This window comes from Acipenser ruthenus, chromosome 33 (assembly GCF_902713425.1).
Source record: "Acipenser ruthenus chromosome 33, fAciRut3.2 maternal haplotype, whole genome shotgun sequence".
Taxonomy (NCBI): domain Eukaryota; kingdom Metazoa; phylum Chordata; class Actinopteri; order Acipenseriformes; family Acipenseridae; genus Acipenser; species Acipenser ruthenus.
In genome coordinates, this window is record NC_081221.1 from 3,924,346 (window position 1) to 3,989,407 (window position 65,062).

At 39.0% G+C, this 65,062-nt stretch overlaps 1 protein-coding gene across 1 annotated transcript; it reads left to right on the forward strand.

Moving 5' to 3' along the window:
• Positions 1–35,017: 35,017 nt before the first annotated feature.
• Positions 35,018–58,526, forward strand: LOC117433526 (collagen alpha-1(I) chain-like). The gene is made up of 51 exons (XM_034055849.3): positions 35,018–35,237; positions 36,693–36,887; positions 37,384–37,406; positions 37,783–37,827; positions 38,264–38,356; positions 38,490–38,558; positions 38,973–39,017; positions 39,323–39,376; positions 39,737–39,790; positions 40,217–40,270; positions 40,619–40,672; positions 40,779–40,832; positions 40,933–40,977; positions 41,279–41,332; positions 41,883–41,927; positions 42,042–42,095; positions 42,552–42,650; positions 42,771–42,815; positions 42,933–43,031; positions 43,461–43,514; positions 43,779–43,886; positions 44,313–44,366; positions 44,646–44,744; positions 45,094–45,147; positions 45,513–45,611; positions 45,989–46,042; positions 46,341–46,394; positions 47,026–47,079; positions 47,187–47,240; positions 47,572–47,616; positions 47,740–47,838; positions 48,122–48,229; positions 48,745–48,852; positions 49,401–49,454; positions 49,568–49,621; positions 50,041–50,148; positions 51,086–51,139; positions 51,375–51,428; positions 51,939–52,100; positions 52,447–52,554; positions 52,761–52,868; positions 53,220–53,273; positions 53,399–53,506; positions 53,841–53,894; positions 54,067–54,174; positions 54,593–54,646; positions 55,698–55,805; positions 55,919–56,201; positions 56,553–56,743; positions 56,854–57,096; positions 57,234–58,526. The coding sequence occupies exons 1-51, from the start codon at positions 35,156–35,158 to the stop codon at positions 57,378–57,380; spliced, it is 4,359 nt and encodes a 1,452-aa protein (XP_033911740.1). The 5' UTR covers positions 35,018–35,155; the 3' UTR covers positions 57,381–58,526.
• The last annotated feature ends 6,536 nt before the right edge of the window (positions 58,527–65,062 follow it).

The following is a 65,062-nucleotide window of genomic DNA, read 5'->3' on the forward strand; positions in this document are numbered from 1 at the left end:
CCCTGGTACACCCATCTACTGTCCGGAGAAGTCTGGTCAGAAGTGGCCTTCATGGAAGACTTGCGGCCAAAAAGCCATACCTCCGACATGGAAACAAGGCCAAGCGACTCAACTATGCACGAAAACACAGGAACTGGGGTGCAGAAAAATGGCAGCAGGTGCTCTGGACTGATGAGTCAAAATTTGAAATATTTGGCTGTAGCAGAAGGCAGTTTGTTCACCAAAGGGCTGGAGAGTGGTACACGAATGAGTGTCTGCAGGCAACAGTGAAGCATGGTGGAGGTTCCTTGCAAGTTTGGGGCTGCATTTCTGCAAATGGAGTTGGGGATTTGGTCAGAATTAATGGTCTCCTCAATGCTGAGAAGTACAGGTAGATACTTATCCATCACGCAATACCATCAGGGAGGCATCTGATTGGCCCCAAATTTATTCTGCAGCATGACAACGACCCCAAACATACAGCGAAAGTCATTAAGAACTATCTTCAGTGTAAAGAAGAACAAGGAGTCCTGGAAGTGATGGTATGGCCCCCACAGAGCCCTGATCTCAACATCATCGAGTCTGTCTGGGATTACATGAAGAGAGAGAAGCAACTGAGGCTGCCTAAATCCACAGAAGAACAGTGGTTAGTTCTTAAAGATGTTTGGACCAACCTATCTGCCGAGTTCCGTCAAAAACTGTGTGCAAGTGTACCTAGAAGAATTGATGCTGTTTTGAAGGCAAAGGGTGGTCACACCAGATATTGATTTGATGTAGATTTTTCTTCTGTTCACTTTGCATTTTGTTAATTGATAAATATAAACTATTAACATGTCTATTTTTGAAAGCATTCTTACTTTACATCATTTTTTCACACCTGCCTAAAACTTTTGCACAGTACTGTATATCATGCAAAAATGATTTACACTTGAAGTACATTGTAACTATGCATAATAACATTGTAATTATGTGCAACTACACATGTATTTACTAAGTAACTACTAATGGTATAAAGTCCATGAATTCCACCAAGTCATGAATCTAGGGTAAATACACAGTAATTAGAGACACAATGTAGTGTTACCAAAATAAATGCCACAGATAATACATTTCAGTTTATAAACTGTTAACTAGCTTACTAACAAATGTTAGTTATTTGTTATAGGCTTTGTCCCCTCTACCAAGTATTGAAACAGCCAGTGTGCTTAAAGAGAAATTTGCAACAGTATCTATAATACACAGAAGGAGAAGCAACAAGTAAAAGTCTTATAAAAGTCACAAGATGTTAACAAAGTTCAGAAAATGGCAAGGCTGCCAATATCGCCCAAGGAAATACTTTGTGGTTTTGTTTTTTGGATTGCTTTCCAGTGTTGCAGGTGAGCTTACCTTTGTGCCTCCTTCTTATTCACTGAGGTTAGCCAAACCTGCAGAACGACAACTGAAGGGAAGTTTAGAAAAAATTTAGCAGACAATGTAGATCCAACCGTTCCACTTGAATGCCAAACATGAAACAGCATAAGTCGCCCTGGATAAGGGCATCTGCTAAGAAATAAATAATAATAATAAATAATAATAATAATAACTGCAAACATGATCAAATAGAAACTGTGCTGCGGAAGTCAGAATATTTTCCCTAGACAACAGAGGTGAGGTAATGTGTTACTGTAATATTACTTTTGTCAATATCGAGGTAATAACATGTTAGATTTTTTTATGCAAGTAAAAACACCCTGCAATGAGTGGGTGTGAAAAATGCCACATTTGCTGTCTGGTAATTAGTTTGTAAATATATAGATGTTTCTCTTTATATACAAGTTAACAATGAATGGTGTTCAGCATGTTTAAACAGTGAGACTTTTAGAGGTTTACTTTCCTTGGCATAAATAATGGTAATTGATATACAATTAACCATTTATTGAAGTTCACTTACACCTTAATAGATAGATATTGGGGTACTTGTGTGTATCCACCATTAGACTGCCTTTCTAATTTTGAACTAGAATTCCATATGAAAGTTTAACATTTAAGACTTAAATTAGACATGTTATTTAATTTTCATTGTACTACACATTTCCCTATTCCATGTCTTTTGGAAAACGGTATATGTACTGTGTTAAAACGTTTGAGTGAATCTGGTCACATATGGTTAAAAAAAATAATAATAACTAATATTTAGCCCCATCTCTATTTTCTGCACAGACTCTATCTTTAAAATCTTATTCACCTCTGCATTCCTTTTCAAGGGAAGCCTGTGCCTAAGCCAACCAGTAGTGCATCATGACAAGTCTCTCTTAAAGAAGGAATCAGGATCATTAGATGCACCCTTCCCCTTTTAGAAATGGACCCTGCAGTCATTTTACAACACCTACCTTGGCTTTGTTAGAACTAGTCTCTTTGAGGGAATTACAAAGCATATGCAATAAATATATTCTTTATATAGTACTTACAGTATATGCGTTGCAGTCATAGAATAGTATCTCTGTTCATTTAAGTATGGATTCCGTGGTGTTTTTTTGTTAAATCATACCATTGATGAATAAGTTCTGCAATGACTATTTGGATTTTGGATGTACTCACAGATTTCTACATGGGTGATCTTATCATTGTAACCCTTTTAGATTACTGAAAAAGCACCTTCCTTGTGGTGTTATGTGATGTAAAAAGCTTTATAAAACAGGCAAACCTGCTTATGGCAACCAGAAAGAAATAGATGGGAAGAACATATTTCTACAGGTATCATTTAGTCTTTTATGGGGAGTGTAGTATAACTGAATCTCCTTAGTTATTTCAACTTTAAAGATGCAGACCCAACAACAAACAGATCACTACCACCACTGGGGAGCCAGGATAGAAAGGGTTAATAAGGTGACTGCAAATGCACTTCTTTTTAGGTCGGTGTCTAAAGTGGATTCTTGGAAAGGCAAAAGTCATAATACAGATAGTGAGTGATAAGACTCAATGATAATCACCAGGCTTAAAAGTGCAGCGTTTAGCACAATGCAACGCTGCCTATTTTTCTTGCTGGTGATTAGATACAGACAGAATGCTTTTTTTCTACCAGGGATATGGCTTCCTTTAAAGCCTTCAGGGGAGTTATATCTAGAACTGCTGACAGAATAGTTTCAGGCAGTTTTGGCAACATGCATTCGATTCACTTTGCTTTTGAAGAGCTAGAACAGTAGCTTAGTTAAATTAGTATAATAGGAGTATTTTAGGTAGGGTACGTGTGTGTTTTAACAGATATCTTTGCCTTGAATAAGACAGGACAGCCAATGGTCGAGCAGCTAAGATGAGGTGTCACATGAGCAGATTGTTGTTTTTGCAACCTTAACTCAAAACTTATGCCTGTGCTGGAACGGCTCATCATACAAGCTGATCTTTCAGACTAGGGTTCCTGCAGCCATCTACTATGAACCAGGGCCTGGAATGAATCAACTTAGCAGCAGCCATTATAAAGCTATGGCACCACCAGGAAGCAGGAACCAATTTTCAATCCAATATTGGGAATTTTAAACAAACAGATTTAGGTTTTTGTGTATATAAAATAAAACATTACAAAACATGTAACAAACTTGTGAAATTCATTTCAAGCGTCAAAAATATGTATTTGTTGTTTTGCACATACTATAAGTATTAGATTAGGTGTATTACTAATATGACGGAAATATAATGAGTTCTGGTTGTAAATCTCCCTCTCGACCTGTGAGGGCACAAAGTAGCGAAAGGGAAAGGCTTTGGACAGGTTGGCCTGACAGTTCATTCCCTGGGTCGGGAGGTCAGACAGCCTGGAAGAAGGCGAGACTCCATTGCAGGAACGTATTGACCTGGAAGGTAAACGAGCAGCTGCAGGCAAATCCAGTCAGCTGCAATCATTTACCAAGGGGTCATGCATAAATCACATAAAAGGGGGCGGAGAATTCTAAATCTTTTCCTTCGCTTGGTTTTTATTGAGAGACTGGAAGGACCGTGTGAGATGCAGAGAAAGCGTACGGGAAAATATTTGTGAGTGTTTTGTTTGTGTCTGTTTAGTAACTGTGTGTTTTTGTTATATAGCACTAGATGGCTAAACACGAATCCGGAGCTGTCGCCAAGGGCCGCACAAAACCGGATCAACACTGCACTACCGTCACGATTAACATTATCAGCACTTGTTCACAAGTATAGCACGTATTATATAGTACTTCACCACAAGCACTGAGAGCACTCACTTTGGACTTGTGATTGTGTGTGTGTCTAATTGTGTGTGTTAGTACTGTGCTTATTATTTACGGGACTGCAGCCCTTTTGATTGCTGTGCAATACACATTGTTGTGTATTGCCAGTTCATTATTATTTGCTGGCGGGTCATCAGACCATTGGATTAATAATCATTAAATCAACCATTTCACTTTGTTGTCTGTTTGTTCTTGGGATTACTGCATCCGCACCACACCTGCTGCTAATTACCACTTTGCCACAATAAGCAATTATAAATCAAGTTGTGAATAGCAGTAACAGTTACATGGCATAATATATGCTTTGGAATCCATTATAAGCTGGTAAAAGAAAGCAAGGTTTCATTGATGACCGAATAGATTTGAAATATTACACTATAAAGAAATTATACAAGGCAGTTCATATGGGAAAGTAGGTGGCAGCATGTATAATAAATTATTTTACAAACATTTTTGTGGGGGTTACTATTTACTGTGGGCTTTTTGACTCCACAACTCTCAAATGATAAAAACAGATTCCTTGATTTGAATCTTGTGCAATCAGAGAAAATGATATCACCATACGCACAACATATTCACTTATTATAATTCTCAAAAATGATGATGGCACTATCCTGGTTAAATAAATACATTTGAAAATTTGGAACTACTCTTAAACAGTTTTTTTTGTTTAAATCTTACGACTGTCTTGTATTATGCACGGAATGACACCTATACCCAGGACAAGATACAATGGGATTTTGATAAACCGTTAAGGAAGGGGTTGAATTCAACATAAAAAGTGCAGGTAGTCATATGCACAGCCGGGCGTAAGCAAAATTGAGACAATGAGTGACAATTAATACGTTTTAAAAAGATGTATACATATCGGTACATGAAACATTTATGAATACAAAATAAGCCTTAAATAGCTGATGAAATATAATCAATTCACCATAAACAAAGAACTTGAAAATACTGAAAGCTTTGTATGCATCACCCAGTCATGTACTGCACTAACACGTTAACCCTTAAATGATAAGTAATAAGAAATATTACACAATGCAGTAACTGCTGTAGAAAGGGAGTTTTGTTTAAAGATATACTAAAAAAGGGATGATGTTATACAAAAATTGTATTAAAAAAAAAACTGTGCTATGAAAATATTATACAAACAATGCACGATAGGGGCTAAAATACCCCTCTTATTTGTAATGTACCAGGCACTACTCGCAAAAAAAAAAAAAAAATATATATATATATATATATATATATATATATATATATAAAATTTCAATCTCCATAGTATTCTTTGAAATCCCTATGCTTTCCAGACCCTGGGTACTCACCTACAACAGGACCTAGCCATGCTATAATGATCATATATTAGAACATATATTCCTGTTTATTTTATTTAAATTTGTTTTACTTATCCTACAATAATATATTCTGTTTCCTTCTAGTTTATATGTTGTGGTAACGTGACAGGCAGTCAAGGCTGGCCAGAGGCAGGAATAGCACTCACCCAGAGACTTTCGTGCACTTTTATTCTTTACAATATTTAAAATAAACAAAACAAAACCTAAACTATCAGCCTGACGGCTAAGCTGTTTACCAGTTTCCAAAACACTTGTTACAAAAACATGTTATACACAGTACACATAATATTCACATTACTTTTCTTTTCTGTCTGACCACACAGGTCTCTTCAAATGCTACATACTTCCCTCAAACAAATATTTTAGACCTGGTTTTATACACCTCTATATTGGGACCAGGTGCGCCTCGTTATTGGCTCAATAGCCAATTAGCCCTCAAGGTATTCTGGGGGATGTAGTCTTGTACAAATCCCTGGACTACATTTTCCTCCTCCCCCTACTCTGCCGCAGTGTAGATGAATTGCCATGATCTATTCCAGAAAAAGATGAGGCAGAAACTGTATAAAAGTAGACATCATGTTTTTATTTATTTATTTATTTGAATCCCTGGCATTGTGGTTCTTACACTAGACACATTTTCATAAAGTAATATCATTACTGGCGTTTACTTGTCTTTTTTTAAATGTACACGCAAGTGAAAACTCAAATGTTACTTAAATAAACTGTCACCATTATGGGTTTCATTTATTACAGTATTAAAATCATATTACTTGAAATGTTATATGGTAAACAATATCTACCAAAATAGTGCAATTCTGTAGTTTTAGAGAATTATGCATTCACCCACACAATTTGTTGTTTAACCTTGTAGTTAAAGTTCTATTTATTTAATATTTCTTCCTGCTTCACAGTCCCACCCCATTCAGACAAATACAGCAAATCAGCAAGTTGTAGAGGTCTGATTGATGGAAACGATCCTCACAGGAAGTTATTCCCGTCACCGGACAGGTGTGTGCTTTTGATAACTAGTAAGCAAAGCAAGTCAATTCCTTTAGTAACAGTTCACACAATTCACACTCACTTCACATTTTCAATAAAATCAATTCATTTGCTGTTTAGAGAGGTGAGTTGAAAAACTTGACCCATTTTCAAGTGTCCCAGAATTATGGGGCCAGTTGGCAACCATAATTACAGTCCTCATAACAGAAAATACTAGGATCACAACAAAACAAAACTTTGATCAGCTGTACTTAACATTTAGCTTGCAAGTTGGGCCAGTGTTTGGAAAAGACAAAGCACACCTGCATCTGTATCCCTAACTTGTCAAATCTGAAACAATTTGTTGATCCTGTTTTTTAATGTTACTCCCTTCTGTCCCACACATCACTTGCCATTTTAGAAACATTTGCGCAAATTCTGGCAAGGAAATCTGTGCAAGGCAAAACACACTGTGATAATTATTTATCATATTTATCAACTATGTAATTTATGACATGGATTACTGCCATTAAATTAATGTGCAGCAATGTTCGTTCCAATATCCAGATAGTTTATCCACACTTACTTAATTACTAATTACTTAATGCCGCTATTTTTACGTCACACTGCTAAAGTCTCTCGCTGATCAACCAATGAGCACTGACACAAAGTGAAATGGGCAGAGATTTATGAAGCATGCCAAAAATGAAATCTGCTCAGAATGAAAGCTTGGCCAATCAACATTCAGTGATTATACTGACTTTAATGGTGGCCAATAGCAGCAAAAGCAAACAGAAGCAGTATGAGGAAACAGAATGAAAGCAACATGAACTGTGCTGAATGAAATGCCTCTGCATTGGGTGAAAAGCTACCGGCATTAAAATAAGTCCCGATACAGAGTACCAGTGAGTATTTTACAGTATTGTCTCTTTAAAAGAAAAAAAACATTCCTATGGAGAATAGGTTTGTATTCTGCTTGGCCAGCAGTGTTGTACATCATCTGAAGTTCAGCAAGAATTCAGTAATATTTTCCATCCGGTTTCTCTCTTGGAGTGGGTTCTGAGTCCAAGCTGCAGACTGCAAACCAGTCAGGTGATAGAATGTATTTGTGTTAACAGAGAGAAAGGGGAGGTAGGGAATGAAGGAACTGTGGACGAAACTATGGGCAGACCCTTCTAAACAACCACTGTGGTGTACAGTGGTAAAAGCATGGCAAAGTGCAGCAAAGCACAGTGAAACCATGGTCATACAGTAGGAATTCATGGGTACAATCAAGGTAAAGTTGGGGCAGCATCATGGTACAAGCACACCATTGCTAAAGCATGGCAAAGCATGTTAAACCCAAGGTAAGTGCAAATACACAAGTAAAAGAAAAGAAAAAGGGTACTACCAGAAACAACTTGGGTGGGGGTGGGCTAAGAATGTTGTTTCTTTTTTTTGGCAGAAAAAGATGGGACAAACTTGAACAGGATGACATGGGGTGGGGGGTGACCATGACTAACTGTTTAAAAGACTTTGCCCCAGTGGAGACAGTGGAAAGACACTCATAATGAAATGATTGTAATGCCAGCGGACAAGGACATCCACTCTATAATTGAGCACTTCCCAGATAGGAAACTCTCCTCTTATTTCGAACTACTGCCTTTGGTGTAATGGAGGGATAATCTAACCAGATTTTAATAGAGGTTGCTGGGCTGGGCCTGTTGGCATCTCACTCCACGTTGCCGTGTCAGGTTTTGCTGCGGGTGGAAAAAGAGTGTGCTTTGTTGAAAAGCACAGGTTAGATTTTTTAATAGGGACAGAGCTAATTCTTAGCAGGGGCTGTGCATTTCTAATAAAGCTAAAAAGATTTGATAGCCCTGCAAATTAAATGGCTATTAAAGTGTTTTACAACACACAGCGTCATTTTTAAAAAAATATAATCTAAGAGAAAACCCTGCAGTGATCATTTATAGATTAAAATCTGAAATCGGTAGCTATATATAGATATGCATATAATAAATTACATTGTAAGACAGCTTTCTAATGTCTGTTTTATATATTTGCATGTGTTACACTTTGCTAGAAAATAATCCTCAGATGAGCCATTGCAGTTGCCCTGTGCATTTGCATTTTAGCTACAACATCTTACCAGATTTCAACCGAAAGTGATCAAAACAAGTAGCCAAATAGAGGCAGTGTGTTTAGGCTTATTCTTCATGGAACATTAGGAGAGGCAACATCATAGGTGCTGGAAAGATTAAAAACTGAATAACTCATTTTGGAAAACTGTAGAATCCTGGTAAGAATTTCCTGTTTTGTACAGTGTACGGTGTACTACCCTTTCACCCAGAGCTGAAATCCAGCATGTGTCAAAAATGTGATGAGTGCAATGGTTTCATGTGCTCCTCAGGGGAAAACTGCTACTTCACAAAACAAATCAAAACCATCTTGGCCCCACTTGACACAACTGGCAGCAGTAGCAATATGCATGAGAGAAGTTTTGGAATGAACAGAAGTTTCATCATGATCTCCTGTGGATTATGGATTATGATCACTAACTGCAAAACCATATTTTACTAATAGGGGAAGAGGTTTGAAGAAAACCAGGCAATATAAAGATAGGACAGGATTTCACCTGAGAGCAACTTGAAATTGAAATAAAGAAATGACTTCTGCCCCTGTCCCCACTGTTATCCCCAAATGAGACACTTGCTACACTGGGCCCTCCCGTTATTTTTTAATTCATCCAATAACGTTTATGAGCAACTAGATACAATCCTTTACTGGAGGTTCTTGATATTTGTCATCAGATGCAGGACTTGTGCAAGTCATTCTAGTATTTGTTTGTGACAGTAGTTAAACAACAAAATTGCCTCAGAAAGAACTATGTCTTCAGCCATAGCTTCCGCACATTATACATTGTTTATTTTCCTTGATCCATCCAGTGCTGGACCTTGACAGACTGAAATAGTAATCAAACAAAACTGACACAATTCCACAGTTTGGTCCAGTAAGATCCTGGAGGAGGCCCTGAATATGCCATTATCTGACAGATCACAGAGTGTCACAGGATTTAATTCAGAAAACTGACCAGATGTGACTATTTATGGATGACAGTTTTGAGAAGCAAGTCACTAAAAACACAGGCAGGAATTAAATTGTGACCACTCTGAACTACTTCGGAGAAACCATTCTGAAGATTTATTCTTTTCTGCAGTCATAAGCTGTATAAACACTGTGTTTGGTGCTAGAATGCTAGCTGCTGTTTCTCTTGGACACCAGTTACCATTTATATGAAGGATGTCCCACATCCCACAGATTCACGGCATAAATATATACTACAGTTCAGAATAGCTATAGCCAGACACTTATATACCTGGGCCTCGGGCTGTCATAATGAGACACGTATTTTACAAAGCAAGATGTGAAAAACTGTAAACTCATATGGGATCATTTTGCAAAATGCCCATTTACTCACTAACTTGTTGCAAATGGTGTGTGCTGTAAGTTAATGTTATTGTTGCAAGATATGTCATCTTTTGCAGTTTGGGTGAGAGGACAGTTCTCATGAATGTCTATCGAACAAAACAAAGCGTTGTTTTACTTTAGAACTATGCCCTATGTTCTATGTACAGGATGACATCTACATGCAGGAGCTAATGGATTTTGATATATTATTAATGGCGACTGATTGATTTCTGATGTGATACGAAGGTGTCACTAAAATTTATGACAAGGCGTTTTCTGTATTTTAAAATCTGTTGAAGACAATAGCCATCAGCATTTGACTCCTTTACCTAGTTTTTTTTTTACACAACAAAAGTCAATTCAAATGGGTCAAGCAGGTCCCAAGCTTGCTTTGTCACCTACTTTCTCAGCGATTTATTCCTCTCACGGAAAATATATATCCCAAGGCAAACTTGGAAAGATTGAGTTCCACTATGGATACTATTACAGGATGCCAGGATGCAATGGCACATAGTGATTTTTTTTTTCTTCAGTTCATTAGAGAGTTTTTAAAGACAAGTATGAAAAGGGTCTTTACCGTAAGGAGCTGCTTAACTATCAATTGGGTTTAAATACTTCCACTGCTTTCCTTTGTCATCCCTCAACAACCTTAAAATTCCATAAACAATATCACAGGGACCTCAAACTAGTTATCTTGTAACAAAACTGCATATCCAGTTAGCTACGTTACCTGCTACTTTCCAGATACTGCCATATGTGATATTATTTGCACAAGATTTAGCAAGGCAGCAAGCATGTGTTTCCGTGCCTTTAATAAACAGAAAAGAACAGGTTTACTTTCAAATAAAGAGACTCTTCATTAGCATTTAATATAAAATTGCTTTAAAAAATCTGGTGACGTTTCCCTGTAGAATGCCCTAGACCGCTAATAACTACTACCACCAGCAGCAATTTTGTCATTCCATAGCGAGTGCCTTTAGTTTGACTTAGAGGAGTTTTGGAAGTCTGTCAGGAAAGGATTACTCAGAGATGTACATTGCTGTAAAAGCTGCCAATGCAAGGGTTCGGAAGGGCATCATTTGTAAAGCACATTGTGCTTATAATATAACTGTCTGGGATTTAGTTTTTTCAGTAGGAAGTTAAAGACCTGCAATTTTTTAAACGCACATTACTTTTAAAATTATTATTATTATTATTATTATTATTATTATTATTATTTATTTCTTAGCAGACGCCCTTATCCAGGGCGACTTAAAATTGTTACAAGATATCACATTATTTTTACATACAATTACCCATTTATACAGTTGGGTTTTTACTGGAGCAATCTAGGTAAAGTACCTTGCTCAAGGGTACAGCAGCAGTGTCCTCCACCGGGGATTGAACCCACAACCCTCCGGTCAAGAGTCCAGAGCCCTAACCACTACTCCACAATTTGCAGCTTTACTTGTTTTTAGTGCCCTTAGTTATTTTTCAGTAAAATACATTAACTTACAATTGGTTCTACAAAAATGCTGAAGGTTCCATAAATGGAAAAGCTAATACTTTCCTCTATATACTGAAGTATGCTAGAAAGAGATGGCGGCTTATTGGTTTTAATAGGCCCTACTGGTTGAGTAACTGGTCAAAGATATTAAAAATCCCTTAACTGTAAAGTTCTAAAGTTAACCGTTTGTTCAGTACACTTCTAATGAATCTATTCTAATGAATCTATGGTGACTGAGCAGTCAGAGGCCAGTAAATATTGTTTTTATTATATGTTCTGTACGTACATATGTTACAATGAGCCGGATAATATTAAAAATACCTTTGACAAAGAATCTGTTATACTGAAAAAAGCTAATTATATTAGACAAATACAAATCTGTATTACATTAAAGCAGGCAACACTGTGGATCAAAAGTTGGCACTATGCAGGCGCTGTGATCAGTGAAGTTAGCTGGGCAACCAGCTTTCCTTCAGTTACCCCTCTCCAATCCTAACTTGCCAGATAAACATCTGCTTTTTATTGATTTGTTTTCCCTTACTTGATAGCTAAAGGAAGCTTAAATTGAAAACATCACAAAAATATATAGGGAATGTAGCAGGGCGTTTGCCCTGCACGTGTGTATTTAGTGTGGATATAATTTGTATGGGGAAATGGGTTTGTGTGTCGTTTTGGAGTTGATTTGTTTAATTGAATTATTGTTTTACAGACGGGCGCTCGATTGAGACTTGCTGCCTGCTAGGCTTTGTTGAGGGGAAGGGCAGCAAGTGATTGGCTGTGCTGGACCTCAATCAGCAGGTGGGCGGGTCTTGACCGAGTGTCCGTCACTTCAAAAGCATCCGCGGGAGATGGTTCGAGGCGACTGCAACGCCATGGCAGAGGGGAGCGGCGTATACTCGGGAGGAGAGGGTCCGCTCTGCAGGAACAACCGCTACGCAACCCTGAAACTGCAAGCGGTGCTTGTGAAGGCAATGCCCAGCCAAGGCCGTATGAAGCAGCACGAGTCGTTGTATGAATACCGGCTCATGAGTAGGTTAGTTAGGGGATAGTGATCCCATGTGATGTATAGCGAGGGTTACGTAGTGTAACCGGTTCCTGGAGCGGGGCGCCTCGTTTTAAGGCTAGCGCTCGCCCTCTGGGGCACCTTTTATTTGTAGTTTTTGTACTGTGTTTTATTTTGCCTTTTGTACAGCTTGCTGTATGTGTCCTCTGTGCGTTACCATGGCTGGTAACATCACATGACCACCTTTACTTTCTTTTCTGTTTGTATTAATAAATCCTGCGCGCCTGTGCCGGCGTTTCAAATCCACCCCCCAGTGTCTCTCTGTGTTGTGTAAACAGCGGTGATCCACGCACATGACGTAAGACCCTGTCACAGGGAACAACATACATGAATTTGAATTAGAGCCTTCAAGAATAGGCCGGGCAAAGGTTTGGAGCCTAAATCCAAAATTGTTACTTGTTATTGAGACTCACGTTGGTTAAAGTCGATACTTTGACATTGCTGTCAGGGACTTCATTTTTAGAAAGAAGTCAGCATTCTTCATGGGAAGTGAGAAAGGACAGGAAACAAAACTGATAACACAAAATACCAACATAGAACTGTGATAGTGCAATAGATTGCCAGTGTCCAGGGTTAATTTGTGCCAGATCAAACCGAATCTCAAGGACATTCAATAATACATCAGCAGACAGAAAGGTATCTATATGGATTATGTCTTGTTTTGTTTTTAATAAGCAACGTTCTGAGCTGAAGTGCTGGGTGTTTAGAAGTTTAATAACATATTCTGACAGGTTCAATTTGAGAAGCTTATATACAATTTGCTCTTTTGCAGACTGTAATTTAGAGAGAATTAACAAAGAGAGGTTCTCTTAGGTAGCTCAGTCCTCTTTCTAGATGGCCGACTTCTGCCTAACCCTGAATTTAGGGTTACCATGTGGCTCCAGATTAACCGGACGCTGTGAGACAGAACGGGATTTCAAACTTGCCCCTAAATTGAAATAAATGTAATTAACCATCCTTAGCTACAATTAAGAATGGTGCTTAAATACCTGCATGCGCGTCAAATAATTGTATTAAACTAAGAATGAATTGCAGCCAGTAACTATTTTTTTCTGTTTGTTAAAATTCAATCGGCCATATTATTCTGCAAATACAATCGCATCATCATCTCGTTGCTCTATCGATAGATTAGATATTCGTTCATTAAGATCTGATCAGAAGCAGCTGATCAGTGTGACTTGTTTGCTGCGCCCAAGCAATTCCACCACAGCAGGATTAATCTCAGCAAAAGTGGAGCTCATTTATACGTGAATTACTTTCAATTTAGGGGGAATTTTGAAATCCCGGTCTGTCTCAAAGCGTCCGGTTAATCTGGAGCCATATGGTAACCCTACTGAACTGTCAGGCCATCCAGTCCAGGGCACTCTGTTCCCTTTACTCAGCGACCTCACAGGTCGGGAAGGAGATCTAACAAGAATCATTCAATCTCTGTCACAAGAGGTTGAAGTGGTCCTTGCATGGCTCATCTGGTAGAAGCGAAGCCACGTGGTGCACAGGGTAGCGTCCTGGCTGTGCAAAGTAGGCTGAGCCTCCAAAGGGAGCGTCGCATTGGCTCTGGCGCTCCTGCGGGGTAGGGAGACAAAATGAGAAGGGACTGTTTCTCCTGATCACACTACAGCAGACCCTGCTGGCCAGGTGCCTAGTGAGTTCAGGGGGACACCTGCAGGGCTGGCCTTTATCTTCCAGAGGCCAGTAGCTTGCTGACATCCACTCTCGAGTTCCTGGGTGAAAAAGGAAGCAGGCTTGGTCGTGGGATCGAAGTACGCTGACTCAATCTTTGGTTTCCTGATCCATGTGCGGAATTGCTGCGGCAAGGGGAAAAGCGATTGGGCATTCCAAATTGGGAGAAAATCTGGGGCAAAATAATAATTGGACACACTAAATGAAAAAAAGATTATATAGAAGTTACGCTTTAGTTATTCCACGAAGAAGGATTCTGGAGGCACTACGTGAACCTGGTGCTAAACAAATATGGGTAGCAGAAAAAGTTTGGCATCTCAAAATCTGTTGTATCCCGCAGTTTGGAATTGGCTATGAAGCTGCACGCAAAATTGAGAGTGATTTACAGCTGGAGGTGGCGAATCGTAAAAAAACAAACAACATTCGACAATTATTTATTTTAAAATGATGCTTCTGTATTAAATGTAAGTCCTGTATACCAAGAGTGTTTACTGTTTTTAAGGATATTGATGGTACGTTGTTGTAGTACAATACAGTACTGGGTATACTTTTTTGTTTTACACATCCCTGTAGTATTAGTAAACAGTTGATTGTTCTGATATTTGGTGTTTTTCGTGTTTACTTTTTAACGCAGTAATGAACCAAGACAGGCATTTAATAACAACGTTTGGTTAATAACAACGTTTTGCTGGGAACCGAGGGGTTGCTAATAAGCGGCATCTATACTGTGATGCATTTCTTTTTGCACAAGTGTACTATTGTTGAGGTAAATATATATTTAATTCAACTGTAACTTCATATTTAACTCCTGGGTTCATAAAACCAAAAGGGGGACCCAGTTATGGAGAAGGACATGTTTATACAAATGTACTTTCAGACACCATGTACAGTAACACTATTCTAGGCTGAGCCTGGAGCCTGGAGACTCTTTTACAAGGGTTTTCCAGACATGGTGACAACAGGATCATACATGCCGGCTAATTAAAACTATTGCAGGCATGGGACTAATTGGAATAACAACAGGGAACATACACGGAGGAAGATACACTTTATTACTACAATTGAAACATTGTCTATAATTGAGTATTATAGACAAAATATGTTTTTTCACACTGCATATCTTTAAATTGGATGCTCATCAGCACATGTTTAATGACTATGCTTATGGCAAATTGTATACATGTATGTGATATTTCATATTGGTTTTAATAATTATTATACAAACTAAATCTGATTTAGAATGAAATATGTTTGCTTTTTTTCAGATTTATTTTCAACAAGACAAAGCCAGATTCCTAGAATGGCAACATGCTTTATCCAGCATTGCCGATTTAAGACTTCTCTGACGTGTAGGAGCCTGCTGCAGGCACCAGGTGCTAAGGACTAGTTCAGATAACTTTGCTCTTAACTCTTTGTCTTATCTTTTCATCAGAGCTTGTGTGTGTTTCTGTGCGTTTCAACCACCCATTCTCAGAGTTCTATTTATAATCTAACCTACAAGCCCCCGGACCAAAATATGGCTTCCAGAGTTAGTGGCAACAACTAAACCCACTAAAATAATGTGAAGATATGTTTTAATTAAGAGACTGTTTGCATTCAAATGGTACTACACTACTATAAAAAAACAAAAAACCTCAAGAATCACATATTTGCAAAGTATGCAAAATTATGAGGTCACGTGATATGCTATATGATCCACTAGACCTACAGTCGCAAACAAAAGTATTTGGGCAGTTTAAAAAAAAATGAGAAAAACCACAAACAAAGTGATTTCTATAATTTCTAATTGTTCTATTGAAAGATATAAAGTAGAGATTCAGTTTTAAAATAAAACAACAAATTATTACATAACATGCATAAAATGAAAAATAAGATGCAAAAAATGATTTCATACTTTGACAAAAGTATTTGAGCAATCAACATATTTTATATGAAACCAATTAGTTGCTAACGATTGACAATTATCATGATTGAAAACCAACGCCTGATAAATAAATACAGAATCATCAAGTGCTGAAAAATAAATTGGATATTTGTGATTCAAAAAAGCAACAAAAAATGGTTAAAACTAAAGAGTACAGCAACGATCTCAAAATGGCAGTGATACAACTAAATGAAAAAGGAGAAACTACCAGAAAAATAGCAGAAAGCACTGTGTGGGATTGACAAACACAGGAGAACAAAAACAACTACAACTAGTTCCAGGTGTGAAATCGCTCGAGCAGCCCAACAAAATCCTCGGATTACTGCAAAAGATTTGGCACAAGAATTTCAAGAAATGCAAGTTTTCCATTGAATACATGAAAAAGCCCAACGTTATCATTTCCATTTCTGAATGAATATTGTAAATATACACATTTTTTATCACAAATAAAAACAGAAAACTTTTGCCTTTCGCACTTCCTGCAACACTTCATTAAGAACCTGGAAGTCGGTTTAATTTGCTTCTAGTACATTTTTGAATAGATTGCATAGAGCTGCACGATTTCTTTAAAATGTCTTCAACGAAAAAGACACCAGCTGCGTCAAAGATCGGAAATATTTCTGCTAAAGATCGCTCTGTCCCGTACAAAAAGGGGGGTATTTCACATGTCTGTTGTTATTTTTACATTTATTTATTTGTTTGTATTTTGTTTGATAATTCACTGATGGTAAAAATAGAATGTCTTTAAAAGGTGGACATAGAGGGGACTCCCGAGTGGCGCATCCAGTAAAAGCACTCGCTAGAGTGCAGGATGCGCTCTATAGCCTGGACGTCGCCGGTTCGAGTCCAGGCTATTCCACAGCCGACCGTGGAACGGGAGCTCCCAGGGGGCGGCGCTCAATTGGCCGAGCGTCGTCTGGGGGGAGGGAGGGTTAGGTCGGCCAGGGTGTCCTCGGCTCACCGTGCACCAGTGACCCCTGTAGTCTGGCCGGGCGCCTGCGGGCTTGCCTGTAAGCTGCCCAGAGCTGCGTTGTCCTCCAACGCTGTAGCTCTGAGGCGGCTGCACGGTGAGTCTGCAGAGTGTAAAGAAGTGGGCGGCTGACAGCACACGCTTCGGAGGACAGCGTGTGTTCATCTTCGCCCCTCCCGAGTCAGCGCAGGGGTGGTAGCGGTGAGCTGAGCCTAAAAATAATTGGGCATTTCAAATTGGGGAGAAAATAATAAAAACTAATTGGCAACGACTAAATTAAAAAAAAGAAAAAAAAAAAAAAGGTGGACATAAAATACGAAATATTCTGCAATTTAGCATGTACTGTTTTTCAGGTAAGCATTTAAATAATTAAGAGAAAATTGTCAATTTTTAATGTGAAAATGCAATTTTTTTTACCTATTTTTAGCCCGCCAAATGCCGTGAAATAAGCCATTTTTTATAGTGAAAAAATACAGCGCTAATCATTGGTTACAGTGTGACAGAAAGTCAATTTCTTTTTTCTGCAGAAGGCTGTGATCCAAGCAGCAGAATTGAAGCCAGAACTCCTACAGGGTTATGGAAGTCTCCCTTCATCATTGGCTCACATTCCTATGATGTCTTTCCTTCTTGGTTTGTGATTTCGTAAACTATACCAAATTAACCATTCTTCTTCAGGTGAGAGGATAGATTTAATCTTCATGTACATGAAAAACTCCGCCAGCCTGTCAAAGAGAGTGCCAACTAGTGATTTTGTAATGGGAAAACTTACAAGGGACTTACAGAACCAGATCAAGGAGACCTGGTTGACATCACCTATGAGCCCACAAACAATGGGGTTGCTATAGTTTGCCTGGTGCAGGAGCTAAGCCGTTATGTGTCTCTCTTAGAGAAGCACCTCTAGTTCAAATTGTAGTTAACGAGTTGCAACGCACACACACAGCATGTATGCAGAGGGTGATTTTAATTCACTACGTTGTGCTAAAGAAAAAAAAAAAGAACCGCACTGTGCAGTGAAGCCCAGAGGTGAAGCCAGCATAGCAGAGAAACAGCCAGAACACGTATCGTAGGATAATGATTGTGACACATGTGCTCTGTGAACATCTGCTGGGAGGATTTCTTCACTCCAGCTGGATGATCTCGCTTTGATACCTAATGTAATGATGTGGCACTTCAACGGCAGTGCAATGGCTCTGTCTTAAGGGCCAATGGTGGTACCATGGCGGTTAAAAGTTGTATATTTTAACTTACCTATGGTAGGAACAATGGCATGAACCACTACACACTGGAAATCCGTACCAATGTGTTACTGTTTCAGGATGTCTGTTCGATGTTTGTACCCTATCCATTGTTTTGCCTTTGCCGGTAACGGCAATGCTTTGGCTAAATGTTCTTTATGGGACAAACTGGCTACATATTAACGATTCACTGTTAATTTTCTCCTTAATGTGTAGCATACATGCCAACAGTCCCTATATGGTCGGGTGTCCCAATTTCCTAGCAAATGTCCCGCGTCCCGATGCATAGGAAGAAAGTGCCAATATTTACCCATAGAAAAAAATAAAAAATATTCTGCACAGTAGAGTTAGTGAAAACCACACGCTGTGCTCTTCTTGTGACTGACACATCTGCTGATTACTAACTTATACAAAGGTAAGAGTGCTTCATTATGTCTATTTTTACTGTCATGACTCCTCCCACGTGTATGATGCATATAAATGTACGACAAGTAGCCTGCATTAGCAAATCAGACCTAGGAAATGTATGTTCCAGTTAGTTAAGTCCCTGACACACTTGGGTTTATATTACCATCTTTACATTTCTTGCTGAAAATTTTTTAACTATGCATTTAATAAGAAAAACTTGTATGCAGAAAATCAGTCTTGCACCCTGTTTAAAGGAAATCTTTGTAAGCTTCAACAGATATACAGGAATATTTGAAAATAAGAAATAAGTAGGGCAGTTGAATGTTAATGGACTGTATGGGCTTGGGCTGTATGGTATGTCTTGAAATGTCGGTCAGGCTACAAAGAAAAAGCAAAAATTCCCCTAGGTGTAATACACCTTGTTAAAGCAGACTGTTGCCAATTTAGCAGAGCCTCGGTTCCTGCCATACAGATGTTAGTAAACTACATGTTGTGAATTTAATGTATGATTATTAGCTGGCTGCTATATTTTTTTCTTCTTTTTTTTTTTTTAAATGCCCATACAACCCTTCTGGCAACATACAGTGCTGCAAACTTCAAACGCTAAGCTTCCGTTAATAAAACCATTTAAAAGGAGTATCTTTATTTCCAGTGTGGAAAACTGTTACAGTGTATTCATTAACAGATTCTTATAGCGTAATGAAAAGCAGTAGTTATCTTACCCTTCCTTTGAGTGGTTATGTTCTGCTTGTTTTTACCTGTGCGTTACTATACTATAGCACATGTTGGTCTTGTGCATTGGATACCAACGAATTCCTTTCAGATTTGGGAGGCCTAGGAACAGTCCTGTGAATTCTGCTGTCTTTGAAGATAAACTTGTGGTTTCACTCCTTAAAATAAATCTGTGGTCTTCTTAATAACACCAAGCAGACCGAATGACTTTCTAACACTTTCCATTTTTAATACAGTGCTACAAGGAGGTTAGTGAACCACTTAATATACTAAAACCTCGCAAATGAATTTAGTAAATTTTACCTTTGAACAGGTCTGAGCACTATCCACTGTGATTGTTGCAATTTTTGCAGACGTTTGAAACATCTGATGGCATCAATATACACAAATGCCTGTATTTGATTGCTTCAATGTTTTTGAAGTGTTTTCGTATCTTCATATTTATCTGTAACACAGTTATGTAATGTATAAATTGGCCAATAACTAGTCAAAACCCCAAAGTAATAGACTGACTTTAGTATCAACATTATCTAAAATTATAATAGCCTTAGTTTCATCCCAACTGCGTTAGTTTAGTTATGACTGTTTGTTTCAAATTACTTTCATGAAGTTTCGCGCTTAGCCTTGATGTACAGTATTATCATTTTTTCCTGATTTCCGACTTCGATTTGTGCCTGTTATTTTTATGCATGCCTTTCACTGGCGTAGATTCAAGAAGTGAAACTTCCTGTTTAAATGTTTCCAGGCTTTTAGTTACTTTAAAATAAAGCACCTTAAAATATCAAAGAAACACACACACACACACATATACAGACGTGCTCAAATTTGTTGGTACCCTTACAGCTCATTGAAATAATGCTTCATTCCTCCTGAAAAGTGATGAAATTAAAAGCTATTTTATCATGTATACTTGCATGCCTTTGGTATGTCATAGAATAAAGCAAAGAAGCTGTGAAAAGAGATGAATTATTGCTTATTCTACAAAGATATTCTAAAATGGCCTGGACACATTTGTTGGTACCCCTTAGAAAAGATAATAAATAATTGGATTATAGTGATATTTCAAACTAATTAGTTTCTTTAATTAGTATCACACATGTCTCCAATCTTGTAATCAGTCATTCAGCCTATTTAAATGGAGAAAAGTAGTCACTGTGCTGTTTGGTATCATTGTGTGCACCACACTGAACATGGACCAGAGAAAGCAAAGGAGAGAGTTGTCTGAGGAGATCAGAAAGAAAATAATAGACGAGCATGGTAAAGGTAAAGGCTACAAGACCATCTCCAAGCAGCTTGATGTTCCTGTGACAACAGTTGCAAATATTATTAAGAAGTTTAAGGTCCATGGAACTGTAGCCAACCTCCCTGGGCGCGGCCGCAAGAGGAAAATCGACCCCAGAGTGAACAGAAGGATAGTGCTAATGGTAGAAAAAGAACCAAGGATAACTGCCAAAGAGATACAAGCTGAACTCCAAGGTGAAGGTACGTTGGTTTCTGATCGCACCATCCGTCACTTTTTGAGCAAAAGTGGGCTCCATGGAAGAAGACCCAGGAGGACTCCAGTTTTGAAAGAAAAACATAAAAAAGCCAGACTGGAATTTGCTAAAATGCATATTGACAAGCCACAATCCTTCTGGGAGAATGTCCTTTGGACAGATGAGTCAAAACTGGAGCTTTTTGGCAAGTCACATCAGCTCTATGTTCACAGACGAAAAAATGAAGCTTTCAAAGAAAAGAACACCATACCTACAGTGAAACATGGAGGAGGCTCGGTTATGTTTTGGGGCTGCTTTGCTGCGCCTGGCACAGGGTGCCTTGAATCTGTGCAGGGCACAATGAAATCTCAAGACTATCAAGGCATTCTGGAGCGAAACGTACTACCCAGTGTCAGAAAGCTCTGTCTCAGTCGCAGGTCATGGGTCCTCCAACAGGATAATGACCCAAAACACACAGCTAAAAGCACCCAAGAATGGATAAGAACAAAACATTGGACTATTCTGAAGTGGCCTTCTATGAGTCCTGATCTGAATCCTGTCAAACATCTATGGAAAGAGCTGAAACTTGCAGTCTGGAGAAGGCACCCATCAAACCTGAGACAGCTGGAGCAGTTTGCTCAGGAAGAGTGGGCCAAACTACCTGTTAACAGGTGCAGAAGTCTCACTGAGAGCTACAGAAAACGTTTGATTGCAGTGATTGCCTCTAAAGGTTGTGCAACAAAATATTAGGTTAGCGGTCCCATCATTTTTGTCCATGCCATTTTCATTTGTTTTCTTATTTACAATATTATGTTGAATAAAAAATCAAAAGCAAAGTCTGATTTCTATTAAATATGGAATAAACAATGGTGGATGCCAATTACTTTTGTCAGTTTCAAGTTATTTCAGAGAAAATTGTGCATTCTTCGTTTTTTGTGGAGGGGTACCAACAAATTTGAGCACTTCTGTATATTTTGTTAAGTAAAAACCATTTTATTCCTAAATTCTTTCTCCTGTGCATGTTCTACTCACTTTCCACATTCAGTGAGTGTTGTCACAATTCTCAGCAGCCATTAACTCCCACTATCAGTCACCCATAGAGACCCCTATTGTTTTAAGGATGAAACCCAATAGCATTATCGTCCTACTCTATTTAGCAGCTTAAAATAATATGCCCTGCTCCAAACAGTCAGTAGTTATTATATATGTATATTAACCCTTTCAGCACTAAGTAACTTTGCAAAAAAATCAATAACTAATAATAGTTTCAGTTTCTTATATAAAGCCATACAAAAATGATATGGAGCCCTAGTTGAGTGGAATAATTTTTCTTAGACCTCATTATATTTTTGATCCTCATCAATGTTCATTTCCAGTCCGCGGAGGCGATGCCAGGCCTGCATTGGGGTCTGATCACAAATACTATACGTTGATACTATTTATTTTTATCTAGCTAGTTTTTGTATTGTTGTTTTACCCCATTTTCTCCCCAATTTAGAATGTGCAAACCACAGCGTATAGAAATTGTAATGTATGTGCTCTATATGATTAGCATTGGCACATCTCGGAAGCTGACAGTTCCTAAGGTTCTGGTGCCAGCTGATGGAGGAAAGAACCCTATAGCCCAGCAGAGCTCCACCCAAACCACTAGTTTGAATGTTCAGAAACCTTGAGAAACGAGGGACTGAGCCACAGGAAAGTAAATTACAAAGAGTAAAAAAAAAAAAGACTGTAAATTACCAGTTCTATTTAAATACGGCTCCCTCAGCCCAAGCAGTGTTTTCTGTTTGGTTCACAATAGACGGTTTCAGGTTCTGTAATACAGAGGAGAGCAACGGGAGTGCAGCACTATCCTATTCACAAAGATTAGGAGTCTATGATAAGGCATTCTTGTTCTTATAATTATTATTATTGAAGTACTTTTATTTTCTGGTACAGATCAAGTAACTTTTTAAAAGTGCCAAATAAAAAAACGAGCAACAACCGTGATGAAGATAACTGAATATTTTCAGCGTTTCTCAAAGCTTTTTACTGCAGATTATCATCATTAGCTCTATTTTTTCTAAAAAGACAAAAAAAAAAACACCATTTACAATTCTAAAACTAATAAGAATAAGCTTACAATCTGTATTGGGGTAAAGTAAACGGTTGATAATCTAGCCAATAGATTTATAGCACACAGTTATCATGCTGTTAATCTGTACTTTTTAAAAGCCATTATAAGGATATCTGCACCTTGATTATAATCTTAGGGTATTACAGAAGATCTGTAATGTCACCAGAAAACAAAAACTCCTTGAAATTTGTTGCATTTCAGGGTGTTTATGGAAACGAATAATGAAGTGTACATTTTGGACCAGCTCAGATTCGGGTGTGGCTTCGTCTGGGTTTTAGATCTGCTTTGCTGGTGGCTTCAGGCTATTCAGGGATTATTCGGAGTGCTCCATTAACTTCTGTATTGGAATGGAATTCTACACAAATACTCATATGCTTCTGTGAATACAGGGTGGTACATGTGTACAAAGGTTTTTTTGAGAGGAGAAACGAGAGTGAGAAGGGAAAGCAAAACAAAAAACAAAAGTAAAAACAACTGCTGCGAGTGCTGGAACTTCCAGCACTGTATTTGTTTCGTTAAGATTGTTTCATGTTAGAGAGTTGTTTTTGTTTAAAACTTTAATTTTGCTCTGTGAGCAGTGTTTTCTGTTTGAATATTTTATTGTATTTTTGTTTCAAATAAAAACAGCGCTGCAGTGCGCTTTCCGCCCGAGTACCTGTCTGTGTGTAGTGTCTATGCCTGGCCTGACGTCACCAACCTCAGCCATCTTGTCACACGATCTTAGGAATTTCGCCCAACTATGCCCTGTTCTTTCAATGACTGCTGTGCAGAAACTGATCCATGCCTTTGTCTCATCCAGACTTGACTACTGTAATGCCCTGCTTGCTAGGGTTTCCAAGAACACCCTAAACAAATTGCAGTATGTTCAAAACTCCCAGGGTTTTGACTAGGTCTCGATCTGGTGATCATACATGCAAACAGTCATTATCATCTAAGTATTTTTTTACTCCAGTCACTATTGAACAAGCACTTTCTTTTTTTTTGTTGTTGTTTTGATAGATGTCATTTTTTTTGCTGGACCCGACAGGCTGACTTTATTTCATATAGATCTCAGAAGCTTCAATCACTACGAATGCTGTACGAAAATGAAGGGCGTAGCTAATTCCAGTCTTTCGCGTTCCATTGGCTCCCACATTTTACTCATAATCATACACATCAAATCATATTGCAGCAGCAGTGACGAACCAATATGCTTCTCCAATATGACTGGATATGACATGTCAATAAACTGAGATTAGGACATGTGAACACAATCCCTGCTAGGCAGTGCAGTGCAGGAGTGTCAGCAGCCGCTAAACAGAAAAAAACCCCTGAAAAAACAGTACGGGCGTGAGAACGAACGTCCTAGAGCTGTGAAGAATGTGGCTTATACGGACCATATAGGGACTGTTGGCATGTATGAAAAAGGCTTCGCATTAAAAAAACATTGTTCATGAACCAATTCTTTAGTCCATGAGAAAACAATTGGGGAGTTTTAGTAGACTTCTTTGGATAGTAACCACTGTTACAGCAGTGCAGTCCTGCATCTCACTACAGGATTGTGATCTTAACCAGCCTTCCTCCTCAGCTCTTGCCTAGGTTGGGTTGCCTTAGCTGGCTACCTCACTGCTCAGCTTCTCCCAGCTGCAGCAGATTATTGGGCTGGGCCCCAGCAGATGTGACGCTTGAAATAAAAAATACAATATATGGAAAGGAAAATTTAAACCTAACTCTATTTAATTGATTAATAAGATTCTTAAAAAAATAGTATTATTTAATACCAACTATGGATAGCTCCTAGAAAGAAAGAAAGAAAGAAAGAAAGAAAGAAAGAAAGAAAGAAAGAAAGAATACAACTGGGCATTCTAAAAAAAAAAACTGTAAATGTAATAAAAAATGTATATCCCATACTTCCTGCACTTTCGCCAGATTTCAACATTTTTCTGCGTCTCCCGTCTCCATTCCAAGGATTTGGTGCTCATTAGATTGCTGGCCGACGGCAGAGAAGCTTAATGGAACATTTTTTACTTTGTGTCTGGCTCCGGCCTGTGCTAAAATCCACAGATGCATTCAACTGCTCTACCAAGCTCATAGCTAGATGCTTAAAATTATACTTTCAAACTATTGACTTCCTGCAAAGGTGTCTTAAGAATGAAGTTACTCTGGCCCACTCTGTATTGAAGACACCTTTTAACGCCTACATTTAAAATTCTAACTTCACCACTACAAATCATTCCTGACCTGAATACAATGGTAGCAGTTTAACCATTTCAGCTGAATGAGTCACACCGGAATGTATACATTTAAACAAATGGTTTGATGAGAGGTAATTGAATTGGTAGGCCAGTTTAACATGGTATATCAGCAAACATATTGAGGACATGAATGGACATGGGAAATCACACAATCTTATGGTCACCTATGATGTCACCTAGTTATCACCTACCAGCTTCTCTTTCACTGACGTGGATTCTCTATGGTGCATGACTTAAAACTGTATTACATTGGAGCATATTCTCCTGGTATACCCTGGGCCCCTTGATTACTCTGAAAGACTGAACAAATACCAAATGCTGTAGTTTAATTAAGCATTGCTGCGGATTAAGTCCATCCAACTATGCTGCACTTGTACACTAATGGCAATTATTTTATAATTTTATTTAATTTAGTCGTCGCCAATGGTTTTTCCCCAGGTTTTTTCCCCAATTTGGAATGCCCAATTATTATTTTTATCCCGTTTCACCACTGCAACCCCCTGCGACTCGGGAAACGGAGGCTGAAACACACATCCTCCAAAACGTGTTCCTGCCAAGCCGTCATTTTTCACACTGCGGATCCACAGCGAAGCCACCAGACCTATAGTGCCGGAGGACAACACAGATCTGAATGGCTCCACTGCAGACCCGCAGGCGGCCTGTCAGCCACAGGGGTCGCTGGTGCGCGGTGAACCATGGATTGCCCTGCCGACCTAAACCCTCCCTACCCGGGCGGTGCTCAGCCAACGACATAGCCTGGATTCGAACCTGCAATCTCCAGGCTATAGGGCGTATCCTGCACTCCACGCGGAGCTCCTTTACTGGATGCACCACTCGGGAGCCCGACCTGATGGCTACCAAGCCAAAATTGTGCGAGACTAGTTTCAGGAGCTTGATAGAGGCATCTTCTAAGGTCACCTGAATCCCCAGATCTCAATCATACTATTCTGTACCTATTCATATAATGAATGTATGGATTACCTTCTTTTGAGATACTTTACCCCACCTTGCAAAGCTGTGATCAAGACAAACGGTGGCCCATCCCAATATTAGGTCCTAATAAAGTGGTGTATATATTTTTTAATGCGTTTTCTTTAGCTTGGATAGCCAAAGTCCTGAGTTTGATCTATTATTAAATTGATCTACATTATGGTGTAGGGGTGATTTATTCTATCAGTCAATACTCACTTTTCAGTCTTCTGCCATCAGTCTCTTCACAAGCACTAATCTCTAAGAAAAAAAAGAAAAAAAAAAGCTGTAAAAATATTAGACTTGCATAAGCACAATCCAGCGTTGCCGGCAGTAGAGTGATTTATGTATGTTAATTGACATCTGAATCGGTTTACTGGTGCAGTGTGTGGAGAGCTCTGTCTCGCACAGGCTCCTATCTATTTTATGATGTTGCCAGGAGCCCTAAAAGAATGTACAGTTTCTGAGAGAAACAGCTGCAGAAGCCATTTAGATTATCTAAGCTTTTATTTTCTGGTCCCACTCTGACTGCTGAGGGTCTTATTAGTGCGGGACGTTCGTTTTTAGCACCTTCGCTTAACAGCTGTTGCATCTTGTGTCACACCTAACTGTCAAAAGAGCTTCTTGTGTGGTTCGCTCCATACAGGTTGCTGGTTTATGAATTTAGGGGTGTTAAAAAAGGCCCACAACTGAAAAGCAGAAAGCCAGGACTGAGGTGCGCTCACTTGCAGTGTCGTTATCCCTCGACATTCATGAATAAATTCCATACTTTTTCTTATTCAACTAAAATAATAACCCTTTAAAGAAAGCACAAGGTGAACCAGTCTTATTGGGCTTGACAAGTCAGGTGAGCAGCTGTGCAATATCTATGACCTTGAACTGGTGAAAGCAAGAATGTTTTATCCCAACAGGTACAAAGGATCACTCATGTCGGTGATTAAGAGAAGCCAGTTTATACTCCCAGAAGCAGAGAACAAATGAAAGGTTCTGTTCTCTAGAGAAAGATTATGCAGATCGGTATGCGTAAGGTTATGCTAGATCAATAAAACATTCTGGGGGATGATTATTAATCAATGATGAAACTTACCTATAGATTTCTATTGAAACAGCAACATTCACACAGCAATTTTATATCATTTACAAAGTAAAGCACTAGGAAAACCCCAAACCAGAAGCTACTCTGTTATATCTGGAAGGCTGCCCATTAGAGGAGAAGGTTTCTTCACCCAGTGTCCAAGAGGTTGCCCCTGCCTGGTCTACAGAAAGGAGGGCTGTGGGTGCCAAGTTGAACTGCACCAGCAAAGCAGGCTCCTCTGGAAGCCAGTTTGATCTTTCAGAATGTATTTTCCTAGCTATCCATATTAGCTGTCTTCAGTATATTTGGTTTGGCCACTGCTTTTGAAACACTCACACTGGTTACACTAAATCTAAGAGCTCTCTAAGGAGGATTGCCTTCCAAACCAGCAAAGTCAAATTTCCTATTGCTCTCTTTCTCTTTCCATTCCTTTCTTTCTTTCTTTCTTTCTTTCTTTCTTTCTTTCTTTCTTTCTTTAAGGGTTTGAGCTATCAATGTACAAATTTAGTGTAATTTCCCACGTCTCTAGCATCCATTGCCAGCTATATAAATTAGGTAATTTTTGCTATTCCCATTTAGTTATGAATATAGTGGAACCATTATGGGACTGGAGTATAAGCAGATATCTCAAATGATTAGATCATTGAGCATTTACATAGTTTTGTAGAAAAACAATGGTTGAAAATCATTTTAAACATGAAAACTGCTTCCAACCTGTGTCTCCTAAGAGTCACATGATGACATGACCCCATGATTTACAGCCAAAGCAAGATAAGGACCATCTTAGTACTTTAGACATCTTTCGTTGTTTTATCGTAGATCAGTAAGAGTCTGGATGGCCTGCTGTGCATCTGAATCCTTTTATTTAAGCCATGGTGTGATTTTTATCTTAATCTTGGCTAATATGGTAACACTTTACATTAAGTGTCTCTAATTACTGTGTATTTACATTGTAGTGACTTAGTAAATACATGTATGCTTACACATAATTACAATGTTATCATGCATAGTTACAATGTACTTAATGTGTACATTTGTCCATGATACAGCCCTAATCCTAACACTATTATGTACTTCTCCCCACCATCCAAACTAGAATGTGATTCTTTAAAAGCCATGCTGGTAACCTAGGTCATTCCACAAGTATGCTAGCATGGCAGCAATAAGCACCCATCCACCACCCCACCCCCCCAGTTGACTTGGTTCTCTATGCCCAAGATAGCCATTTGATTTAGTGCTGGATTCTACAGACCTCAGCATTCCATTGTTATTCTCCCACTCCTCTGTGCCAAATGACTATTGCAGGCAACATCAGTAGCTGATGCAGTGTTCAGAACGCTATGCTGCATATATACAGAGTAAGATAAATACCTTCAGTAGCATAGCTTCAGTGTGTCTGTATATATTTAAACAGGGACTCTAAAGTAAAATAAATAAACAAATAATAAAGTATCGGTAGCCTTACGCTAAACATGTGTGTTTTTCTTCAAACATGTATTACAAGACCTCAAGGAACATGAAACACATTAGCCAATACTTATCATCTTAAAGTTTGTCTATTTATAATACTGCTGTATGATGGGACACTTTAATTAATTGGTCAGGAACAACTGCACTAAATGTATAGTACACTTACATTCATTGAAATGTTTAGTTCTCAGTTTGAAAGAATCATGTGTGTGTGTGTGTGTGTGTGTGTTTACATGTGTGTCTGGTTCCATTTACTAGACAGACAGACAGATAATGATACTAATGTATATTGATACTGAGCTCTATCACTCTTTGTTTACCATTGACTAATGCATTATTGTAAACTGATGATTTGTATACACCTGACTAGATGTGTATTAAGGTTGTTACTGGCTAATGTAAAAATATATACTGTATTTTGTATTTAATAAATATAGAAAATATTGTTTAAGGGTATTAGAGCCTCACATTCATGATTTGCCTAATACAAATACATTTTGGATACTGTATAACATCAGTATCATTCATCATGTACTGATCTGCTGGTTGGGGTTTATTATACAACATGCCAAGAGGATATTATGACATTGAACTCCTGAATAGCATCTTAATCCTGAGTGTTGATAGATATTCTGTTATCTGCAATCAAACTAGCGACCCTTCACTCCACAAGCTTTTCACACTGCCTAAAGAAAATACGTGATATGCCATTACCAGAAGGAATGCCTCACTGAAACTCCCCTATCTGTCAATGATGTAGCCCCCAAATTAAGTGATCTCTATTTCCTTTATATAACTAACAGCAGTTCTTCAGAACACGTGCATTGTATGTCTCTAATCTGAGCATTATTTTTAGTACTCTTCAGATCACTAGAAAGTATAACTTTGAGTTGAAACAACTTGTTAATTGCCTCCTAATAGCACTTCTGTCTCCATTTGGATAATTGACACTCTCTATTATAATAATTATAGAAACTGTTTATGAATACTTTGATTGTTGCTTAAAAGTATGTATTTTACTTTCTCGTACTGAGTGCGCACATGCCAGCACAGGCCACAATGAGAGGAGAGCATGTGGAGGGGCGGGAAAGGGTTGCTAGATGTTGTGGTCAGACTTGACTTCCGCAGCTAGCTTTCACAAGCTTGTACACTATACAATAAAAACATGAGGGGTTTCTTAAAAGCAAACTAAAGATACCTCTGGGGATGAAGGCCCACGTTCTCTCTATAAACAAGACTTGAAAGAGTGAAACAGAAATGACAAGTATATTGGGGCAAAGGGTAATTAGCCTTCCCCTTAAGAAAATATTCAGCAGTAGTCTAGAACTGCAATCATTTGTCCACAGTCCATTTTTAATGCAATACAGTTGTAGCCTATATTATAATACTATATTTTTATATCAGGATCCTGTGACTTCAGCAGCTTATGTATAGGCTGATTCTGTTTGCATGTGTAGAACCTCACAGTGTAACATTGCTTTGTATTTTCAATGTACTTAAATACAAAAGTATCAGTTATTGATGAATTATATCTGTAGTGTGTTACTGTGCTACTAAACATGTGTTATGAATACAACTGATATCAAGTGTGTGTTTAATTCTTTTATGCATCAATATTTGTGCGTCAGGTGTGAAATCGATCTGAGCATTATTTTTGGTACTTAGTGGGAGCAGTATCAAATAACTAGGAATTGCTTGTGTTCTTATATCTCAGCAGCTCATTGGACTGGGCTGTTTAACTAGCAGACTAGAGTACAGGTGACTACTATATGAAAGATCATAGTATACAGACACCAAGGAATTGTGGTGTAAAAGTGGATATGATTGTGGGCCCTGCAGATAGTTAGGATTGCAATATAGCCACTGCTAAGAACATAAGAACATAAGAAAGTTTACAAATGAGAGGAGGCCATTCAGCCCATCTAGCTCGTTTGGTTGTTAGTAGCTTATTGATCCCAGAATCTCATCAAGCAGCTTCTTGAAGGATCCCAGGGTGTCAGCTTCAACAACATTACTGGGGAGTTGGTTTCAGACCCTCACAATTCTCTGTGTAAAAAAGTGCCTCCTATTTTCTGTTCTGAATGCCCCTTTATCTAATCTCCATTTGTAACCCCTGGTCCTTGTTTCTTTTTTCAGGTCAAAAAAGTCCCCTGGGTCAACATTGTCTGTACCTTTTAGGATTTTGAACGTTTGAATCAGATCGCCACGTAGTCTTCTTTGTTCAAGACTGAATAGATTCAATTCTTTTAGCCTATCTGCATACGACATGCCTTTTAAACCCAGGATAATTCTGGTTGCTCTTCTTTGCACTCTTTCTAGAGCAGCAATATCCTTTTTGTAACGAGGTGACCAGAACTGAACACAATATTCTAGATGAGGTCTTAATAATACATTGTAAAGTTTTAACATTACTTCCCTTGATTTAAATTCAACACATCTCACAATATATCTGAGCATCTTGTTGGCCTTTTTTATAGCTTCCCCACATTGTCTAGATGAAGGCATTTCTGAGTCAACATAAACTCCTAGGTCTTTTTCATAGTTCACTTCTTCAATTTCATTATCTCCCATATGATATTTATAATGCACATTTTTATACTGGACAGCGAAATGATCATGGCAAAATGACTTCATTAAAACCCACTCCACATACAGTATAGTGGATAGCTCTAACTGGAGACACAGCAATCAGTGCTACTTCTTGTCTTGATTAGTTGTAAGACTGTGCTCCATATCTCAAAGATTACGAGAGGGTATCATTAGGGGATTGACAGGCATGGCTTCCGTCTGCAGGGTTTTAACTATACAGTAGAAAATTCCTTCTTTTTTCAAATGCCAGAGCACAGCAGATTGAAACATATGCATCCCATCTGTTTCAGTGCTACAGTGTAGACAAACTAATTCCAGATGCCAACTGTCTGGTCACGATACACCTAGACTTAAAGAAACTAAGCTGGCTTGCAAGCTGCATCCATACACTGCACGTATGTGGATCATATTTACTACTTCAATCCAACCCCCTTTATATTGCACTGATAATAACTGAAAACGTACTAAAGTGATTCTTTTTTTTATGTGTCCAAACCCGTCTAGAGATTGAGAGGCCTCAAATGTGCCTGCTTTATATTAATGGCACAAAGTATTCTTCTTCTTCTTCTTATTATTATTATTATTATTATTATTATTATTATTATTATTATTATTATTATTATTATTATTGTTGTTGTTGTTGTTGTTGTTGTTGTATGAAAACAATATGTTTGTTACCTAGTTGCATTTAGGATTTCACCTGGAATGAGTTTCCAACAATGAACACTATGCATTCTTTTCTAAAAGCATTTTTGTAAGCAGTGCTTGCTTTGTGTTCCTTACACCACGACACCCTTTAATTCGCCTTTCACTGAGCTAAATCGTGAAGTATCTCATTTAACGACAGACAAGATCCTAGTGCAGAAAGTTTGCATTAAAATATAATAAGTGTGTATTTACAATCTACTGCTGAAATTTTTCAACTTCAAATGATAATTCTCCATTTCGTTTTTTCCACCCTTGAAGGTAGCTTGCCAGGTCAACTAAACTCTTGCAAAGATTTTTAATAATAACATGCAGATGTGAACGTGGGTCTTCGATTCTTAGCATTTCTCTCTCTCCACTCCTCAGAGGAGGCGGGCAAACGCTAAAAGATTTTTAGATTGTGTGTGTGTGTGTGTATATATATATATATATATATATATATATATATATATATATATATATATATATATATATATATATATATATTATAGAGCCTGACTTCCTTGTCATATCAGCTGACATCACACCCATTGCGCAATTTTTCGCATGGAAGAAACGCTACATTCTTCATATTGTGCATAATTTAAAGACATTCCTTTTTTAATTGAACGGATGTGTGTTAAAATCTGCCACATGCTACTTGCAATTGTTCTTTGAACTACAGGTGCAGACATGAGTATTATATTATTTACATTTAATACCGTCTACAGTCTAGTCTTGTTGATTTTATTTTAGGGTTTCAAATGCATTTTAAATTGTAACGGCTTTAATTTATATGGTTTCGATCCACGTCAATCTTTGCTATTGTAGAAAACAAATCTGTGTTTATGCTGAAAGACGTCGCAGCCTCCTTCACAATGCCCTAGATCTAAACTCCGAATGATGAGGTGGCATATTTTGGATTCAGGGTTACATTTTTGTTGCTGTCATGCTTACAAAATTAAAGACACACTGCTTGGAAAAAATTCCATATTTTACAAGTGAAAAAGAACAGTTCGGATTGGATCTTTCTGTAACTTGCAGTTGCAACGTGGAGACATATTTGACACAATGCCAACTTTTCTCTCTCTCTTTCTGCATAAGGAATAACTCTTAGACGTCTACTTTGGTGGAGCTGCCTTTTGTATTTAATTATAGTCCATAAAAATTGCAGGGGTCAACATGTGTAGACTTTTTATTCAACGTGTCGCTTTTTTTAAGGGAGATCAAACACAAAAAACTTATAACAATCCTTATTCTTCTGTGTATATAGGTAAAACATGTGTATATTGCTATTGTATCATTGTAATGTACTATTGCTTTCAAATGTGAAAATATTGCCAAAATCACGTCAAGAGCAACAGGTTTTTTCACAAGTAAATATATACATTAAAAGAAGCAATAGACAGCTGGATTTCTCCGCTAATTAAGCACCTGCTCCTTTTTGCTAAATGTTGGTACGGTTTTTTAAATTATTATTATTATTATTATTATTATTATTGTGACGTGTAAATGGTGCACAAAAGCGTCTACACACATTCCAATTAAACAGGTATTTTCTTCAAGAAGAAATGGTAGCTTATTACTTGGTAAATATATCTTTGGAATATAATTATAACCTCCTTAATTGTATGGTTTATCTATATCATTGGCACTATTTTTTTTTTTCAACGTGGAATGGAATCAAGCCAAAGGAGAGATTTATAAATGCAAAGACCATTCTCTTCATTTTAAAATAAATAAATGCATTATAAATGAACAATTTGAAGTGCCTTTTTATAGTGCTGTCAAAAAAATAATCATTTTAAATACGTACACGTTTACGGTGCAGTATAAATATTAGGATAATGTATACAATGTTATGATTTGAAATAGATTATAATTAAACATTAAGCATTTATGACACAATACAAAGGCGTATAATATTGGTATACACTTGATCTTACAGAGGCTGCAAAATGATACAAAGATTCTGGATTGGTGCATGTTATATATTATATAATTTTTTATAATATTGGGACAAATAAAATATTTGAAAATGATTATTGTGTATTTATGCTTTAACATATTATATGAAGGGTACTTTCCAAACCAAAAATTGCAATTCAAATGTTCAGTTTAAGTCATGCAATATTGAAAATATACAAAACTGTAAATAAAACCAATTCAAATAATTGATTGAACTAAAAAAAAAAAGAAGTTGAGATTAGCACAATAAATATGAGAATAGATAAGAAATTTGATACATTCAACACATTAGCATTATATACATGCAATAAAAATGTATACACGAAATACAGCACTACTTGTAGTTTTTATAAATGTTAGATGACAACAAATGCATGACACATCAGTACACTAGATTGCAGAAAACAAAACTGCATAATAAATCTAATAATAATAAATGCAACCAAGGAAAAAAGGACGTTTGTAAAACGTTTACAAAAATACATTTGCATACCAATACACTAAAACAGCCAAACGAAATTTAAGAGAGACATTTAGTCTCTCAATTTATCTACAAAGTATCCACGTGTCTACTTAATGTGAACATAAAGGATTTAAAAACGTATTACAATCCAAAGAAACAAAGATGCAGCCCCTCTTTCTTGTTCTCTTCGAAGCCTAAAGTTTGTATATAATTTTAACCCATCAAAGATTCACAGCAAAAGATACGCCGTGTGCTGCCAATAGTGTTTTGGATAGTGAGATGGCCTGTGTTGCAATTGAACAAAAAAGACTGGGTTTAAGTTTCTACAACCGCCCACCTCCCTGCTTAAACAACAATGATGTTCCATAAGATTTTAGGGGAAGAAAATGTAGGGCTTGGATTGGACGAGGGCGTGGCTTGCTAACTTGTACTTCCAGAGCTTTGCTGGAGAAGCAAGCACCTCCCAAAGGTCTCTTGATCATATAAAAACCAGTGCTGCTTCTCAGTAAAGCAGTAGGAAGTTTCTGCTGAGGTCTGGATTGGAGATACACAGCCGATCCTCACTTGTATGACTGGAGTCTAACAAAGCAAGGATTCATCTGACCTCAAAGAGTCTACATGTCTAATATTTAGACATGTTCAGCTTTGTGGATACCCGGATAGCTTTGCTGCTTGCAGCAACAGTGCTTTTGGCAAGAGGTCAAGGAGAGGATGACCGTAAGTAAAACTTATGTAGATACTAATGTAGATGTTCCTTTATCTTAAGCTTCTTGAAACAGTCACTTAGTCAAATAGCCTTATGCTGTTGAACTCTATCTATCTATCTATCTATCTATCTATCTATCTATCTATCTATCTATGTGTGTGTATATATACACACACACACATGCACACACACACACACATACATAACAGGAGATGAAAGTTTTAGTTTCTTTGCTAACCTCAAATCTGAACGCAATAGCATGGCTTTTGGGCACCAATAACCTGTAAAAGCACTGGATAATGCTGGTTAAATTTCATATAGACACAAAGTATAGGCGATTTTGTTGTAAGCCTTTAGACTATAGTGCTTCTTTCTTATGGCCTGCACTTTACGTTTGGAATATACATAAGATATACATATTGCATGGATCAAAGGTGAGTCTCAGTTAAACCATTGCATTCACCCTAAGTTTGTATTCCCTTTGTGGAAACTATGTTTTCATCTGCAATAAAGTGGATTAGAGAAACGGGAACTCGAACAAACTTAAAATGATGGTTTCAAGTAATGTCAAGAAACTTTACTTTTTATTACATTCGCTCTCAGTGTCAAGGGTGCACTTGCTTTGCGTAAAAGCTAAATGGGTCTTTCATTATTAAAAAGAGTACCTATTTCCGGATAGACAACTGAGTAAATAAAACAAGAATACAACTACCATTAAGTGTTAAAGCAACTGTCTTTGGTGTCTGAAGTTAAAACAGTCTGTTTCATCAAAACGTGTTTGGATGCTGGAGAGTTTGGCAATGCATTGCATTTCACAGTCCAACAGTGCCGCTTAGCGGTGTAACGGGGTAATGGTTTAAAGATTGCTCAGCCAATATGTGAAGCCTACTAGCGAAACGTTTTAACGTAATGAAGACTGCATATGATATTAATTGCTCACAATTCATGAAACCAATACCAGCAGCAGCTGTCAATTCAATTGTATCAAATTACAAATGTGTATCATTTAAATATATTCCACAGCTGGACTGTATTGAAACAGAAATAAGGCGTTGGCGCCGCCTCGCGTCATCTGTGGGAAATTACATTTTTAAATATGGAATTCCCTTGCACACTTAGCAGCACGTAGTAATATTGGCTGTACGTTATCACAAATAATATTCATGTATTTATCTGTTGGTTAAATATTTACCGGTGTATGCAACTTACCGCTAATGAGTCGGTTTACTTTGAGTTACATCATTTTAAACCGCGTTGTATTTCTTATGCTGATCTTACGATGAAGCATCGCATTGGTGCAACTTCTAAACTTCATTTTTCAATGTATTTTTTAGATAGCACTTTGCACGTCGGCTAAATAGTGCTTCTATATTATGGCCTGCGCTTTACGCTCGTGTTGTGCTGCGCCGGTATTGTATTTGATTGCTTGTGTTTAATCCAGGTGTATTGTTTTTGTTTCCTCGCAGTTTCAGGAGGGAGCTGTATGAAGGATGGTCAGCTGTACAACGACAAAGATGTTTGGAAACCAGAACCATGCCAGATCTGTGTATGTGACAGCGGAAACATCCTGTGTGACGAAGTGATTTGCGAAGACACCACTGACTGCCCCAATCCAGAGATCCCCTTCGGCGAATGCTGCCCTATCTGCCCTGATTCCGAGGGTACGTATTATCAACTCTTGTTCCCTCTGAACATTTTGAGTCTAATTTGTGTGGAACAGCCTCGCGGGGGTCTTACGTTGGACGTTTTATTTATTTTTTTAAAAAACATTCTCAAAGCTATATAGTTGCATGCAGATAGCGGTTAGATACATACTGTAGGAAATAAACAAAACATTAATGGGAATTCCGAATAATACTACTATACAAATTTTTGAAAGTCATTTTGTTTAAACAGCGGGTAATACAGTACGTCATTTAATGACATCATAGTTACCTCAGAAAAAGGAATGAGGTTAACAGACCTTGATTACATCACTTCCTGTAGTAATTGATATAGTTTGTTGATGACTGATAATGTAGGCGTTACAATTTACAATCCACGTGTTTCAACCAGTTAATACTCTAGGCCACCTAAGGCCGTTGCCTAGTCTAGTGCAATGCAGATGTCTATAAAATCGTTTCATTTTATTTAATTTTCTTTTTTTTTCTATTACAGTGGCTCAAGAGCCAGAAGTCGAGGTATGCAAATTATTATTTTATTATGCAGATGTATTTGTATTTAACTATAAATTATATTTAACTTTAAAGTACAGATTTTATCCTGTACTATACAAGCATACATATCAATCATTATAAAGTGGTTAGATGCTAATGTAGATGTTCCTTTATCTTAAGCTTCTTGAAACAATGGCTTAGTCAAATAGCCTTATGCTGTTGAACACTATATATATATATATATATATATATATATATATATATATATATATATAGATAGATAGATAGATAGATAGATAGATAGACAGATAATGTTATATGCATATGCAGTATCAATAGATTTTTAAAAGGCTTATAATGCATAATATTAATCTTCTTATTTTTCTTTCAACCCCAATAGAGACCCCAGGGACCAAAGGGAGATCGTGGAATGAAGGGTGACAGAGTAGGTATCTCTAGACACTATTGCATTGTATCCTAACCAAGTTCTGATCAACTGCACCTTTTACATAGATTTTGATACAGTGCTGGGAGGGTGTAGGTATCCATGTAAACAGGTGGATCACTGTTGAAGCAAGCTACCACAAAAGAAAACTGTTGATGTTAATTCTACTACTGTCATTTAAAAAAATACACAAACACTGCCCCATGTAAGCATCAACACAGTGATATGCCATTGACAAACGCATGCATAAATACATAGATATTTCAATGACATTTCAACTAGTAATTGGACAATCAAGACCTAGGTTGCTTCTTCAGGAGTTCCTACAATGGCTTTCAAACAAAGACCTGTTCTCTGTTCTCTCCAATAGGCAGGCAACAGCAGGGATGACGTTCAAGGCTTTATTATTGAAAGTTTATCGTGTTTGTTTTCACAGGGACTTCCCGGTTCTGCTGGCAACGATGGCATCCCTGGCCAACCTGGTCTTCCAGGCCCACCTGGTCCCCCTGGTCCCCCCGGCCTTGGCGGAGTAAGTATCCATTACAAAAAACAATAATTAATAACCGTCTCTCCAACACCCCACCCAGTTCAGCCTTCAACGTATTTCAATGGCACTGAAGCTCTTTATCTTACTAAAGGCGTCTCTCTCTTGTTCCTTGCAGAACTTCGCTCCTCAAATGTCTCACGGTTATGATGAGAAATCCACTGGAATATCTGTGCCAGGCCCCATGGTATGAGTATTTCTCTCTTGTCCCTCCTCTGTGGGCGAATGCCTCCTGGAAGCTGTCACGGGCCCTTCAACTGGGCAATGAAAGCTTTGGATAAAAACAGAAATGTACCTGAATTTACACAAAGTGAACAGGCCTCATATCAAAGATAGAGGAAACTCTAGAATCCTATACATAATAGGCCTAGCTAATGATAACCATCTTTCCCAGGTAGATGTAAATATAGATGTATACTACCTAAAAAGTCCTACAATAACTACTTGTATCTGTCCTTTTTGTGTAATACAATTCATAGTGAGTGTTTACTTAATATTGCTTCTGTAGAATGGAAGGCCTTTTTATTAATATTGGAAAATAGAGTGACAGTTATACTGATGCACCTGTTCAATATTGTAATTTTTTGTTTCCTCTCATTAGGGTCCAATGGGTCCCCGTGGTCCTCCCGGCCCTCCTGGTTTAAATGTAAGTAAAACGCTGGATCCTACTAGCAGTTATTATCAACTATTAGCAGTGAGCAAATAAGTGAGTATATAATCACTCAGTATAGATTATTAATGGCCTAATACATCTAGATGTAGCAAATCAATAAATACATGCTTGACTTTTTGTAAAAAAATATGTACATAGTTAATGACAGATAATAATTTTACCATAATAGTGATAACAATATTGAACTGATTCTAGCATGAAAGACACATTTCCTGCATGTGTCTTTCAAAGAATGGATCACCTGACCTAAATATGGTGTATTTTATTTAACCCTTTAGGGTCCCCAAGGTTTCCCAGGCCCTCACGGTGAGCCAGGCGAGCCCGGTGCTTCTGTAAGTATTAACTACAAGTAATACAAGCAGCTAGTTCCAGCACAAATACTTTAAGATGCTTGATCTACCAATGTAGTATACTGCCAGTTTACTGTAACCTAATTCAATATTCAGCGTCTTTCTATCCATCTAGCTCTATGGCTATATAACAGCATGAATTCTCTTTTCACCCTCATAATCACTGATCAAACTTGTGCAACTCAACCACTGGAAGAGTAACTCAGCCATCATCTGTACTTGAAAGAGGGGCTTGTTAACTGGATTTTATCTGACAGGGATGCGTTTCAAATTCAGCATGCTCTCCACATGAAGATCACTTGTCTTTCCACTCATTCAATGCTTTGTGTTTCTCTCATCTAGGGTGCAATGGGTCCCCGTGGCCCTGCTGGCCCCCCTGGCAAGAACGGAGAGGATGTAAGTAGCCCAAATCCTTCAAATCCTTAAAACAAAATAGAGAATCCCAATTCACAATGAAAGTGACCTTTACTGGTCTCTGCTTGGCCAAGATTTGATGACAGGTGCATGGGGTAACAACCATTTGCCTAAAGCCATTTGTTTCCCTTCTTGAATTAGACACATTATACTGAATACTCATGGTCAACCATAATAGCTAGTTGCTCTATAATACTTTCCCCTTTCTGTAAAGTGTATTTTGTGTACCACTTGACAGTTAATGATAAACTATCCACAATGAAGAACGTCAACTCACTTGTCTATATCCCATGACCTCCAATCTCTACATGTAATGTTAAGCCTGCTAAATCCTCATTGTATGGTTAGATGTTGCTGGAGCTTCTCAGTTGAACTAATGTTGCCTTTCCTCTTTCCTTTCTTCTTTAGGGTGAATCTGGCAAACCTGGCCGTCCTGGCGAGCGTGGTCCATCAGGTCCTCAGGTAAGGAACCCTTGGATGACCAACCAACCAATGGAAAGCAAGACCAATAGAAAGCATGACAGCTCTATAGCTGCCCATTGGCTGCTGCATGCTCCAGTCATGTACTGTGACATAATCTGTGATTTAGAAGGCATCATGCCCTTGATTGTACATAGGGGTCACTGTAAACTTTCTTAACAACGAAATCATAATTTATGAAATTCTTCTTAATAAAAATCACCAAAGATCTTGATCACCAGAACAACAGCTTTGCATGAGAGTAGCGTAGAGAATTTGGATATTTGAATTGTGTAAATAAGATTTAACCATGTTAATGACATTATCTTCTTCCTTTATTTTATCATCTAGGGTGCTCGTGGATTCCCCGGAACCCCTGGACTTCCAGGCATCAAGGGACACAGAGTAAGCAAACTATCTGAAATAATAATACAAATCCTTCCAATATAATTCAGTTGTGTGCTTTGTTGCACCTCCAACCTTCTAAACTTCCTTTTTCTTCTTCCAATAGGGTTTCAGCGGTCTAGATGGTAGCAAGGGAGAAACTGGTCCAGCTGGTCCTAAGGTGAGTTGCAGGACAACACTTTTTCTAGTCTATTTTCTTAAATGAAGTGAATATTACTCAATGGCAGTGACTAACTGTGTTCTCTCTCATTTCCCAATAGGGCGAGCCCGGTTCATCTGGTGAGAATGGTACCCCCGGAGCAATGGTGAGTTGATCTTTAGTTGGGTCAAATTGGTAGCACCACAAACAGTTAGAAAAACAGTGAAAATCTACAAGTGCTATAGTGTAATCCGTTATACTGAACAGAATATAACAACTTAATTGATACCCATAGGTTTCATGCCTCAGTTCATTGTCCCTAAAATGGATGAGAATGAAGGGTGTTGTTTATCTCTGTAGAATAAGATATGGAATTCTAGATAGCAATGAGCAGATTGTAATAGCCATCCAGTAGCTTAAACCCTTGGCACATTTTCTGACAGTTTCTTCTCTTTCTCCTCCAATAGGGACCACGTGGTCTGCCCGGCGAGAGAGGTCGTCCCGGTCCCCCTGGAACTGCTGTAAGTAACCCCGACCTTCAGATTCGTTATATTTTCACAGGTCGCTCTTCTATGGCTTCATCAACCATTGTAGCCCATCCACCCTTCAAGGATGACCACAGTAACTACATACATTTGAGACCCATGGTGACAAAAGGCACTCACCTCCTCTTAAAGGCAGAACCTTTCATCAGTGTAGAAGATGGAGAACATCAGGTGGACTTGAGCTCCACAAACTGTTCTTCAGCATCCCTGCAGATATAACATGCTAGGCTCTCCAGATGTTCATATGGTGATGAGCACACCATGAGCATAACCCTCATTATTGATCCATCACCAATCTGACACAGTGCGACCAGACTCTACTATTTTTCCATACCCCTGTTTACCCTGCTTGAGCAAAGCAAGAAAGCAGTAGGACGGGATCAATTGTGATGAATAACAATTGACTAATTACCTGTAATGCATAATACTCTCATTGAGTACATATGACAGCCTCTGTTAGATCTGTTTACAGCACGTATTCTCCAGTCCTAAACTGACTTGCTTCCTTGTGTTCTTCTTATTGCAGGGTGCTCGTGGAAATGATGGCGCTGTTGGTGCTGCTGGCCCACCTGTAAGTATCAGACAAATATGGTTATTTATTTCATCCAGCATTTGAAGAACATCATATACAATCATATTTAGATGGACAATTCAGTCAACAGTCTCCTTTTTTATTCTTCTTCAGGGTGCTACTGGCCCCGCTGGTGCTCCAGGTTTCCCCGGCAGTCCTGGTGCTAAGGTATGTACCCCTTTCCATCAGCACCACTCCCGGGCACAGATAAGTTGCCATCAATGTTTCAGCATGCTCGGAGATATAGAAGCATTTGAGTGGGTTTATAAATATCTTATATATTTTTATATTAAAAGTTGCTCATAAGATCCTTCACAACAGAGGAAAGAGACAGAGAAAGGAACAGTGTAACAAACTTATTTCACGGTTTACCTTGATAGGATATGTGATATATGCTATAGGGGCAGGCTTTTGTACCGCTGAGGTATCTCACGATACCAGTTATTGTAATGTCTTACTTATTCATTCAAATCAACACCCTTCATTTATCTGTAAGACAGCACAATTCCAATTAAACTGTCAAGCTAAACTAGCCTTGCTGTCTTCCATTTTAAGCACATGCTGCCATGTATTCTTGGCTTGCCATTGCAATGGTGCTGACCGCAATTTCTTGTTCTGCCACAGGGTGAGGTTGGTCCTGCTGGTGGTCGTGGTTCTGATGGTGCCCAGGGAGCTCGAGGTGAGCCCGGTAACCCCGGACCTGCTGGTGCTGCTGGTGCTGCTGTAAGTATTACGAATCAGAACCAGCTTTGCCAACATACCCGCACAGTCACCCCCCCCCCCCCCCCCCCCCAACACTGGGACATCACAACTAAACTGCGTCTTTGTCTGTCTTGTTTCTAGGGCAACCCCGGAACTGATGGTCAAGCTGGTGCCAAAGGCGCAACTGTAAGTATTGTTTATGGATTCTTGTGTTTTTTTTATATATATATATATATATACACAGTGTTGTTCGTATTCACTTGTGTGCTAACAAAACTCTTTTGTTGTTGCTGCCCCCTATAGGGTGCTCCCGGCATTGCTGGTGCCCCTGGCTTCCCTGGACCACGTGGTCCTCCCGGACCTCAAGGCACCGGTGGTGCTCCTGGTGCTAAAGGCAACAATGTAAGTTTCTGCCATTGTAGTGAAAAACAACTATAGTTAGCTGTATGACACCCTCAAAGACCATTCATCATTGAGATGCGTGTGGGCCCACACAGCCCAATAACTTACTCAGGCAGCACGAAAACAAACTCCAAATAATACCTCAAAAGTGCTTTAATTGAACTTGTGCGAGAAGATGTCCCCTCTTGGAGTTCTTAACTGAGAAATTGGCTTGTTTCAGCCCCAGTGTTTCAGCCTTAAACGACCAGACAGAGCACTTGAGGGTAGCTTGGCCGCCATTTTGTAAGGCTTTCCTCATTTTTAATTAGACGTTGACATAAAATGAAATCCAGTCCTTAAAAAACGAAGCCATACTTAAGCCCTAACTAGGAAGGATAACAAAAACAGAATATACTCTTAAGTCTTCTTATGTTCTTATTTGTATTTTAGGGAGAATCTGGTGCTCCTGGTGCAAGAGGCGAAGCTGGTGCTAAAGGCGAACCAGTAAGTGTATCTTTTGATTGTATTAACTACTGTGTCTTTTCACACTGATTGCTGTAGCAATGACAGTTGCATTCTGGAAGACTGTAGTTTGATTGGAATTAAGTTTTGATTGGAATTAAGTTTTTTAAGCATATTTAGCAAATAGGTTCTCCTGATGTTTAAATATAAACTCCAGTGCTGTCTGTAAATATCCAAAGCCCTGACTGTACTGAAACTCTCAACCAGTTGACCTAACCAGTCATGTTATTCCGCTTTCTTGTTTAGGGTACTCCTGGTGTGCAAGGACCCCCAGGAGCCTCTGGTGAAGAAGGCAAGAGAGGTGCCCGTGGAGAGCCTGGCCCAAGCGGTGCCCCTGGCCCCAATGGCGAGCGTGTAAGTCCATCTTCCTGTATTCTCACCTTTTTGACTAACAAAATGTATTGCACTTGTTTGAAATCCACCACATAGCTAAGCTGCAAAAAACTGCAGGCGGGAGAGTTAAGCCTCCCTTTAGAAACAAATGAAAGAGAAAATGATGCCACTAAAGGTGCTGATGCTTATAATGGGATTTCCGAGCTAGCAGTCTGGGCAACTGGCAAAAGTAAATGGTGTATTAGTCTAAATATGCACATTGTAGCACTAAAACATGCATTGTTGTATACAATGGTATCTCAGAATTTAGTCTGAGGGGGGAAATAGAATGCTACCATAGGAGATTCAAAGAATAGCCTTTTGAGGCAGAAATGTAAATCCTAATATGAGGCAGATGAGGGGTGCTGTGCTTTCCTTTTTACATATTCCTTGTTTGTGTCACTACAGGGTAGCCCTGGTAGTCGTGGTTTCCCTGGTGCTGATGGATCAGCTGGTCCCAAGGTAAGGATTCCGATACCTGCAACTTCATTGAACACATATATAATTTCCTGAACAATTGAATATGATAGTAGATGGATGTCTTAATATGTAGCATAAAAAAGGAGTACTCGAACTACAGTTTATTACAGGTAGTTTTAAAAGGATATACACATTTGGAAAGGAGCTGTCTAAGGTGCTGAAAGTGACCATTATTCTCACGCATTCACGTTACAGTATAATACAATGCAATCAAGTAGCATTCTGCTGTTGCTAACCCTGTGTGCTTCTCTCCGATAACAGGGTAGCCCTGGCGAGCGTGGATCCGCCGGCGTTGCTGGTCCCAAGGGATCCCCTGGTGAAGTTGGCCGCGCTGGTGAGCCTGGTCTGCCCGGTGCTAAGGTGAGTGCCAACATACAAGAAACTTCAACTTCTGCCATGCTTGTCTCTGGCTCCTGCTTGAGCCGTCACTTGCAAATGTTAAGGTGCAAAACCAGGAGGGGTGTATACATGCCCCCTCGATAAGGCATCAGATCCTACTGCTAGCTCCGCAAGGGGAGTCACCCTTCTAATCAAACTGGTAGAGTTCAGCTAAAGACTTTATTATGTTGTTGCCAATTCAGTACAGCACTTCAGATCATACAGGAAGAAAAAATCAAGTCCCCAGTATTGAGATCATGCTCATATCTAAACACATTAGAGCATCATTGAACATTTAGCCTAATGTCTTCTCCTTCTTCTCCAACTTTAGGGTCTGACTGGTAGCCCTGGAAGCCCTGGCCCTGATGGCAAGACTGGTCCTGCTGTAAGTAATTCTAATATCCCAATACCTAGAAATGTGTTTAACAATATGCAGAAATCAGTATTTGAATAAAGGATATACCATTCATTACATACAGAAAGTAATTGACAAACAGAAATTACACTATATGGTGTTAATTTAACTAGCTCCATAGCTTCTGCTTCTGCGCTGTATGCAGGATACTGAAAGTAGCACACTACTACACAATATATAGTACAAGCATTTAGACATTGACTATCGAAATGATAACTACCAGAAAAACAAATAAATATATACTTATTGATAAATTCATTTTGTACAATGTATCTTGTTAATTTTAATTAAGCTTTGTTGTGTACTTCCACCTAAACTCTTTCCCTTTCAAATAGGGCCCTGCTGGTCAAGATGGACGCTCTGGCCCACCCGGCCCCACTGGTGCAAGAGGTCAACCTGGGGTCATGGGATTCCCTGGACCCAAGGGTGCTGCTGTGAGTATTGAGGACCGGGGGGGGGGGGGGGTGTCTTACAGTGCAAAAATAAAACCCTTACATTTTTTTTTAAAAAAACCACATTAGCTTCAGCACTATTAGATCCTATCTACTTATAATATGTGTTATGTTCAAAAGAACTTATATATAAATGTGTTCAAATTAAAACTTATTTTTCATGAAATCAAGTAAGTACACCTTAAGTATCCTTCATTTGGCTCTAAGCTCTGATTTGAGTCCTGAATACTATGAGACTTGTAACAGGCAAAACTGCTCACTCCATCACTTCCAAATATGCATTGGCTGAGGATATTATTGCTAATATACGGAAGTGTTCATCATCTGAAATTTCAAAGGCCCCTTCTGCTCTTTCCTAGGGTGAAGCTGGAAAGCCTGGTGAGAGAGGTGTTGTTGGTGCCCCTGGTGCTCTGGTAAGTATCTGCTCCTTTTAAGCAGTATATATGTGTTAGTTTAAAGATATAAAGCCATTGGCCTACTTATTGGGCCTAGGAGCCTTGTTTACACATAAAAGCAGCCTATACTGGTCCCACTGTTTTTATGACAAGTTATGTGACTGTATATAGAAAGATCATACATAAGCATGCTAAATAAATCCAATTTTATACAAGCAATAATAGAATGTACACATTTACATAAAGATAGAACCTTTGGTTTTACCTACATGTTATTTTCCCTGTTTTGCTCATTTTATCACTCTTTCCTATCTAGGGCGCCCCTGGCAAAGATGGTGATGCTGGTGCTCCTGGTCCTTCTGGCCCTGCTGTAAGTGGTATATTTTATTGTATTAATATTAAAATACAACAAAATGCTCATACAGTTAACATTATTGATTTTAGTGCAAGGCCAGGAATGTATAAGGCCTTATCAGTTGCCATGGTTACATTGACTCTACACAGGAAGCCACTAGAACTACAACTGACCCTGGCTGTGGGCCTAACAAATACAAGAGCTGTGGCATTCCGAAACATCAGTTTATCCTAACGTACACTATTATTATTATTATTATTATTATTATTATTATTATTATTAATACAATTAAGAGCAAGATAAAATACAATGACTTCAGTTCTAGTAAATAGAGATACTATCTTACCATGATTTATGCCCCGTTTCGACAGCTTGCCGCTCCCCGCTACGGCAAAAAACAGGGCATTTCCACGGCTCACCCAAGCATCTGAGCGCAGCTACCTGGTCAGCTTTGTAGCTCACACTCGATGTAGCCAAACTGCCTACAATGTTCCTCCAGTTCAAAAGACAAAAAATCTAAAGCTGTATTGTTTTTTTTTAAATTCCTGATAAACACAACGACAAAACCTGACTGTTTGTTTGCCCAGATTCCTTTTTATTTGTAAAACAGTTAAATGAATGTTTTGTATATTTGCTTAAATTTCAGGGTCCTGCTGGTGAGAGAGGTGAGGGTGGTCCAGCTGGTGCTCCCGGATTCCAGGTAAGCCACTCCTGCCTGAAAAAAAGGGGTTTTGTTTTACCTTTAATTATTGTTGCTCATATTTTTTAAATAAAACATGACATATTCAAATTATTTGTCTCTTCTAGGGTCTGCCTGGACCCCAAGGATCTTCTGGTGAACCTGGCAAGCCCGGTGAACAGGTATATCCAAAGGATTTTGGATAATTGTAACAGTGTACCATTAGGCTAAAATTAGGAAAAAGGGAGCATTACGATGAACAGCATTACGATTAAGCCATTAATTGTAATACAATAACAGGAAAAAACAAAAAAAACACAAACAAATAAACCCTGAAAAGGCTTAAAACAAAATGGCCACCATCTAAAACTGCAACATGGCTGACAGACTTTTATAAATAAAAAAATGAAGACTTATACAAAACTTTATAGAGAAGCGCAGCATGAATCCCCAAGCTCTGTACTGCTAATGAATGCCACGGCTGACTGTTTTCTTCCTTTCCCCCCAATACAGGGTGTCCCCGGAGATGCTGGTGCTCCTGGCCCAGCTGGCTCAAGAGTAAGTATTTGGTTATCTGAAGGCAACTTCAGCATTCATACTGACAGTGATCTCTTGCTGTTGGTGATCCCCAGATTCCCTGTCCCTCATGGCCTATTTCCCTTCTCTTTTGCCCCTTCTTAGGGTGAGAGAGGTTTCCCTGGCGAGCGTGGTGGCCCTGGAGCAACTGGCCCTGCTGGAGCTCGTGGTTCTCCTGGTTCCCCTGGGAATGATGGTGCCAAGGTAATACTTTAAAAAATGACACTACCATCACATGCCTGCAGTGTTAGAATCTAGCCTTTGTTCCAATTGAAGACATCTATGGCTTATTTTGGATACCGGCTGCGTTACTTACAGTAGCAGTATGCTGTATAGGCCTGTGGAAGATAATACACTGTACTTGCTATCCCTAAGAATGAACAATATTGAGTTGTAAGATATGACTTTCTGTCCTTGCTGGTGCATTTGCTGCAGATGTACAGTGATGATCTTATCTGTTAATGATACCCATTCTTTCTTCCCGCAGGGTGAGACTGGCGCTGTTGGTGCCCCTGGTGGTCAAGGTCCTCCTGGTCTCCAGGGAATGCCCGGTGAGCGCGGTGCCGCTGGCCTACCTGGCATCAAGGGAGATAGAGTAAGTACCTGGTGCTCATTATCATTTGCTGTGCCAATACATACACTAAAGAAGGCCAGTGCCGGATCAGATGAAAGTAGATAAGACTGAAACTGATAACCCAGGGTACTATCAAATGACCCAAAATATACCCACCCTATTCTTCAAATACACACCTATATCAAATGTAGGTATGCCAACTACTTGCTTCGCATAATCATAAATGGCTACTTATTTCATGTTAAGCACAGTGCCTAAAAATGAATATAACCAATATATGTTGATGTGAGTTACGACCTCTCTGTTGATGTCCAGACTTTTCACTGATACAATATGGGTGGTAATGAAAAAGTAGTTTGGTATTTCAATAAAATACATTGTGGTACATTTGTATGCTTTCATACAATATATACAGCTATTGATAAGATACTCCAACACAGAACAACTCAATAGGAACTCTCCTGTATACTACACATAAAGTAGGACTGGGGTTGAATGGATGGTGAATAATAATGAGTTTGCCTCTCTACCTCTAGGGTGATGCTGGTGCCAAGGGTGCTGATGGTGCCTCTGGCAAGGATGGTATTCGTGGAATGACTGGTCCTATTGGTCCCCCTGGCCCATCCGGTGCTCCTGGTGACAAGGTGAGTGAACTTGCACATGGTCAGATCAACTGACCGCAGTGCTTGTTGGAAACACATTGACCACAGCCTCCACTAAGCAGCTCATCCAAACTATAGCACCTTTTGTAGAAGTAATATTCTTTACGTAGACAATCCATTTACCTGGTCCAAAACCCATTGAAGTAAATGAAGACAGGTGGTCAAATCTTGTAAAATGCACCTGCGAAGATATTTGGATCCCAAACACCTACCTGTAGAGCATGTGGAAGCCTGTTGAATAATCTCAGGATCCAAACCAGTGGCAGATATAGGATTCACAGAAATGGTAGTTAATTGAATATCTGAGGTAGGCAAATTATATGTGCGCTCTGTGCAAAAATTTTTAATACTCCGGGAAATTGGTAGGCAACTATTGGTAGGCAAATAATTTGGTAGGAAATGCCTACTGTTGCCTTCCGCTATGTCTGCCACTGATCCATACATTAGCTATAGATCCCCTGTGTTTGATCTCAATGCTGCTGGTGTTTCGATGCACTACACTAATCCATTGCTCTGCACTCTCTCTGTAGGGTGAAACTGGTCCTGCTGGCCCTGGTGGTCCCACCGGCGCCCGTGGTGCCCCTGTAAGTATCTACTCCTCCATCATAGAGACCCTCCTTTGCACACAGGTCCAATTTAATCCTTCCATGTCCCATGCAAAAGCCAATACACATTTGTTCTGTTCCTCATCTCCTAGGGTGAGCGTGGTGAGCCTGGCCCTGCCGGACCTGCTGGATTCGCTGGACCTCCTGTAAGTATCCTGCTTTAAAACCATACAGAAAAACAATGGTTAAAGTTCGGGATTGGGAACCAAACTAGTTTTGAATCTGATATCAACTCAGGTGCGTTGAGAAAGAGCATAGGGAGATCCTGCACCATAGACCATCCAGAAATCACTCCGAAAAAATGCTGATAAAAAAAAAACGAATTCTGATGCTGTTTGAGCTATAGGATAGTATTGCTGGAATTACTTTAGTTAACTTTAATCCACTGGTAATGCCAACTAAATTGCTTCTAGACCTCGGAATAGGGTTTCAATTAGTAAATGTAATGGCTAGGGTTGAGTTACAATGCAGACTTCTCAAAGTAAGCAGCTCTGTGATCAGTAGGGCTGCTTCTGAACTTGTGATCCAGTGACCCTCCCATTTCTTCTCTCTTCTTTACCTATAGGGTGCTGATGGACAGGCTGGTGCTAAGGGCGAACCTGGTGACTCTGGTGCCAAGGGTGATGCTGGTGCTCCTGGCGCCGCTGGCCCAACTGGTGCTCCTGGACCTGCTGTAAGTATAACAGTACTTCGACCAACCTTTGCAAAAACACTAGTAGTTTGTTTAACAGACCTTGATTACCAACTAAGCATGGACTACCTAAGGTAACATTTGCATACATGCCAACAGTCCCTATATGGTCGGGACAGTCCCGATTTCCTAGCAAATGTCCTGCGTCCCGATGCATTTGAAGAAAGTTCCGATATTTACCCATAGAAAAAAAAATGTATTCTGCACAGCAGAGTTAGTGAAAACCACACGCTGTGCTCTTCGTGTGGCTGACACATCTGCTGATCACTAACCTATACAAAGGTAAGAACGCTTCATATGTCTATTTTTACTTTTTTACTGTCATGATGGTCATGTGTTGAATTGGGGGGATACGTCTATTATATGATAATAAGTATGACCCCCTCTTATATGTATGATGTATATGACTCCTCCACCCTTAGGGGACGAGCGTCCCGCTGAACAATTTCCAAGTGTTGGCAAGTATGCATTAGGTCTTCCAACATTAGTGCTAATCAGGGTCTGTAAAATATACCATACAATGGGTGTATTGTTTTCAGCAACTATTATGTTACCTGTTGAGGAGCTGCAAAAACAGTCCAGTTTAGCTGTACAATGCCACAGTCCACCATGTGACAGTTGCATACAGCATCATTGACAATATTAGTTGATAAAGGTATAGCTGTTGTACATTTCAGGTGAATTGAGTCCGTAGCATTGCACTAAAATGTTGGTATTTGCCCATAAACAAAATTATCTTTAATGAAACAGGGAAGCTTTTTAATTCTTGCTCTATAATAATAATAATACACATATGGTATCTCAATATTAGTACTGGTATAGAGAAAGCCACTTCAAATACTTAAATATTGAGCTTTTAATTGAGACCCCTAATGAGTTGAATATTGAATGACGATATTATTTGTTTCTCTTTTTCTAGGGTAACGTCGGTGCAACTGGTCCTAAAGGATCAAGGGGTGCAGCTGGTCCTCCTGTAAGTTTTCAATTGTGTCTTGTCTAAATAAAACAGTAAACATTTTAATACATAATCGTTCTTCGTATAGTAGCAAAAACACAAAACAACAACACCTGTAACTATTCTATTAATATATTTTACATTTGACTTATTAAAAAAAAAAAAGATTGCATTACATGTATCCTTTGTAAGAATCAATTACAGCAATACATTTTTTTTTTTAAATCTTACCTATTCATTTTCTCCCCTCTAGGGTGCAACTGGTTTCCCGGGTGCTGCTGGTAGAGTTGGTCCCCCAGGCCCAGCTGTAAGTAACTTCTCCTGTGTCAACATTCCCTGAGACTTGATCCAGATCCTTCTGATGCATTTCCCTTCACCTGCCACCAGGGGGAAGCACCTCCTGCTGCAACAACAGTCATGAACCAATCCTACTGTACTTTCCAATAAAACCCTTATCAATAATTGGTCTGATGGATTTCTGGCAGTGAGGCCGTAGTTGTAAAAAGACCGCCCTGGTACGAAGTGAAATTGAACCCCCAACACTTCTTAAAAAAAACAGATGGACGATATGCTTACAGTTAGTACTAGCAATAACCCCTAGTATTTTACACACTGGATGCCTCCATAGAATGAATGGTGATGGACATCTGCCTCAGTAAACAGTGGTATCTTCCTTGGCATCACTAACTCAAAACCAAAGCAAGTCCAGATTCTACAGTAGTTCTGTACATATCAGTAATGGCCAACAAAGGCCGTAGCTGGTGAACTTTGATGTTGGGCCCTGTTAGTACTAACACTCTCTCTTGTTGATCCACAGGGTAACTCTGGCCCCCCCGGCCCCCCAGGCCCCAGTGGTAAGGAAGGACAGAAAGGTAACCGTGGTGACACCGGCCCCGCTGGCCGATCTGGCGAGCCTGGCCCAGCTGGTCCTCCCGGCTCCACCGGCGAGAAGGGTTCTCCTGGCAGCGATGGTGCGCCTGTAAGTATGGACCACCCAACACAGCTGGATTCACCTGTATATTGTAAGAAGCTGGCATTAGGAGGAATAGTGTCAAATTAATAATATGAGACCCCAGCATTGGCAAAGTTCAAAGATCTCCATGACCTTGTGAACCTTTATGTAGTTAACCTATTATGGAGTCTGAAGTTTTGACAGGGCATCTATTAAGAGGTGGGTCAGTGATAATATTCACAGTACGGCTATTATATAGCATTCATGTGTTATATTTTATTTGACAGTGGTAATCTAGCAATAGTAGGTGCTGTAGGTGTACACCCTTGAGAGCAATGTTAACACCTCTTCCCTTGTCTTTCTTTGCCAATAGGGTTCAGCTGGTATTCCCGGACCTCAGGGTATTGCTGGACAGCGTGGTATTGTTGGTCTTCCTGGACAAAGAGGCGAGCGTGGTTTCCCTGGTCTTCCTGGCCCAGGAGTGAGTATCCATTCAGATTTCAAAACGTTCCTGAAACAAAAAGTCTAGCGTTCTTAAGACTTAAGTCTTAGAAACCCTTATATTATTCTTTATACCAAGAAATATGTTCAAGAAAGAAGAGCCAGCATTTCGATTAGGTTGTATTTTCAGTTTGGTAGTTCAGGCTTCAAATGTCATCAATGCCGTCTGGTCTATTTGTCTTACAGGGTGAGCCTGGCAAACAAGGACCCAGTGGTCCCTCTGGTGAGCGCGGTCCCCCCGGCCCAATGGGCCCCCCTGGTATGTCTGGTGCTCCTGGTGAAATTGGCCGCGAGGTAAGCCTGACCCCTTAAAAAAATACATTTCTCAAAGACTGCTTGAACCAATAGTCTGGAAGCCTTTTACAAATCAAAAAGAGGCAGCATGCAACCATGACAACCACAGCATAAACAACTAGGCCTAACTTAATACACCTCACAGTCAGTTATACTTATAAAATCAGTTAGCCTACTAACATATAAAATACATACAATGGAAATTACAGTGCATATAAAGCATTATATTATACAGTGTTCTACAGTTTAACCCGTGACACTGGTTAACGCCGTCTGTAAATCACTACCATACATTGTCAGGAGCATTGTACAGTATTTCAAATTAACCTTACTGATCCTTTCTCCTTACAGGGTGCTCCTGGTAACGAGGGTTCTCCTGGTCGTGATGGTGCTGCTGGTCCTAAGGTAAGTGTGTCCCACCAGCAGGGGCACCTGTAGGTGTTGCTCCTGGGTGATATTATTCCAGTTGGCCATGGTGTGACCCTTGACTCGCTGGCTGACTCTTGCCTGTTTCTTTCTCTCCCTGGTAGGGTGACCGTGGTGAAACTGGTGCAGCTGGCACTCCTGGTGCCCCCGGTCCCCCTGGCGCTCCTGGAGCAGTTGGCCCTGCTGGCAAGTCAGGGGATCGTGGAGAGACTGTAAGTATCCAACCAACCAACCCACCTGTTCTGAATACCTTCTGTACAACAAACACATCTTAAAGTATACTGTTAATGCATTTTCCTAGCTCACCGATAGTTCAGCGACTTCAATAAGAGATCAGTTGATTATGATACATAATCATACGATATATAACAACCTGATAGAATTGTTACACTTGGCTCTCAAATATATAAAAATATTCCACTCCTCAAGCATTAGAATCTGCTTGTTTGACATACTTTGATCTTGACTGAGTACCAGTTGTGCTTCTTGGTTTAGCTAAACCTTTTCTAAATAATAACTTGTTTATTTCCTTCTTTTCTCTTCTAGGGTCCCGCTGGTCCTGCTGGTCCCGCTGGCCCTGCTGGTGCTCGTGGAGTTGCTGTACGTGTCTGGTTTTCTTTCAAATATCATCAATTTTTTACAACAACAACAAAAAATATATATATTAAACTGTATTTCAACTGGCCTTTTCATAAAATACAGAAATATATTTACAGAGTGTGCTCCAGCATTAAAACAGGCATCTAACCAGACAGACTTTTTCTCTCTACAGGGTGCTCAAGGCCTTCGTGGCGACAAGGGTGAGGCTGGCGAAGCTGGAGAGAGAGGTTTGAAGGGACACAGAGGCTTCACTGGTCTGCAAGGTCTGCCCGGTCCACCCGTAAGTTAAAAACATTCCCACTTGTACAGGCTACATTCTCAAATGATCTGGAAGAGGACCTCCCTTTAGATCCAAAGCCTAGTGTAGCACACAAACCTACCTACTGTACTGCGAGATTCCCTAGTTCATTTACAATAGCTTAGCAGATCTTAAACAGCAGATGAACAGGTTGTCACTCCCTCTAGGGCTTTTCTGCATTCTTCACCTCCATAGCAAACACTAGTTTGATTCAAACATTAACCCATTAAGAGCCATTGTCAGGCTACTTTGTAATTTTTTGGAGCATCTTTAACTGGCATCTACCTGTTATTTTAATGCATAGGTTCACTCACAAAGGTGTCAGTTACAACCATTTTTTAATGGCTTATTCAAATAGGACTAAAATATTTCTTCATTTCTTCATCATCTTATTTATTAGGGTTCCCATGGAGAACAAGGTCCTGCTGGTGCTTCTGGCCCCGCTGGCCCCAGAGTAAGTATCGCAATATATATATAGATAGATAGATATATTTTAAATGTTATATTTGCTTAGAAAGATATGGATGCTGTAAATATTAAGATACCTACACATTTAGCCCCATGAGACAGTTTGGCAATCATTGTAGTGGTATATTAAATGTAAATTTAATGGGGGCAGCAGTGTGGAGTAGTGGTTAGGGCTCTGGACTCTTGACCAGAGGGTCGTGGGTTCAATCCCAGGTGTGGGACACTGCTGTTGTACCCTTGAGCAAGGTACTTTACCTAGATTGCTCCAGTAAAAACCCAACTGTATAAATGGGTAATTGTATGTAAAAAATAATGTGATATCTGTATAATGTGAAATAATGTGATATCTTGCAACAATTTAAGTCACCCTGGATAAGGGCGTCTGCTAAGAAATAAATAATAATAATAATAATAATAATAATAAATAAAGCTGACAATATCAATATATAAAACACATTATTATTATTATTATTATTATTATTATTATTATTATTTATTTCTTAGCAGACACCCTTATCCAGGGCGACTTACAATCGTAAGCAAATACATTTCAAGTGTTACAATACAAGTAATACAATAAGAGCAAAAATACAATAACTTTTGTTCATAAATATAAATAGCTAGCAATGGTAATATGTTAGATGCATGGACAGAAAGAATAACTAGATTATGAAGATAGGTTTCAGATAGATTAACAGCATTACTTTATTATTATTATAATTTGTTTATTTAGCAGACGCCTTTATTCAAGGCGACTTACAGAGACTAGGGTGTGTGAACTATGCATCAGCTGCAGAGTCACTTACAATTACGTCTCACCCGAAAGACGGAGCACAAGGAGGTTAAGTGACTTGCTCAGGGTCACACAATGAATCAGTGGCTGAGGTGGGATTTGAACCGGGGACCTCCTGGTTACAAGCCCTTTTCATTAACCACTGGACCACACAGCCTCCTATTACTCTAAGTATAAATTGATCAGAACTTTCACTGCTGACCCGTTGCTAATCTTGGCCTCTCTACCTCGCCTTGTTCACTAGGGTCCCGCTGGCTCTGCTGGTAGTGCTGGTAAAGATGGTGCCAGCGGTATGCCTGGTCCTATTGGCCCACCTGGTCCCCGTGGTCGCACTGGTGAAATTGGACCTGCTGTAAGTCTTTGATTCAATCCATCAAACTTGAATCTGTAAATCACGGTGTTCCCTTATGGCTCTTACAATCTAACTCTCTCTCTCTCTCTCTCTCTCTCCTTGCAATACTCCAGGGTCCCCCAGGTATTCCTGGTCCCCCTGGCCCCCCAGGCCCACCTGGTGGTGGATTCGACTTCGGTTTCGTTGCTCAGCCTGCTCAGGAGAAGGCCCCCGATCCCTTCCGTCACTACAGAGCCGACGACGCCAACGTTGCCCGTGACCGCGATCTCGAGGTCGACACCACCCTCAAGTCCCTGAGCCAGCAGATCGAGAACATCCGCAGCCCCGAGGGCACCAAGAAGAACCCCGCCCGCTCCTGCCGCGACCTGAGAATGTGCCACCCTGAATGGAAGAGCGGTAAGAGCCACAGCAGACCTGCTTCCTGACTGTACCTGATAGCGGGTGCCAAATGTTCCCAAGTAAAATGCATAAGACAAGATCCCTCTTAGGAGTTTGAGCTATGTACTGATTAAACCTGTTAATGAAGTCATAAACAACTGATGATTTGTCAGCAAGCTAGTAAACCCACAGCAGTAGTCTTATTTATAACTGTCTTATTTATATTCATTTGCATATCCCTTTTAATGTGCATCTCAAATGGTAGAACCTTCATAGTGGCAAGTAAAATGTCATGACATCGGATTAAATGAAGACTTCACTGACCCCCCCACCTTTTCTCTCTCTCTCGCTCTCTCTCTCCCTCCTCAGGCGAGTACTTTGTTGACCCCAACCAGGGCTGCACTTTGGATGCTGTGAAGGTCTACTGCAACATGGAGACTGGTGAGACTTGCGTCTACCCAACCCAGGCCAACATCCCACAGAAGAACTGGTACACCAGCAAGAATGCCAAGGACAAGAAGCACGTCTGGTTTGGCGAGACAATGAGCGATGGGTTCCAGGTATGGGTCTCCTAGTTCTCAAACGGTACTTTCCTGCTGCTGGTTGATCCTCTGTTTTGGTTCCTGGCTTTGCAGTGTAGTAACTTCTGTTGATCTGTTCATCTTCATAGTTCGAATATGGTGGAGAGGGCTCCAACGCTGATGATGTCAACATCCAACTTACCTTCCTGCGTCTGATGGCCACCGAAGCATCCCAGAACATCACATACCACTGCAAGAACAGCATCGCCTATATGGACCAACAAGCCGGCAACCTGAAGAAGGCCCTGCTCTTGCAAGGCTCCAACGAGATCGAGATCAGAGCCGAAGGAAACAGCCGATTCACATACAGTGTCACGGAGGATGGTTGCACAGTAAGTCACCCTTCCTATTGTGTTTGATCCCTTGGAAGACTGCGATTTAATTGCATTGGTATCTTCTGGTAGGTCTCAATCCACTAAATATTACAAACCAACAATTCTGACTCCTTTCCTTTGCTTTCTTCCTGCAGAGACACACAGGCACATGGGGCAAGACAGTCATCGACTACAAGACAACAAAGACCTCCCGTCTGCCCATCACCGACATTGCACCCATGGACGTTGGCGCACCCGATCAGGAATTTGGCATCGAAGTTGGCCCAGTCTGCTTCTTGTAAAAAGAAACCTGGACATGAAATTGTTTTTTCTAGCAGTCATCTCTCTACACTCTTTTCTATGCATTAAAAAAAAAAAAACTTTAAATTTCATTTGACCGTCAACGGTCCACTTGCTTAAACTATGCACCTGAAGACGGTGCATGAGTTATCATCTTTTTATTTTTTGGGATCACTATTTTTACCAACATCTACGACAAGGACACACTTTTTAAAACAATATTTTGGTCCTCTGGCAACAAGAAAATAATATATACTGTGTAACATCCCCTGGAGTCTATAAAAAAAGTAATAATTACAGTGACTTTTTGGTCTTTTTTTTTTTACCATTGCGGAAGGACAATGAAAAACCAAATGCTATGTACTGTTTTCAGATGTTAAATAAATTTAAAAAAACGACATTGAAGTGTCTTGTTGTTCTAACCACAAGAAAATGAAAAAAAAAATTGTTCTTGATAAAAGTGTGAGTAGGGAAGTTTTTTTTTTTTTCTAGTGATAAGAAAGGGGGTTAACTTCCTTTAAAATCTTAAGGCTACCTCGGAATACATGTTACCAAGAGTGTTAGCAAGACCAGGCTAGGTTTTACACTTTATTAAAAACAAGAACAAATAATATAACTTCAAAGGTGCTATTTCTTCATGAGGTCCTGAAAGCAGTGTAAAATAAAAACTTTTTTTTTTTTTAAAGAAATATATATATTATTTTCACAATATGCTTACAGGACCTTTGGTGCTAAATTATAAAACAATGTCCTTGCTGTCAATGAGCAACACTTTAGTTTTTAAGGTGTTATTTAAGATCTCTAGTCCAATTCAAGCAAATGTTCTCCGTAGACTATCTTAGCTTGTGTGCCGGTCTTCTGTAGATTAAGCAGGTGGATGTGTTTGTTTTTTCCTCCCTTTGTCCATTTTTTATCTTTCCTTCTTTTCGTCATCTCATTGCTTCAACCAGTACACCTCTTTCTACCTTTTTTTTGTTTTTAGAGAAGAGTTTTAAAAAAATCTAAGGGAAAAAAAAGTTCAAGAAGCAGACACACTTCTGTGGGGTGAAACAAGAGGGTCTGTACCTATTTTGTATATGTATAATAATTTGAGATGTTTTTAATTATTTTGAATGCTGAAATAAAGCATGTTAAGTGGTCTAACTAAATCTTGTGAGATGTCCTCTTCACTCTTTTCTACCGAGAACACTTCTGTAGCAAACATTTTGTGTCACATTGACATTACTGCATTCCTAACAGCGTACTATTTTCTCATTACCAATACATGGAAATAATATTAATAATAATAATAATGATAATAATAATAATAATAATAAAGGCAGTACCCAAAAGGTAGAGTGGGCGTAACATGATCCATCTTATACCTTCAACAAACTACATCTGACCCACACCTTTAAATATAATGTATGTTAGGTATAATGGTGCAGATGCTTGTTACTTTCTTATTACAGTTGCTGACTGTGGTATACCATGGTTAATCATAGTGACGTATGGTAAAGCATAGTAAAAGCTACATTGTGTATCTGACCATGGTCAACTTTTATAGTGGTTTAAACAGTTAGGTATTCTTTCCCAGTTCATATTCAGATCTGGTCAAATTAGCTTTAATCTCAATAAACATTCTGAAAGGCAATATAAATACACTACATGACAGCTTTGAGACTATACAACGGGCCAACTTGGTTAATCATGTTACAGCTAACTAACAATAGAGGCACATTATTATGCAGGAATATTCATTGGTATGATAAACGTATCTACACAGCTTCACGTGTTTAAATTAATACCCAAAAAGCTGCCTGGAAGATATGGTCAAGCTTACTGTAGCCAGGCATTGTAATTAAAAAAAAATAAAATCTAGGCTAACTCTTTTCACAGGACCAGCTAGATCTAATGACCAGCTTGCCATTATAATAGCTCAAAGTCAATTTAGAGATCAATTTTATTCTATTGTTTCAGCAAGGACTGGGCTTTATTTTATCCTTGGTATATTAGTTAATAGTCCACTTTCCCTAGTGGTTTCCAGTCAAACTCATTAGCATTAGTAATGACAGCCCTTATACAAAATGTAATAGGGTGCACCACAGTAAACACATAGCAAAGTGAAGCAAAGCATAGTGAACAGAGCATTTAAAACATTGAAAAATACCGAACATTTGTAATATTCATGGTGAAACATGATAAATGCGTAGTATCAGTAGGGATACTGTAGACTGGACTGCAGGTGCAGCTCAGCATTCTGCAATCATGATTCTTGCAAAGATACAAGATATAGGAAAGACAACCGAAGTGTTGAAAACACAGAACACATTGATGCAATTTGTTATCCTTGAGGAAAGCATGAATCAGCGCAAGGACCATTGTAAAAGTTTCCCAAAGTAAAGCCATAGCAAATTGTAATAAAGCATGGTAAAGCATAGGTCACATTGTAGCACAGTGACGTATGGTAAAGCATATTAACCATGGTTAACTGTATTAAATGCAACCATGGGGAAACTGCAACACGAATACTTCAATTTTGGGACGTACCTGGTGCGCCATGTCTGCGGCACCGGCATTCTCAGCTTTGGTCTCCTTATTTTGACCTGGCCACAAGCCCCACTTCATATCACACATACAAAATGCTTTGAAATCAACGTAATATCGTTATTCGCTGGCTGCAGACCTGATTGACAGTAACTCCGGCAAGTAAAATATTTAAAATTGTTATTTAAATATTTCAAGGCGGTATTTTGAAGCCGTAACCACCTACCAATCAACAAAAAAAATACATTATTGGTTAGTACAATGTGTCAGGAAGACATACCTCTTTGAGTTATTATCCTATCAGGTGTGGTTTTATAAAATACATGGGTTAGGTTAGATTAAATGACAAGCGTCTCGTCAAAATTCTCTCCCGCCGAGACAATTATTATTATTTATTTCTTAGCAGACGCCCTTCTCCAGGGTGACTTACAATTGTTACATTATTTTTTACATATAATTACCCATTTATACAGTTGGGTTTTTACTGGAGCAATTTAGGCAAAGCACCTTGCTCAAGGGTACAGCAGCAGTGCCCTCCACCTGGGATTGAACCCACAACCCTCCAGTCAAGAGTCCAGAGCCCTAACCACTACTCCACACTGCTGCCCTGGCAACAGCTGCGGTTGTGAGTGTTAGAAGGCACCAAACAGTGGTACAGGAAAGCAGCATCCTTTGTGCAGAATTAGATGTCATTATTAACAAATTATTATACATTTGGCAGAAGTAGTAACAAGACAAAACGATATGTAACTCTTGCCGTTTATAACACCTTAAATTGTAACTTCAGTCTCGATATTAGAAATGTGCAGCATGAACAGTATTTCAAATGCGCTATACACACATATATAAATAACCTGATTAGTGTGTGTAGAAACTCCACTCAGAATATGCAGGGACACATTTAAAAGCCACGTTTTTACTTTGTCCCTTGCACGCAGAGGAGTGATTGACAGCAGTGATGATGGCATGACTGGTCAAACGTCACATGGCAGCTTAGATAGTACAGATGCTCACAGGGGTAGTAGCATCGATACAATTCACAGTGGATCTGATTCTGCAAATATGCTCGACCTTTTAAATACATGGATTTGTGATATAGAAAGTAAGTCTCGGCAAGACGATATGACTTTGCAATGCACAGATTTATAACATTTAAAAAAATGCTTCATAGTAATTATTTATATAGATATTCACATTACCTGTTTTTTCAGTGGCATTGATCCAGTGTTGTATAATAACATTTTTACAAATTATTAATATGTAAAACGTTGTTATTGTGACTTTTATCTTGACATCACTGCAAAGTATCCAGGATCATGCCATTTTTTAAAAAAAGAAATAGTATTTCAATGTGTCAATTGACTTAGGCTTTCATTTCATTCAAATGTGTGGCGGTAATATTGTTTACATTGGGGAACAATAGATTAAAGTTATGGATTGTGAAAACAATAATATTTGTGTTGGTAAATAAACTCAATCCTTTTAATACCAGAATCGTCTCTTAACTCGTGTCTTCCCTCCAAATTAGCAACACAATTATACTATACTGATAAAAAAAGATGAGATATTTAAAACAGAAGAGTCTTTTATTTTTTGTTATTCTAAGTCTAAATAAAATATATAAATAGTGTAAAGCGGACACACACATTGTTTACATTTTCCTGTGTTAGAAAAATGACTTTCTAGTCTCAGTAACTCTCAGCCTAGGTTCAGACCATTTTCATTCACTAGTAATAAAACCTGACAGAATCAGAAAGTCACGCAACTCTAAATAATGTATTCACACATTAGCAAGGTTTAATCATCATACAAGTTACAATTCAAGTGGTCATGTAATGCTTAGTATGAGACTCCAAATACACAGTTCATATTACACGTATAACTAAATCTAGCAATATAGTGTTGCAGTCCTATCAGGCGATAACGTAGAAACCCTGGGAAGCATAGTGGAGCCTTAGCTACAGGTTTGAGTTATTATGTTGTCCAACAACTGCAACTAAGCAATTCTAACCCTGATCTTTATATGCTTTTATCAATGTAAACAAACTGGACCGTCAACATCTCTCTGCTATATTGCGTTTTCTCCTTTCATGTGTAGCAGGAGGGGGAATCTTGCTTTGATATTTAAAATGTCTCTCTGCTTGTGTCCTGTCCCCACCTAATGACTTATGTTGTTTTGTATAACTAGATTTTGGTTTGCCCTTTTGTTATGTCTGAGGTGAGAGCTTCTATCTTTAGTACTAAGAGCAGTGCTCCCATCAAACAGGGATATCACAAATGCATCCCTAGAGAGACAGCTCAGGTTTGTAACAGCAGTTAGCTATGTGTGATTTAATATGTATTTGAGCAAATGTTTGTTTTATAACGTGTATGGAACTTACAAATTATACTCAAGGTGTGATCTTTCTGTCAATGTGGCATTTTTGACTTTTTGATGGTTTCTTTATATACAGTTGTAGTCAAAAGTTTACATACTCCAATGGAAATTTATAATTTCTAGAAATTTCTCGAAAACAAATAATTATAGGAAAAAACTTTTGCATCAAAAGTTCTGTTTTTGGGATGAGGAAAAAAAGTTACAAGAAATATGTTTCTACAATTATTTATTTCAGCAATATGATAATGCAGAACTTAATTTGAGAAAAGTCTAGGCAATTCTGGATTGTTGGTGAACATTCGTATAAAAGGGTTAGGCATAGGATAATTGCTGTCATTACCAATAAGTCAATATGGGAAAAAGTAAAGAGTTATCTGAAGACCTTAGGCAGAAAATTATTAATTGTCATAAAGCTGGAGAAGGATACAAGAAGATTTCCAAGCATTTGAGTATCCCAATTTCAACTATTGTTTCTTTATCAAGAAGTACAAGACTCATGGTACTGTCACAATGCTCCCTCGGTCTGGAAGAATAAAGGTTCTTTCACCAAGAACAAGTAGAATTGTGAGGAAGGTTAATAACAATCCGAGATTGACTGCAAAATATATTCAAAGTGAATTGGCTGCAAGTGGGACTGAAGTTTCCATTTCAACCATAGGTCGAGTATTGCATAGTGAAAGTGGTCGCAGGCCAAGGAAAAAGCCACTCTTAGGAAAACCTCACAAGGACAATCACTTAAAGTTTGCAAAATGGCATTTGAATGGATATGAGCTCTGGTCAAAGATTTTGTGGAGTGATGAAACAAAAATCAAGCTATTTGGTCACACTAGTTGTTACATTTGGAGAAAGTCTGGTGAGACGTACGAAGAAAAGAACACCATACCTACTGTCAAAGCACAGAGGTTGTAATATCCTTCTATAGGGCTGTTTTTCCTCTAATAGCATGTGAAATGTAATTCGTATACAAGGCAAAACTTGGTTTAAAGCACAACTGGACATTCCAACAAGACAACGATCCAAAGCACACATCAAAATCTACTTCGGAATGGTTAAAGAAAAATAAAATCAAGGTTCTGGAATGACCTAGTCAAAGTCCTAATCTAAATCCGATTAAGAATCTTTGGTATGAGTTGAAGAAGGCTGCACAAGAGAAGTCCTCGGGAAATAGAATGAACTGGAACAATTTTGCGTTGAAGAATGGTCAAAAATGTTTGTTTAAGACTGTTAAAAGCCACCTCACATTCATGAACCCAATCCCATGTAACGTGTTTCTTATTCAGCTGGTTCAATGATGCTGACAATTCTCCAAAGCTGGGGATGAACTTATGGTACCATCTGGCCATGCCCAGAAAGCGTTGTAATTCGCGTAAATTGCAGGGATGATAGAAACTTTGTATAGCTTGTACCTTCTCTTCATCAGTGGATACACCATCTGCTGACATGACATGTTCCAGGAACTTGATGGTGGTTTGAAACAGCAGACATTTTTCCAAATTCAAAGTAAGGCTTGCTGCTCTTAATTTGCGAAACACAGCGTCTAGATCAGTCAGATGCTGCTCTGCACTCTTGGAGTAGATAATGATCTCATCGATATAGACAAAAATACACCTCTCAGATCTCTCAATACTTCCTCCATAAGCCTCTGAAAAGTGGCAGCAGCATTTTTTAAACCAAAAGGCATTACCTTGAACTGGTGTAAACTTGTGGGGGTTGAAAAGGCAGTCTTCATGGCACTATGCACACCCATAGCTACTTGCCAATACCCACTGCGAAGATCTAGCGTGCAATACACACATGCACCATTAAGGGATTCCAAGATCTCATGTAGGTTGGGAATTGGGTAGGCATCTAAGTTGGTTTTGGCATTGAGTTTGCGATAATCTATGCAGAAACAACACTTTCTTCTTAATTATCACTACTGGGGCCCAAGGCGACTAAGATGGCTCAATTATGCCCTTTTTTTTAGCATGTCCTTTACATGTTCAGGAATAAGGGCTTTCTTCTCTGGAGACACCCTGTAAGCTCTTTGCTGCACTGGTGTTTCTTCAGTAGTGGTAATCTTATATCTCACTACATGAGTCTTTCCGAGGTTTTCAGTACAAACTTATCAATCTTCAGGGTAAACAGGGTAAACAGCTTTCTTTTCACTGTCTCTGAAGTTTGTGCCTTTTTGATCAGTAACTGATAGGCTTCAGATATCTCTCACCCTACATTCAGGGAGGAGTGAGTATTTGTTGTCCTGCTGTTTGTCATTGCCACATATAGCCCCACTGAATTCCCAACAACATCCAGGGTTTCTTCAAGAAAATTACAGTATTTAAAACCTGGTGCATGCATTATCCAATAACAGTGGTTGTGGAAGTCCAGCTGTGATGTAACTTAAAAAAAGGATGGTGAGTAAGTAGATTCAAGAAAATGCACAGAGTCCTTTTCTTCACTCAGTTGTTAGGTTTATTGAAATATGCAGGGAGTCTGGTCCCAGGTACAGGACAAACAGAATACTCGTTCTTACAATCTTTTGCATGACATTAAATACCCCTCTGTATAGATGGTCCACCTCCTCTTTCTCTGACACTTAACCAATAGAAAAGGTCCAACACATTATCCTGTTAACATATATTTCATTTAGTGTGAGTGTGTGTGTGTGTGGTGTGTGTGTGTCTGTGTGTGTAGTCTAGTGTGACGACCTCTGAACTCAGTGCATTCTTCAGACCCCTGGTGCCACAAAGGTCCATACATCTGGTTTTTGTCATCTACCTTGTTCCTATCTCTCTGTTTTGC

Coding starts and splice junctions, on each gene's coding strand:
- LOC117433526 (XM_034055849.3), top strand. CDS start 35,156: ATGTTCAGCTTTGTGGATACCCGGATAGCTTTGCTGCTTGCAGCAACA. Junction 40,833..40,932: donor CTGGTCCAGCTGGTCCTAAG/GTGAGTTGCAGG, acceptor ATTTCCCAATAG/GGCGAGCCCGGTTCATCTGG. Junction 45,148..45,512: donor ATGGCAAGACTGGTCCTGCT/GTAAGTAATTCT, acceptor CCTTTCAAATAG/GGCCCTGCTGGTCAAGATGG.